At 28.1% G+C, this 62516-nt stretch overlaps 2 protein-coding genes across 5 annotated transcripts; one reads left to right on the forward strand and one right to left on the reverse strand.

The window, feature by feature from the left end:
- The first annotated feature begins 13730 nt into the window (after positions 1–13730).
- Positions 13731–29882, forward strand: LOC132940875 (TATA-binding protein-associated factor 172). Of its 3 annotated transcripts, none has more exons than XM_061008672.1 (33): positions 13733–14161; positions 15433–15492; positions 15669–15913; positions 16001–16147; positions 17712–17842; positions 18535–18726; positions 18970–19131; positions 19673–19808; positions 19869–20005; positions 21001–21266; positions 21327–21555; positions 21627–21782; positions 21870–22005; positions 22071–22414; positions 22488–22654; positions 22727–22844; positions 22908–23036; positions 24881–24937; positions 25005–25109; positions 25399–25558; positions 25662–25768; positions 26598–26865; positions 26957–27330; positions 27393–27544; positions 27679–28028; positions 28103–28203; positions 28262–28402; positions 28459–28607; positions 28667–28792; positions 28858–29020; positions 29097–29233; positions 29306–29387; positions 29453–29882. In XM_061008672.1, the coding sequence occupies exons 2-33, from the start codon at positions 15482–15484 to the stop codon at positions 29621–29623; spliced, it is 5349 nt and encodes a 1782-aa protein (XP_060864655.1). In that variant the 5' UTR covers positions 13733–14161; positions 15433–15481; the 3' UTR covers positions 29624–29882. The 3 variants fall into 3 exon arrangements, 2 of the variants coding, with proteins under 2 accessions (XP_060864655.1, XP_060864657.1); XM_061008674.1 differs by lacking the exon at positions 13733–14161 and adding an exon at positions 14590–14953; XR_009664107.1 differs by lacking the exon at positions 29453–29882 and having other exon boundaries at positions 13731–14161; positions 29110–29233.
- Positions 29883–33423: 3541 nt separating this feature from the next.
- Positions 33424–42524, reverse strand: LOC132940786 (maltase 2-like). Of its 2 annotated transcripts, none has more exons than XM_061008530.1 (11): positions 42405–42524; positions 41479–41678; positions 40839–41018; positions 40567–40742; positions 39906–40031; positions 38977–39218; positions 38652–38850; positions 37000–37252; positions 36476–36671; positions 36235–36378; positions 33424–36138 (listed from the first exon to the last, which is right to left on the reverse strand). In XM_061008530.1, the coding sequence occupies exons 2-11, from the start codon at positions 41660–41662 to the stop codon at positions 35955–35957; spliced, it is 1884 nt and encodes a 627-aa protein (XP_060864513.1). In that variant the 5' UTR covers positions 41663–41678; positions 42405–42524; the 3' UTR covers positions 33424–35954. The 2 variants fall into 2 exon arrangements, with proteins under 2 accessions (XP_060864513.1, XP_060864512.1); XM_061008529.1 differs by having other exon boundaries at positions 42401–42510.
- Between the last annotated feature and the right edge of the window lie 19992 nt (positions 42525–62516).

The following is a 62516-nucleotide window of genomic DNA, read 5'->3' on the forward strand; positions in this document are numbered from 1 at the left end:
CAAGTATCTACGGTTATTCATTTTTGAGTTAAACCAAAACAACCGAATCAATTACTTCAAAAACTCGATTTTCGTGAAAACTTTTTTTCCTTAATTTTTTTTTTTTGGTTTTTCTCGACGCTTTTGAAAGGTGAGCACTGTAAATTTTCAGTTTTAGCCTTTTAAAAGTACCAACTAGATAACATTTTCCATCAGAAACCTACCTCGTTGTTGAAAATCAAATCAATATTTCACCTACTATTATCGTAAATACATAAAAAAAAAACAAAAAACATCAGTGCAAAATGAATACATACATCGCTCCGCTCAGAATCTAAAAATAATAGAAGTCTCATGATTCATTTATTTTAAAAATACTTTCTTAGATTTATACTTAGTACTAATGACTTCACCCATTAACAGAACACGCAATAACGGATTGAAATATAATTAACCTATAGAACAGTTATATTTAGATATATCTTTATAAGCTATACATGAACACATAATGAATCGATTTAATTTAAAACAAAAAACTGATATAAATTTCCATGTAGGTCATTACATTTATTTCATATTATTACAATAATATATATTATATTTCTCATTAACGTATAACATATAAATTCATTCTATTTTAATTTTTTTTCTTCAAGGTTGGTTAAGTAATTTACATTCTACAATTTTGGATTCCTCGAGTTTGTTGTTAAGATACTCATACATACAATTATTTTATAGTGTGCATCTATATATATATATATATATTATATATTTTTAATGCTGGCAACGTTAAAATTGATATCGGTGACATCATAAGCAATAGTACAATACTATATAAAGTATATTATGTTCACTATAAAAGCATGTGATAAATTATGGTTATTGGTGATTTAGAAAGTAACAAAATAATGGAAAAGTCAGATAAATTACTTGCACAAGAGCTTCGAACGTAGATTATATTTGTTGGGTGATTTCGTTAAAGATGTGTTGTTATTTAAAATGTAATAGCTGTGACCTTCCTAACTATTGTATTGTGGAAGTAAGTGTTATTTACGATTCTCTTAAAAAATAACTGTAACAAATTATTCATAGACTTTGATTGATTAGATAGTACATATACATGATATAAGAAAAATGTTTTACTTTTCATTAATTCTATAAAAGTAAAAAAATGTGTGTGATTTATTAACAGTGTTCTGCGTATTACCATTGATTATAAATAGTATTTATAATCAATGGTATTACCTAGGTGGCTAGGTACCATATACGCATATTTATTTATTTAGGTAAAAATAATGGTTTCATTTGCTCAATTCAAAATAGTAATTCACAAAATATAGGAACATGATATACAACATGATATAAACGTCTTAATGATCAGTGAAGACTTATGAGATTCGAAAGTTTATCGTATAACTGGATAAGAGACCAAAGATTACTAATTCATTCGCATGTAAAATTTAAATTATTTTGTTTATGATATACATTTTAATGAAATATATTTTTCCTCGCTATTATTAACAAAACATGTTTGCATATAATAAGTAGATAGGTATACCTAATATAATTTAAAATAATTTATAAGTTACACAACATAAATATTTTTATATCTGAGCATATTAACTCTGGTTCCGTAATATGTTTAACGGTATTGTGTTAAGATTTATCTTTCATTTTGTAATTAGCAAGCGTAAACAATTATTCTTGTTGGTGTGCCTTTGAAATATAATACTTAATTCAATTATACTACATTTTACATGACACCGATCCCATTAAATACAAAAGTCTTGCAATTTAGATTCCTAGCATTATTACCATTATAGGGGCCAATAAAGGTCCAAATTTGTTACCAAACCTTACTCTTAACTACTCTCAAGTGTGTAAATATTTATATCCGATTTCAATAAATGTAGTTATACTAATCTTCAATTTATCTATTCATAATTGTATATACTGTCACAGGAGATTTTAATACCGGTATATTTTAACTTTACCATCATCTGGAACCGTTTTACCGGGGGTTAAACGTATTTGAGGGTATGTATTGGAAACATTTGACACTAGTATAGTGTGTCCGAGCACTATAACCGGTCAATAGTTTAAAATACGGTTGTAAACAATGCAGTTAACTAATGCAGATAGAAGCAAGAAAATATGGTTTCTCTTCCCTCGTAACACAATTTCTAGAGAAATTAAGTGCTGTGAATTCAACCTGATGATTATATAATATTTATATAAATGGAAATGGTTTATAACTGATTGAGTTATAATATGTAACTTCATAAACGTGTCTAATCGCAAAAAAATGATAATAACGTAAAAACAGTTTTCTAAGACATTCATAGATAATAATAATAATATAATATCAGATATCTTTTGGTTAGATTTTTTTGTTTTATTATGCTGGCCTTGAATCTTTCGTAAACGTTTATTTCAAAAATAACTGTTATGCAGATAAAACTATTTATTTTTTTTATTATTTTCACAATCTGCAACATAAATTATAATTTGAACAACAGATGTAGGTATCTCTGATATTATAATTTCGTTGTGAATACACGGATTAAAGAATCATACGGTAATATGTTTATATATATTTACTAATTGGACAAAGCTTAACTCCTATAACTCACAAGTTATATTATATCAAAAAATTGTAATTTTGTAAATATTGTTATTGGTTATACTACTTATACTGTTATAGTGTTATCATCAAATTTTTTCACTCAAAATTATTTATATTTTTATACCAATAAATTTATTATTTACAAAATATTTTAAAACAGTAAGTATAGCAAATGTGTACTTTTATTTAAACCCCGAGTACCTACAATTATAGGTATAACACTATAACTGTGCGAGTATATCATAATAGCCATTTTGTTTCCTTTGCCTTTGCATTAATCAGAACACAAGGCAAATGTCTAATAAAAGTTCTATCGACAAACACAATATTCCCCGGAAAATGCCTTGTTAATAGTTTCTTGTCATGTGCCAGTTAGTTTTCGCACGGTATCTAAAACATGTTATGTAACTTTACTTTGATGTCTATAAAGTATAGTACAGTAGAACAATATTATGCTTTAAACGAAGAACCCATTGAAAATGCAATGTGTAAAAGAGAAAGGGATAAGTATTACATTTACACGTGAGTATAATAACTCATATTATGTTGTTTATGTTTAAGTTTAAACTTTACATTTGTACGATTTATTGCCACATACAGATAGTTCTCAAAATATAGATACAGTCAAGATATTATAACTACCTCTTTTTGTATAGGTTCAATAGTATAATTTTGTGAAATTACTAATTACATTTGTTTTTATATAGAATTTATTTATAATATATACTTTTCAAAACTGACAATTAGGTACAAACAACGTACCTACCTAACAACAATATTCAAACAATATTTTGTTTATGCAAAATATTGGGAATATCGTATTATATAGTACTATACATTACGTGCTATGTGAATGATAATTTATTATCGATGGGCTTTATGAAAACCATACTATTACATATCGTTACTTAAAAAAAGTCAAGATCTCTATCACAGGCCACCCTTTCCATAGCACTGCAAATGACGGGAAATACACGCACGTGCGCATGCAATATAAATGGAATAAGCTTTAAATTGAGGATATAGAATTTATCGAAGCTTTACCCATTAGCATCATGTTGAAGTAGCCATCTATGTGGCTCCCTATTGAAATTTAAAAAAATATTTAAGTTATAGGTGGGTCGGTGGGTGGATATTGTTTGAGTGAAAATGTGAAAACTCCGACGCTGAGCCCAGTTCCATGTACAGTATGAGGTATAGTCCTTCATAATACTAGTGACGTGTAGCATGTATGTTAGTTGTACAATTTTATAAAAATGTGAAATCAACGTTTTCTAATCAATTTGATAATGTTGATATAATTATTATAGTTAACTGATGATAAATTATAAAAAAAAATTAATAGCAGTGTGATTTATGCATGCTTTATTATAATATACTTAATACCATAATATAAATTAAATGTACTAAATTATTAAAATATTAAAATATATTATGCAATAATATGTATAGGATCTATAATTAAAGGAAACTAAGCTTAAATACATTGGCAACAAAAACAATTAAACGTATGTTCAAGACAAGTTATATAGAAAATATAAATAAGTAATAACCAGTTATTACTTATAGGCTATAACAAATTTATTTTATATAACTTTAGCTTTATAAAGTTATAAAATGTTAAAGTTAATACTTACTGTAATCATTAATGATAAAATAAAATTAAGACCAATTTTAACTTCTTTGTAATTTTATACACGTTATAAATAAATTTCAATATAATTAATGAATATTATAAAGGTAAACAATGTACGAAATCCGCCATGAATTGTGATTTCAAAACATATCAACATCAATTGTCTAATTATGGTTTACATAATATGACTAATATTCGTATGTAAATTATTATTTACTTTTAGATTCTGAGCGAAGCGATGAATGTATTGATTTTACAATGATGTGTGTTTTATATTCTGAGTGGAACGATGAATGTATTAATTTTACAAGGATGTGTGTTTTTTTTTTCATTTTTATTTTTTTTTTTTTTTGTGTCTGTCATCACCTTTTATGACAGTAAAAGTGCTTGAATTTTCTTCAACAGTAACTTTTCTGATAGGAAAGTTAATCTAGCTGGTATTTTGGGGGATCAAAAGTAAAAATTTCCCAGTAGTTTTCAAAAGCGACGTGAACAACAAAAGAAAAATTAAGAAAAAACGGGATGTTTTACGCAAAATCTGTTTTCGAGAAAATTGATTTTGGTTTTTGGTGTAACTCTAAAACAAATTACCGTAGGGACATAAAATGTTGACTGAATGTTTATAATTGCATTTTCATTTTACACCATGACTCTTTTTGAGCTGTTTACGGACATTGTCAGTTTTCAATTTTTTTAGTTTTTTTATTCTATATATATATATAAAATTTTATTTGTTGGGTAAAAAAGCGTCAAAATTTAATATAAGGCTCCTGATATATCGTTCTAATAGCAGTTGAAAAATATTAAAAATACATAGGCACAATTTTTTTTTATAAGCATTTGAAGTTCACATTTTGACAACATTTATGAAATTTATAATTTATTAATTATTTTGTAGTTAAAAATGTATAAAATGTTCAACTTTTATGGCTGAGGATTGAAAATTTAAAACAAGGCTCCGCGTAAACAGGTTATATATAAATTACTTTATTCACAATAATATCATCAAATATACTTGGTAATATCATAGACTGACTGCCCGTTTTCGCTCAGAATCGTTTTTCTTATACAATGATATTATATCATTGAATTCAAATTTAACACCATCTTGTAACCTAAAGTACAGCAGAGCGACATCCACTTACCCACCTTTTTTAAATATAATAACAAATGTAATTTCGTAGGATTCATCCCCCAGATATCTTGTTAAACAAATATTCACAATTCAGAATTTTTATATTCTTCTAAGACTTTATTACTTTAATTACTGTAATGAAACTGTATACTATATACTATTGTTATACTTCAAAAATATGTTATATCTATATGTTATAAGTTTATAACCTATAACCTAATTTATGGGTACCAGATGGTGTTATGAAAACCATAGTCATATAATATACTTGAAGAAATAATTGTAAGTACTGAAAGTTTGTTTATACAGTAGTTGGACAATTTAAGTGTTTATTCAATTGATGAAGCACAGAAAAAAATTGTTGCTTAGAAATAATAAAATAATTTTAGAGAAACGGTATATATATTAATATATTATAGTAACATAATATTATATAACACTATACATATTGTACTATATATATACATATTGTAATACTATAATGCATGTACTTTATATATAATATTATAAATGGCAATATTTTATAGAATATAATAATGTTGTTTTACATTCATATAATTACGTATATTATACATTAATGTATGATATACGAGAAAAAACTCACGATTGGGCAATGAGTTGTTATATATGTATATCGACACGTAAAGGAATTTTGAGTGGTATGTCTAGATTAAACTTAACATAAATTATATATTTTAATGATTCATTAAATTCAAATAAAAATATCAAAATGTAATATTATACCATCAAAAAACTTGTGTAGTATGGTTGATTGTATTAAATAAAAATTTTAATTTTCTATTGACACGTTTGCTGCAAATGACAACGAATAAAAAGGTTTTTATTTAAATAATCGATTACAAAATATTATAGGTACTCTTATTAAGAGCATCCGTATTTTTTTCATCATTGTCAGAAAAACATAAAGACTGTACCTATAGGTTCCAATACTAAAGGAGTTATTGGGATTTATTTTTATTTTAACATCTACCATTATTGGGTGTTTAAGATCAGATCAGGTGTAATTCCATTTGGAAAGAAATGCAACTATATTGTCTGTGAAACCTATAAGCTACAATGGTTATTGGTTACCTATATATTATGTTCAAACAAAACAGATCGGCGAGATCGCACTAAAGAAACCAATTTTCATAATAACATAGTATAATTATGTAGAAGATTAGGTACAAATGGGGGTTTTAATGTAAGACACACAGAGAAATGTCTTATAACTAGCACAAATAAAATATATGAATTAGGATTTATACTCTATAGTCCATAAGATAGTTAGATAGTTAATGTTATCCATAATAGTTAACATGATAAAGAAAACAAATAATGAAGTACCAAGAATAATTTACAGAGAAGAACTATATAATATACGTGTAATATTATTTATGGCTGGATAAAAAAAATATCGTAAAACCTTTCCCCTCCTTGACGGTAAAATACTAAAATTAAATCCTTCATCACTCTCCTAGGACCTCTTAAATAAAGGGAAGATGCATAGTTATTACTGCACAAATAGTTGACACATAATAATATGTTGTATTTAGTATTGCCATCGTATTATGCACAGTAATATTAAATTATTTTTAGTGACAACAAAATTATTTGTGAAAAACTACTGATATTAGTAGTATATAATATAATATCTATAACGCATTAAATGCTGTGAAAAATAGTGGTGAAGAAAGAGTTTTCATTTAAAGACTACAATTTTGTAGCACCATTGTAAGCGTAACATATGTGACAATATCAAACAAATTACCTCACTATAGTATTACACAGCAGGGAATCCACTTCGAAAATGTCGTGTAACCGTTGGCCAATCCTTTCAACCCTACACGCTACCGACTCACCATTAAGTTTATATATTAAATATAGTGAAAATTATATAGTGTAAATTTTGTGAAAAAATATTTCTGTATTTAAAACTATTTGACAAGTATTAGTATCCTTATGACTTGCCCAGGTCCTATGTAAAACTTATTTCGAAATTAAAAGTACAAAATTAAATTTTACATAGAATTTTACTTTCTTGATTTTTAATCAAGTAAATATGGTAATTGAAATGAAAAAAGTTTGAATTTTGAAAACTTCTAGAATTTGTGTTAAATAGGAAAATAATAAAAATGTAACTCAGTAATGATGAGTAGGTGGGTAATTTAGCTAGCTTTAATATAAAATATTAATGAGAGAGATTCGATATCACAGCCAAGCGGTATAACCACTTGAATCCATAAAAACGTCGACGTGAACAGTCTCAACATTTCTATTTTTTAACTTTTCTCCTAAACTATGATAGCTAGAAAGTTGGTTGGTAACTCATTAAAAAAGGATTATCAAGTAGATACTAAATGTGGAATCGAAATTTTTTTTAAAAATTATTTATTTTTTCACAGATAAAAAAAGAGTTATTTTTTGCTAGATTTTCATTTAGCGAGGTAGTTTTCCGAAACTGGAGAACGGATTTTGTTGTTTTGGGTCTTGTTAGATTCACATTGGCTAGGAAAAGTGCAGTGAAGATTTTCAGAACTTTATCTCCAATCGTTAATTCACTACAAAGCTGTAAAGCTGAAAAACATCAAAAAACGCCCAATAAAATTAGTTTTAATTTTTTTTAATTTTCTGTAGTGAATTAACTATTAAAGATAAAGTTCTGAAAATCTTCACTGCACTTCTCCTAACCAATGTGAATCTAACAAGATCCCAAACAACGAAATCCGCTTTCCAGTTTCGGAGATCTATCTCACTAAATGAAAATGAAAATGATTTTTTGTGGGGCTGTTCACACCGACATTTTTCTTGATTCAAATTGTTATACCGCTTGGGTGCAGTGATATCAGTTAATACATTTCTAAAAATTAAAAATCAAGAAAGTTTACATGACGATCCCTGACTTGGCAAGCGTTTTTAACAGTTTTTATTTTTATATATTTTTTTAAATCATTTAAATCTCTGTAGTACCTAAATACGAATTTCCTTAATGATTTATTGAAAACGATAATATAATAAAATATGTATAAGACAATTTAGAGTAGGTAGTAATATATTCTTATATCGGTTGTGGACTGTGGTCATTAAAGAATAAATATGTTATGATCATAACTAATATACACACGCGTCAGTGGTGTTTTAGGTAAAAGGATCAGACTAATTTGGAAGGGGTATTCCACCTATCCTTGATCCAAATTCATAATTATATTTGCTTATATAGGTAGTTATATATCGCTTAGTTATAATTAAAATTGTTTTAAATATATAATATAAAATGCTTTTATTAAATAAGTGTTTTTTTTTAATTTTAATATTTTTAATATTTGTACTTAAAATAATATTATTATAAGAACAATAATTGTTTTACGAAAATAAAAAAATGTATAATACTTATAGGACTAATTATTTAAACATCTTATCATGGTTAAAAAAAAGTATTAAGCATAATACACTTTTATCGTACATTTATTAATTTATAAATATTTGTCCATTATATACGAATGTATATTATAGGTACCTACGTACAACTGTAGTATATTACAACTGTGAACTTATGTTAAGAAAAATTTATCAAATATTATTATTAAAATACCAAGTATTTTAAACACTTGTTAATTGTTATCCTGCATATTTACTATTTATTACTGCATATCGGTGTAATAATACCATAGGTAATAATGATGTCCTCTTTCATTATGCAGAGATTCAAAATATTGACTTATTTTAATTTTATTTGAACTCGCTTACCATATTCATAAAATAATAACTTTTAAGCTTTTAATTTCACTGGGATATTCTGTTTTCAATTTGAACGACTAGTATAACGCATAAAACCCCTAATCCCGTCCCAACTTTAATTTAATTCATTATATTCATGAATTCCAAATATGAATCGAATGTGCTCCAATATGAATTAAATATTACAATTTGAGTTTTCATTCCAATAGAGACAAGAATAAATATATATATAATGTAACGGTATCTTGGTTAGTTTTTCTTAAAATAATAATAATTTAATACAACTGTACAAGTAATATTAATGCAATGTACAAATGTACAATCGGCATCAGGTGTCTATTGGCATCCGGGCGGTACGATAACTTCAAACAGTATATCTCAACACGTTACGCAAATTCTACGGTTAATATAATAATTCCTTATATTATGAAATAACATTTATTTTCTAATGTATTTTTGGATTTATCATTGAAATTATTAAGAGTGGTTGAATGCAGCACGAGATGGCGACATGTTAGCATGGCGTTGGTAGGTAATACGAGTTTGTGTAAATTTGGTGAAAACGCCGAGATAAGATAAACGGTGCCAAGATATCTACTGATAAGTGATAAGTGTATTAATTACATATAAAAATACTGAAACAACAATTGACGATTTTTAATAGATATAGAAATGTTGAGTTATTCATAATGTATGCCCAAGGTTTTTAGATTATAGATTACTATAATCTAAAAACCTTTATGTATTACCCACCCATCTATTATCACTCGAAAAACCATCAAGTTTAAATAAAAAACAGTGATCCAAAACTCCCAAAACTAAATTATATTTAAGTGTTGAACATAATATTGTTTTAAGAGCCCAGTTTTTAAAATCGTAACGGTTGCCGAATGTTAAGACGAACTGAACGGGTTACTCCTTTATTATATATTACCTATGTTACTTATATATTTGTACCTATAAAAATTAAAAGGGGAATCTATAATGTCATAAATATAATATTGGTAGGTATGGGTAACCTTACATTTAGTTATAAATCACGTGAAGAGAAATATTATCATATACCTACTTATTTATAATTCATACGTATATAATGATGTACCATGCACAATAATCTAAGCACATTTGGATTTCTATAGATGGAAATGTTAAAAACCGTCGTAATTTAAGACTCTAAGACTTAATTTTTCAATTAAACCCAATTGAGCACAGCTATTATATCAGCCGACCTTTTTTACAACCCGATTGCAGAGCATTTCAAAACGTTACAACGTTGTCAGTTTGTCACTTCTGATGTTTATATTTGGTTTGAAAATGTAATAAACCATACAATTACTACCTAGGTACATGATAGTATACTGTGTCGTAAATTTATAATTAGTAGGTATATAAATTAATATCAAATATGCAATTTTGATATGCGACTGTTTTCGTTTCATTTATAATATAAATAATAATACTATTATGTGTATGTTTTGAAACAATAAACTATGTAATTTGTATAATAATTATTATATTAAGTACATAAAACTGAAAGTTTAAAACGATTATTTTAAATTCTAATGTCATAAAATTGTTTGTTTAAAATCTTAGAATTGTTTTGTACAGTGTTAAGTAAACACGTAACAACAACATTGTAGCTCTGGTTTGCAAACAAGCTATCTTAATGGAAAGCCACACGAAGTAAGTTGTTATAAAATATTATTTATTTAAATACAAATTTCACAATTAATTGTCTTTTTTTTAATTTAGTTATAAGTCATTAGGTCAATGAATAAGGATGTTGCTACATTATGAGCTAAATGTACTTGTAAAGCTGGATATGGGAAATGCAAGCATATAGTTGGGTTGACGCATAAACTTTAAAATATATTTAATTAATGATACTTAAATAAAATAATTATCCAGATAATTAAAATATAGCAGGCATTATGTGTGTTTTATTAAACGTGTATATTATAAAATATGCGACACATACATTAATATACATTATTTTAAATTAGAACACCTGAGGAAGAATTAACTTTAAGTTGCTGTACTGATAGGTATACCAGTAATGTATCTAGGATTGTTTCAAGGATGGGGGTATACAATTTTTAATTGACATACACATGTATGTATTGTGTACAAAATGTGGACTCCGGTGGGGGCTTGACACCCCCCCCCCCCCTCCTTGGATACGTCACTAGATATACCACTTGGTATACCCTTAGATATACCACAGAAATGGGGAAAATTATGTAGTAAATAAATGCATAAACCAGTGCCAGTTAATACGTATATGGCCAAACTTGCCTGATAATTTGGTTGGATATACAATACACTCGATTATTTAGGTACATATAAATGATAGATCTGTTGTACTCGACTCATGACCACGCCTTCTAAAGGCTATTCCTTTAAATTATATAATAATTACAGATACAGGGCGAGGCACTAAAATAGCCAATTTTAAAGTTAAAATTATAAAATTTAAATACTTATCAAAATTAATTAGATACCTATCGTATATTAGAATGAAATACATACCTCCTGCATAAGTAGTAATCAGTAAGTATAATAATATAAGATGTCATTTGTTTAAAAAAAAATTATTTTCTACGATGAGTGGCCATCGCCACAATCACTTGTGACATATCAGTCATTTATAAAGACACGTCTTATTATATTAGTCATATTACGTTGACGATAAATATAGCGCTATCTAGCGGTAACTGTTAAATTAATTTTTGCATCATGTACAAAACAACAGTATAGTTGTAATCACGGTAGATTAATGATTATCTACCGTGGTTATAATACAACTTACTATACCTAAGTAAAAAAACCTAATTAGTGATAACCTTATACAAGTTCTTATTTTATAATGATTACGTTTGCAAAATAATGCTAGTATAGATGATTTTTATATGTTTTATATTTATTATTAATTCATTATTCCTTTGTAGATTTTAATGAAAAAAATCAAGATGCAATCAGAATTAATTGTCGTTCGGACTTCGGACCCATTGTTGCAAAAAGGGTGGGGGGAGGACATTTAGAAGCTAATAAGCCCCGTAAACATTTTTCTTAAACTTCCTCAATATTATTATAGTAGGGCTTCAGACCCCACTCAAAAATTGGCCATATTCTCAAACGCTATTTGCAATTTGCGCCTGCCTATAATACTCGGACTTGGATTTGATTTGAAGTATGTCGTTTTTGTGTTACTGATTAATAGAGCTATTGTAGCTAACTTCGAAGTTCTCCCATTGAAATATTTACTATGTATATAAATATATATCGTTATATATCCCGAATATTTTGTTACCTACTATTCGTTTTTATTACACATTTGCACACTAGTCGTAATGGTTTAGACAATATATTATTAAAACAAGCAAAACTTATTTGATTATTTGTATTTAAAATCAACAAAACAAAAAAATAATGGGAAACTAATTTTAACTTTAATTTACGTTCTAAGTCTCATTAGTGACAATACATAACAGATATAAATAATACAAATACATATACCTATCAGTTAATAAAAATGTAATACATATCATGAACCCCGGTCTCCTATACTCAGTGGTGCAAATAAGTGGGGAGGGGGCTCAAAAAATAATAATATATATTATAATTTAAAAAAAAAAAAATGTTTTGGGTCTTGAGCCCCCCTTAAACATTTTTCCTATTTGTGCCACTGCCTATGCTCAATACTCATAAATGTAAGTCTGTGATAATGACATACCTATAGTTTCATGACAAAATAAATTTATAATTGTATTAATATTAATTTGTTTTGTCATGCCCATGTTATTTAGACGTGGTCATCTCTCGTGGATTATAAATGTTAAAGTGTGTATACAAACACTATATAATATCATATTAATTGGTGTATACTAAAAAAAAACGTGTCATGATATTTTCATGTCCTAAGATAAACACTAAACAGAATTCCGTTTGTAGTCAAACCGCAAAAATAACAGAGTAAGGCAAAGAATTTGTGTTATCGCCGACGCCTGTATATTTTTTGCTCAAATCACGATTTAGATAAAAAAAAAAAAAAAATGTTTAAAAGAAAAATGTTATCTACAATCGTGGCTTCTCAGATTACAAACGCCACCTTGAAAAAAAAAACAATAAAATACAAACGAACGTGTCGTCAACAGGAAACTAAAACCAAAACGAAACGTCCAATTATAATATAATTTTAATATTATGCATGGATCGTGTCCAATTTCCATGATAGTCCGTCGAATAATGTTTAGACGTGCAAAGGGACTGGGGAGTACCTAACGGGCTAGGGCACGCGACTGAAGATTGAAATTTGAAAAATAAACTAAAAAGATAGTTGAACACGTCAATAAACCATAGTAATGTCGTTCGCGATATTATCAGCACAGATCAAATGAATTAGAAATGAATAGATTCTCATATTATAATCCGTGACACAAGTTTATTATACCTATAATGATATTGCTATTATAATAAATATTATAATTTATAAAATATGTCGTGCAGCCGCGTTTCAGCAGCGTAACGCACGCAGTACACGACACTCGCCGATCGCGGTCAGCTGATCGGCTGTTCGCCAAACGCATCCGTTTACCGCCGCCCACCGGTGCAGTCGTTAAAGCGGCGTTCCCCGTGGAAATGGCCGCCAGTATAAATGTGACTTTCGTTCGGTCGACATGGCCGCCGTTCGTGTTTGTCGCAACCGCTGTCCGCGCGCTGTCGTAGTCCGCCACGGAGGTAGAATTTTGCGAACGCAGTTATCCCGTCCACCGCCCCCCGCAGACGGGTATCCTTGTCAACGATTCACCCTGACGCGCAGGACTATCTTGGCGAATAGATTGTGCGTACAGAACAACAACTACGACACTGCCGTCACCAGTGGAAACCAGCGACAAAAATGACGTAAACGTATGTGATCATCGACAGGCAGCAGCTAAAACGTCATTATCCATTAGTCGCCTACAATTTTACGGCGATGGTCGTACCTATGATCTGACAAATCTCCCACTCCTGACCACCGCCGGGTGACGGATGCATCGTCGATCAGGTAAATACCCAAAACACTGGAAAACCTTTAATTAGTATATTATTGTTTTACTACTCGATACCTATGATACGCACATATTTTTTTTTTGAACCCGAGCGTTTTTAATCAATTGTTATATAATATTTACGCTATAAATACTATTATGTTACAACAATTTATTGTTTTCTGTATAGTTTTGTTGCTTGCGACATTGCATTGCCGTTTTTGTTTATTTACATTTATTTTTACCATTTACGGCTGTGTCCGCCGCACTACGACCCCACCGACCGTGTCACTGGTAGGCAGATAACTGCTTTAGCAGTGATTACCGAATACCGGAATACCGAGTGTGTCACGAGGAAAAGGGTACACCTCGGCTGACCTACTTATCGTTATTTATTGTGTAATAACAATACGCAGTTACTGCTTATTGCCGATACATTGTACAACATCCAGCAACATTTACCTAGCTGTGTTTACCTTTAGATCGTATAAATCTCCCGAGTTTTAAAAAAATGGTCGGTCTCCTCTTCACCCCTCGCGGACTCGTCACCGATCGGCCGTTGCGCGCGCCTGCGCGTTTGGTGGCGACTTCGGCGACTGACGGAACGCCACCCACCGACTTTTGAGCATTGCCAATTAAATTCCGTTAAACACGCGTGACGCGCACTCGATGGTCGAAGGACGCGGCCTCCAAACACACGCACGTTAACATCGCGATACGTTTTTCACGAGGAAATTTATTTTTAAAACTCATTTGAATATTTGATACATATTGTGTACAAACTATTTGGAAACATTTCTAGGCATTAGGTATGATATTATATATGTATGGCGTATATTATATATAAAATAATATATTAACTATTTAATATTATATTATTCATCGTTTGAATAATCAATAAATGTCGAAACGTCTAATACCTATTGAAAATTTCACTGTTCTTGAAATATTTCAATGAAATTATGAAAAATATTTTTTACTCTTTTAAACGTGTTCGGTTATAGATGATTGAAAACAATAAATTGATTACACATTTAGAATTTTAAAAAAAACATATTATTTTTGTTTTTAGAAATCATATATTATGTTAAAACTTAAAAGCATTGTTTCAGTACAGTCAATATTTTCAATTTGATATCTAAATCTACAACTAAAATGTGACTATATTTGAGCAATTCTGAACTTGTTAAACATAAAAAACATGATTATCTGTAGGCACCTGTTCAATATAATCTTTACTTATAATTGCAGTGTATATATTTTTATTCCAGCCTTAATTTTTTTTCAGTGTTTATGGGCAGGTGCCATCATTGGTAAAAGATCATCGATAAAAGAAAATGGCTTCAAGGTAATTTATTAATTTATATTAATTCCATATATTTTATGACCAACATTATTACAATATTACAACTTATAAATAAATGTGTATATATATATATATAGGTACCATCTCGGGTATCATCATATGATATTTGATGTTTGTATTTTCAAAATATTTATCACTTTAAAATTATTCTTTTACAGATTAGATAGACTGTTTATATTATTAGAAACAGGAAGTAGTTCAGTTACAAGAAAAGCAGCAGCAAATCAACTGGGACAAGTGGTGAGGTTACATCCTCATGAACTTGAACCTTTATTAGAACGTATATCTACATATTTACGACATTCATCATGGGAAACTCGTATAGCAGCTTCACAAGCCATTGAAGCTGTAATAAAACAAATTCCCCCATGGTGTCCAAGTGGTTTACCTCCTATTAAATTAGGTATGCAGGATAGCATTTGTTGTTGAAATATTTTTCTGTATTTTTCTTGAATATTGATATTTATATAATATTATTTATATTTTATAGAACTTTATAGCGATTTACAAGTAGATGAAAAAGAAAATGATGGGAAATTGTGTTTTGATACATTTGATTTGACTTCTATTATGAATTGTTCTGCTTTGATGGCTTCTACAGATATTGAACAAGATAATCCAGTAACATCAGAAAATGGTAATTTCTAACTTATTACTGAACATACCTACTTTTTTTTTTGCATTTTAGTCAAATTTTAAAGGGGTTGGAAGTACTCCGTTTCTTAGAAGTAAACGATAGACAATTAGTTGAACAGTTGAAGTTCCATACTTCTGTTGTGTGAGTAGTAAATGAACATTTGTGTGAGTGTCCAGCACGCCACCACTATTACCTGCATATTCTACAACGGTACGCTGGCATCAAATGTTTCCGGGAACCATTTGGTTCAGAAGAAACTAATTTTAATCAATCTAGACTTAAAAGTATGACAAAAATACATCAACTCAGAATGATCGGGGATTTCAATTCTGTAAAAATATTTTACTTATTGTTGTGTTTTTTACGTTATTGTAAAAGTCAATTTTAAAATAACTGTTTAACTTTGTTAAAAAAGACACAAAAGTAAATTTAAAAATTTAAAAAAATAAGAAACCAAAATAAGATTTAAGAACAATTTTTAAAGAAATATTAAAAATCTATTACCATAATAACCTAGAAAAATGGTTGATCAATTCAAATCTTTTTACAGAATGGAAATCTGATTATTTTAAGTAAGCGTAATTTTGTCAGTCTTTTAGGTCTAAAACATGAAATAAATACGCGGCTTCCAACTACTTTAATTAAATAAGTCATAAAAGCAGTTTTGTAAATATCACTATCCGATAATTTTTTAATAACCATTTATCTTATTTATAAATATTTCCAATCATCAATTAATTAAATCTATTTGAATTACTTATTATTTATACGTATTTATATTATTCTTAAGCTAGTGATAGAATATATTATTTATAATCTCAAAATTATATAATTAAAAACTGCTATCTGAGGTGAGTCACGTGTTGATAGAGTAAAAAATTGTTTATCAGGTATTTTTACATTATAATTATTATCTATTATATTAAACATTATGCTTACAAAGTTATTATTATATTTACAATTTATTATATTTCAATTTGGGAACCCAAGTTGAACAAAATAGTTAGGTTTAATTTATTTTAAGTATTCTATTATATATAAATAAATCGTAAATATAAACAATCTGAAAATGTGGATTAAAATAATAGTAAGCCTTATAATAAACGAAGATTTAAAAAAAAAAATTGAGTTTAAAGGAACATTAAATAATTATATAAAAATATTATTATATTATATTACAATTAGTATGCTGTACATTAATCACCATTCACCACCTTATGGGTTATGATGCACCCATAACTTGTACATTTGTTAATACTGAGTACTGCAAGGCCTCTTGAATTTTCTATTTGATCTAGAATTATATTGATTCGCGCTGAAATATCAAGGACATGAAATCATCTTTTTTTATTTATATGCTAAGAATACAAATTTCTCTATTTAAGTTTTTCTTTTGTTTAAACAAACTACATATAGTTTAAAGTTCAAAATAATATTGTGCACCTGGATCTTATACAAATTAAATTAAATATATTTAATGTACCTAATCAATTTAATATTCAAATGTCATTATATAAAATATAAATATAATGAATGATAATTGTATTTATATTCTATTTTACAGATACAGAAAAAGTTATTAAGGATCAACAGAAAATTATTAACAAAACTTTGGGACTTGAAATTATTGGTTCAAATATTATTACATCAGATGACATAATGAGTTCATCAATTCCTAGTCAACCCAACTTAAAAGTTAGTATTTATTAGTTACTAGTTAATATATTATATCATGAAGATTAGAACTAAGGAGTCTGTACTCACATTTATAAAACAGACAAATTATGATTTATGGCTGCTTTAAATAAATCCAACCAAATGTGAACATTGCATATTATATTTTAGTTAAAATAATTCAACTATATAGTTTAGGGAAATTTTAAATTTCCAAATAATTTATAATATTTTATTGTTAGATTGTACTTGCTACTTAATACAACAAATTAATATATAACTGAAGTATTGTTTTTCATAAAGTAAAAACGAATATTTTACTTTCAATATGCTTCAAATTATAACTTAAATTATACCCTATAAAGTGTAAGCGCTGGGTTACTTTTTTTTTGTGTAACTCGTGTTATGTTTATCTTAGCACATATTCTTATTGTATAATATATTAAAATTAAAAAATGATATTCAATTAAAAATGATGAACTTTTATAAACATAACAAAAGCACTTATAACTTAAAAAGTGTAACAAACTGAATATTTAAATTAAAAAATAGTATTTGTTGTATTTAAATAATGAAGTTACATTAATAAAAATCTAAACAAAACACATAGTCGTTTAATGCATAAGAGGTACAGTAAAAAATAGTTGATTTTATTAATAAATAACATGATCAAGAATAAAATAGGTTTTTAACACATGGTTTTTATTTTTTAGAGACAATTGAGTGAAGTAGTAAAAATGGATACTGATTTAGATAAAAGTTCCAGAGAAACAAATTGTGATAGACGAAAAGCCCGCCAGATTGAACTGAATAACAAACTAGTCAGATCAGTGTCTTTAGATGCTGGCTATACTGGAGCTTCAAATTCACACAAAAAACTTAAATTAATTGATAATAACGAAGAGGTAATCCTAAAATATTATTATATTAACAATTAAAATAATTTTTTTGACATAAAATTAACTTTGCATTATACATTTTAGATTGTATTTATATTACCTACATAAAAAAAAAATAGATTCAATTTTTCTCCATGTCCCCTATTAATTTTTAATTCCCTTTATGATTAGCTATATTATGCCATATTCTTGGCTATATTCTTTATTTACAAGTGCATTTTAAAAATATTTATTTTGTTTCTAATTAAGGTTGAAAATGACTGGCCTTTTAAAGATTTTATAAATACTTTACTTAAAGACTTATTCAATACTAAATGGGAAATACGGCATGGTGCTGCAACAGCTATTCGTGAAATTATTAAACATCATGGTCGAGGTGCTGGAAAAGCTTGTAATTTACCTTCAAATCAAGTATGTTTAATTAATGTCATATTTTATTATATATATACAATAATAAAGTATGTATAATCATTAATAATCAATCTTATAGCGTTTTCGATTTGACAAAATAGTGTGCACTGAAATTCCAATAACTCTACATGAGTGTTGCTCTAGTTTTCTATAAATCGAATGAGAAAATAACATTATTGTCAGTTATAAATAATAAATATAATTATAATCATAATAATACGATAAATAAGAAATTACAAAATAATGTATCACGTTATCACAATATAAGATAATACTATCTTAAATCATACCTGTTATAGAGAAAAACTGTTCATATATTTTATTAATGCATCCATCGTACTCACTTAAACACATAATCAGCGGTATTGAAAGTGCACACAAGTGCCTCAGTGCAATACATTGAATACAAAAGAATTGCACCAGTTCACTGAATATTGGTCAAATCGAATATGTTTTTGCATTGAGTGCAAAAAGTGCTTAAAGTCGAAAATGCTATCAGTATTTACATTATTATAATTTTGAATGTATTATTTATTATCAGATGGAAAACCATCATCAAGCATGGTTAGAAGATGTGGGACTAAGGCTATTATGTGTTCTTGCATTAGACCATTTTGGAGATTTTCTTGGTGATCAAGTTGTAGCACCTGTTAGAGAAACATGTGCTCAAGCCTTAGGTATATCTTAAGTACTTGAAAAAAAGTTATACTAAAATATTATATTTGTTTTAATTATAGGTTTTGTTGTTAAACTAATGTCTGAAGAAAATGTTTTAAACATAATTCATGTACTTATACAACTTATTCAACATACTGATTGGACAACCAGACACGGTGGATTATTAGGACTGAAGTATTTACTAGTTGTTAGAAAAGTAAGTTATTGAATATTAATTATAATTTATATATAATACTAGCTAATCCTGCATGGCATTATCCCTTCTTAAACTCTGTTAAATGTAAGATGCACAGATTTTTAATACACTTATTTAATATTTGAGTTATTTTGATCAAATATAAAATACAGGAGTAAAATTATATCCAATTATAATAATTTTACTTACCATAATTTAACATAATTTCTGTGAAAACTCTGTCAAAATCAATTCATTCGTTTCAAAACCTCCCAGATAAACAAACAATCAAATGTATCTACTATCTGTGTGTGTTTCATGCAATATTATATTTAATTTTGTATGTTAAAAATCGCACATTTATAAAATTTGATTTCTTTTAATTTGTGATACACATGTTAAATAAAAATGCAATCATTTTTTAATTGCATAAAAGTCAATTTTCCAAAGTTATGTGGTATCTTTTGAACGGGCAATGTATTATTACATATATTACTCCGATAATAATTTTGAAAACATATTTGAATTTACTATGAAATCTATTTTGAATCTTTGAGTCAAAATTATAAGAAAGACTATTTATTTTTTCATTGAAATTTTTTTAAATAAGGAATTTTTTCTTAATAAAAATAATAAATAAAAAATATGGCTTGAAGGGTCCAAAGTTGAGTTAACATCAAAATAAAATGTGTTTTCAAAAATAATCATACATTTATAATATTATAAAATATTCATATTGGTAATAATATATTTCCAGTATATTACTTAGTTATAAAGAAACCACTCAGAAACAATAGTTCAAAATTAAATATTTATTTCATTTTTGAGCTTTTTTTTGAAAAAATTAGATAACTATTCTCAGCATTTTTATTTTTTTTTCATTTTTTATGAGTTGTACATTTTTAATATTTGGTTTCAAATCTTTGTTTGTTTGTCTTTAAAGAGTAACTAATATAGGTACACACATAATTAATAAATATTTTTATCATAATTTATTTAACAATTTCTTTTTTCAGGATATCATTGAAAAGATATTACAGTTATCATTTCCATTTATATCTAAAGCTCTTATGGATACTGTAGATGATGTTAGTGCTGTAGCTGCATCTGCTTTATTGCCAATAGTTGATTTTATGATTAAATGTGATGAAAAATGGGCGTCCGATGTAATATCCATTTTGTGGCAAATGTTGGCTGTGCAAGATGATTTAACAGCATCTTGTTATAACTTTATGACTTTATTAGCTGCGTTGTTTAGCCTTCCATCTGGAAAACTATTAACGTAAGTTAAACAAACATTTTTATTATCTGTAAAATAAAAAACTAAGAGTTAACCATTTAGAAATGAACCAATTCTTCATGTTTTACCTCGACTTTGGTCATTTTTGCCACATAATGCAACTCAAGTACGTTTAGCTACTATGAAGTCATTAATGACATTAACTTCCACTCCACAATTATCGTATGCTGATAATATTGAGGATATAAAATTACTTCAAGATGCTATGAGGCATATTTTTCAGAGAGCAATGGCTGAACCAGACGAAGAAATTCAACAAATCATAAAAAAAGTAGGGTTTTCATACATTATTGTACTATTTGGATATTCTTTAAATTATTGTTTAAATAATTTCTAATCTAGGTTTGGTCTAATTTAATTGTCAACAGTAGCTTAACAGCTCTTTTAAATGCTGCTTGCCCATACATAGGATTATGGTTGGCAATGACCATGCAATCAGATAAAATACCTTATGATACGTCTAGTATTATTCAACATATTCCAACTGGACCTAATAAAGTAATAATTGTATCCCTAATATGTTCCTAAATGCTGTTTTCTGAATATAATAAATATTCTAACTTAACATTGGGTTTTATATTCAAGGTAGATAATGTATCTAGCATGCCAAATGAGACAAGTATAGATATCAAATACTATATCGGTGGAAGTGAGGCAATCCCAGCTGACCAAAGAGAAAAAAATGCAATTAGGGCAAGACATTTAGGTGCAGAAATGTTGGGTATGTTTTCTGAATACAAATAAATTTGTAAATACTCCTAATGCATATGTAAACTTGATTTTTAGGTTTATTATCTTGTTATATTATAAAACCTGCACCTAATATTTGTTACACAAATGAAGACGAATCACCTGTAACATGCTATACAAAATTATTAATCAGTAATTTGGAATCTAATGTAGCTATGCAACAAAAGATGACTTCTTTAGTAATATCAGAATGGTGTAAATTACAAAAATTAGATAGTATAGCTTCAAAAATATTAGCTGAAAAAGTAACAGACTGTATGAATCGTATGATTTATTATGATGAAATGTCATTCTCAATAACAAAACTTATACAAGATGCTCATGATTTTCTTTCGTCATTGAAACATTATAAATTAACAACTCCACAACAATTAAACCAAGTAAAATTAAAAACATTTTAATATGTTAAATAATTCAATTATAAATAGATATACAATTTTAATTTAATTTAAGCTTGTAACTTTGGAACACATTGAGCTTCTCACTGGACCAGAAACTGGAATATTGATTTCATCTCAAAAACTCAAACCAAAAATATTTGAACAACTTGAAGATAGGCGTCTTTCATTGAATCAGGCGCATAAACATATTAGTTCTGATTTAATTTCCTTAACTACATCGTAAATAATACATGTTTTATACATAATATATAAATTATAATATTTATAGATTTATATTATTACTCAATTTAGGACTAAAGCATCATTAGCGGGTGCATTGACAATGCTTCAATGTTTACCAGAAAAAATAAGACCTATTGTTAAACCATTAATGGAATCTATCAAGAAAGAATCAAACGAAATGTTACAGGTAATATATTAAATATTTAAATTTGTGATGAAATGTTAATTAATTATTCAAAATTTATTTTAGCGCTGGTCAGCTGATCACTTGGCTATTTTGATGGATTTATGTATAAATCGTTCTTCATGCCCTAACACAACCATAATTAATAACCTATGTTCTTTTCTATGTGTTGATCCAGAATTTACACCTAAAATTGTAAGTCAAATAGCGATACAATTACATTTTTAGATTCTAACTTTGAGCTTAAAATCTAATTTAGTATTCTTTTTTTTTAATTACAACCTCTTAGGTTTGTGACTTTTTTTGTAACATAGCACTATACTCGTGCCGGCGAGAGAACGCTTCTAGGCGGCGACCAAAATTTGTCTGATCTCGCACATTCCCACCACTAAACCTTCCCAAACGCTGGTCGCGCGTAACGGAATTTATGGTGGTGATAGAGTGGGAGGAATTTGGGTACGAAACCGCGGAACTCCGTCATTCGGATGCGCGAACGAGAAGCGTTCTCTCGCCGGCACGAGTATAGTGTTATGTATTATGGAAGTTTTATGCTACAATATTTTGATAATTTAAAATAATTCCTATAGAAATTGTTTACATTTTCTATGTGAATGCCTTAATGTTAACATTTAATAGTAATATAAACTTAAGATAATGTTGAGTTTACAAAATCAGTTTTTATAATGTCAAAGATAAAATATTTCTGCATTACCCTGGCAATGTAAGGTTAACTACGGGTATATTCGTAATTTATAGCTATTATTATACAACAAAACAAAAACTAATAAAATTTCATATAACTACAAATCACATATTTAATACTATATACTTACATATATTTCAACTCAAGATCACACTGAAATGTGAAAGTAATTTTTTATTATTATTTTATGGACTATTATTCGGCTAACTTCCACCTGCAAATGTTGTAATTTTCGGGAAAATGGTCCCTTAGCCATGACCTTTCTTGGTAATATTATGCTTATACATTATAGGTACTATATAGTATATAATAAATATATCAATGTACCGTTTTTTTTTTTTTTATCTTACTGCTAACAGCGTACCGGTTTTGGTTAACCACATTTAACAAACTTTTACATTTTTAACCCTTTTAACCTTTTTTATGCCTCAATCGATTCCACTTTCATGTTGTGAAAACTTGAATATTTTGTCAGAATGCAAATGGTGGTGATCATTGTGACTTATTGTTAGAATTAGAGTTGTCTGTTTGAAAGAAAACTAAACATATATTTAGATTTTGCTATAATATATTTCTTGGTTATCTAGGTATTGTTTTTCTAAATAACTATCGCTCTACTATTGAATGTTAGCATTATTCAACAGTCATCAACCATCTAGTCAAGTTCGATTTTATTATTTTGATTCCAATTAAGGTTAAAAATTAATTTAAGACCTGGTGTCCATCAAAGCAATGCGGGTGGCCAGTTGATTGCAGTAGGCAAGCAATGGGTCATTGTAGTTTTTTTCACTGCATTGGTGTGCATCCTAAGTATTCACTTTTGTTGTGTGTACTGACATATACTACAGTCACAAATATTTTTTTTATAAATTTAATATATAACATTAACTTATAGGGTATCAATATTTGTTGTCCTTGTTGTCTTTACACATGCTGATAATAAGTAAAAACTACCCATTTTTGTCCATACTTTCAATTGATGTAGTAAGGCAATATTATTATAAAAACAGATTTCAATTCAACATGAAGTGTAATGCATACATAAAATCAATCAGGTCATGTATTTTTCTATTTTGGATCATGGACATAAAATGAGTAGTTTTGATTGATTCATAATTAATGTGTTATACTAAAGTATGTGGTTTTATATTAACTAGGATTACCTTAAATGTCACATAATATGTTACTTTTGTTTGTTTAGTGAATAAAATTATTTTATGCCAGAACTTTAATTTTCTGAAATTAACTAATATGTTTATTTGATTACACAATATATTTTTATGTATATAATCATAAAATGTATTTACAATTAATGTATCTATACTGTTTATTTTAGGGTACTGAAGATAGAATAAAGTATGAATTAATTCTCATGCATCAGAAATTATTACAAGTAATAAACATTATATAATTCTTGTTTTGAATTGTTAAATATTCATAAAGAAATTATTTTATTACAGAATGCAGAAAAGTTATTAATGAAACGTACTGGACAGCGAGGATCAGGAAGACCACCAATACACTGTGATATAAATGTAGAAATAATACTAAGTGACAAAGATCAGGTAATATTACTTATTACTTATTTATTACTGTATTTCTTACATTTATATTTTAAACTTAAAGTAACCCAACACTAACTATTATAGTTATCATTTCTTTTCTACTGCACAATAAGTCTGAATTGCAATTTGTAATTAAAATGAAAAGAACATTGAATAAAACTCTTATAAGTAACCTTTTAAAGTTCCTAAAAAATAATACAAAATAATATTTTAATCCTATATAAACTTATTATTTTACCTAAACTTATTTTAAAACGATATATTAATTAAATGTGTTTAAATGTTATAGGAACAAAAACTTATCAATAATATACAAAAAAGAGGTGCATTATATGCTTTACAAACTATTTGTTCATATTTTGGTGAACATTTACAAAGTAAATTACCAAGGCTTATTGAAATAGTATATAACAGCATAAAAAATATAGAATTCCCATTAAATGATCCAAGTAAGTTTCATGAAATAAAACTAAAAATAAATTTTTATAGAGTTTAATAGAGTTTTATATATTATTATTTTTATTCTTTAATTTTATCGTTTTGCTGTTTTAGATATGAATACCTTAAGAGAAAAAGATGAAGAAGCGCAAGAATTAATTAAACATTTACAAGTGTTTGAAGTAGTTTGTTCAAAAATGCACAAATCTTTTGTTCCTAAAGTAATAATAATTTAACTTAACTTATTATTAGTATATTCTATGAGTTGAGTTTTTTTAAATGATTTATATATGAGTATGTTCTATTAATTTTGACATTGAAAAATCATAATTAATTAATTCTAAGAGGCCAGTATTTCTTACAGCCGTACAGCAGAAAAATAACTGTCAGTCAATCTAATATTGTGGTGTTGTTAGCTTTAATATTAAAATAAATTAATCTATTATCAAACGGTTACGATTAATATTTTTTAAACTACAACATAATTAAAATCATTATTTTTCGTTAAAATAATTGTCAAAATTAGGATTGTCTAAAAAAAAAATTGGACTTGTTTACTTAAGATATTCTGCTATTTCTATAAGTAAGACTTATGAGGGACATGGTATTAAGTGTTCAAGCCGATTTACTAGTAAATTAAAATTGTAAACACAAAGTCAACAAAGTTTTTTAAAAAAAATATATATATATTTTGATATTTATATCATGCTAGAAAATGCTGATATAAATATTTGGTGAAAATAACAAGTTCCTATGGTTGTTCATTTTTGAATTACAACAAAAAACCAAAATCAATTTTGTTAAGGACTGATTTTCCGTAAATATTCCCATTTTTGTTTTTATGATTATTTTGAAAAGTACCTACTTGTTTTGACCCTCCAAAGTACCGTCAAGTCAGAAATTGAAGCATTTTATTGAGCGATAAGAGACACAAAACACACATTGTTCTAAAACTAATAAATTCATTTATCTGCTCAGAATCTAAGTGCCTAATGCTTTTGAAATAATGTTTAATATTAAATGTAGAAATTAATTATTTATTTTTTCTAGCTTCTGGAGTTGTTGCCAATTTTCTCCAAACTTCTTATTCATCCATATTCTGCTGTTAGACATATAAGTGCTCGCTGTTTAGCTGCATCTGTCGAGTTAAATCCTGGAATTACAATGGCAACTATTATAAATGATGTCTTACCTCTTCTTGATGCTGCTGACAGTGATGTTAAACGAAAGGGAGCTATTGAAGCAGTGGTGTGTATTGTCGATAAGTTACAATTTGACATTGTACCTTACATTGTCTTATTAATCATCCCGCTTTTAGGTAAATTAAATTAATTATATTATACTTATATTGTTATATATTAATGACAGACAATTTAAGTATCTTTTAATATTGGTGTTATTATGTTTAGGTCGATTATGTGATCAAGAAGAGAGCGTTCGTAAAATGTCTTCACAATGCTTTGCAACTCTTATTCAATTAATGCCACTTGATGGCAGTGTACCTGTTCCTCCAAATTTAAGTGATAAAACCAATCTATTAATTAAATCGCAACGACAATTTTTAGATCAACTTTTTAATCCTAATCAAATAAGTGATTTCAAAGTGCCAATTATGATAAATGCTAAATTAAGATCTTATCAACAGACGGGAGTAAATTGGTTAGCTTTTTTGAATAAATATAAGTTACATGGAATTTTATGTGATGATATGGGCTTAGGCAAAACTATACAATCATTATGTATACTCGCTAGTGATCATTACAATAAAAATGAAAAGTATAAGGTAATAAATAATTAATTTACTATTTATTTTATCAAATTACTATATTTAAAAAAAAATTTTAGGAAACCGGTAGTCCAGATTCAGTTCCTTTACCATCTATAGTTGTATGTCCTCCTACATTGATTGGGCATTGGACTCACGAAGTACAAAAGTTTATTCCGAAAAATATATTGAGACCATTACAATATTCTGGACTACCCGTAGAAAGACAAAAGTAAATAATTATTTTTATTGCATAATGTACATATTGAATGTATAGTTTTAATAAAAATATATTATTTAACTAAATACAGCATTCAAGTAGTACAAATAAATTTTTTTTTAATAAATTGAAAAATGTTATTTCAGATTAAGAGTTTATGCTGATGACTATAATTTATTTATAGTATCTTATGATATTGTACGTAAGGATATTGAATTTTTTTCAAAAATAAAATTCAATTATTGCATATTAGATGAATGTCATATTATAAAAAATGGAAAGACTAAAGCAAGTCAAGCCATTAAACAATTGAAGGCAAACCATCGTTTAGTTTTATCTGGCACACCGATTCAAAATAGTGTCTTAGAATTATGGTCATTATTTGATTTTTTAATGCCTGGATTTTTGGGCACAGAAAAACAATTTGCCGCAAAATATAGCAAACCAATTTTAGCAAGTCGTGATGCAAAATGTTCTTCAAAGGAACAAGAAACTGGTTAGTAAAATCTTCAAATTTAAATTCATAAAATATCTTGTGTATTATTTATAATAAATTAATTCATTTCGTAGGAGTTTTAGCAATGGAAGCTTTGCATCGTCAAGTTTTACCATTTGTTTTGCGTAGAATGAAACAAGATGTTTTAAGTGATTTACCTGCTAAAATTACTCAGGTAAATAAAACTAAAAATAAAATAAAAATAGTATTAAAAAATAAAATTGTATGTGTAGGATTACTATTGTGATTTGAGTCCTATTCAACAACAGCTTTATGAAGATTTTTCAAAAACACACATACATAAACATTTATCGGAAACTGAAACTGATGAAAAATCCGTTAATAATCCTCCTAATAAAAATAATATTCTTCAGGTAATTATTGATATTTATTTATGCAAACATTTAATATTAAATTATCTTTTTTATAGGCGCTACGTTATTTACAAAATGTATGCAATCATCCAAAATTAGTACTTACTCCACAACATCCTCAGTATTCTAATATAATTAAGCAAATTTCAGAATCTAATTCTAGTCTAACTGATATTCAACATGCTGCAAAATTACCAGCCTTAAAGTGAATAATTAATAAATTTTGTGTTAATGTACTTTCTATTCTATGAATTATTTTTCTAGACAACTTTTAATGGACTGTGGTATTGGATTAGTAAGTAATAATGAAACTGTGATAAGTCAACACAGAGCTTTAATATTCTGTCAACTAAAATCTATGTTAAATATTATTGAAAATGATCTCTTTAAGTAAGTTATTTATTTTTAACTTTATATTTAATTATTTAATTATTAAAATTGATTTTATATATTAGGGCCCATATGCCAAATGTAAGTTACCTTCGTCTTGATGGTAGTGTACCTGTGTCACAACGATATGCACTTGTTAATCGTTTTAATGTTGATCCATCCATTGATACTCTTATAATGACCACTCAAGTTGGAGGATTGGGTCTAAATTTAACTGGAGCTGATACTGTATGTTATATGATATATTCACTACCTATTTTTAAATTAAAACTTATGTACCTAATAAGATATTTATTTACTGTAGGTAATTTTTGTAGAACATGATTGGAGTCCTATGAGAGATCTACAAGCAATGGATCGAGCACATCGTATTGGTCAAAAAAAGGTAGTCAATGTATACCGTTTAATAACAAGATCAACACTAGAAGAAAAAATAATGAAGTATGTATCTAAAACAATAAAATTAAAACCATTGTCTGACACATTCTTTAATATTTATGTTTATTATTTTAGTTTTCAGAAGTTTAAGCTAAAGACCGCCAATACAGTAATATCTTCTGAAAATTCAAGTCTTCAAACAATGGGAACTGATAAAGTAATGTTGAACATTTTATTTGAAAATACCAAAATATATTAATTAACATATTTTGTGCTCCTCAGTTATTAGATTTATTCTCATTGGATGATCCATCGAAAGAAAAAAATAGAACCAATTCTTCGGGTGGTTCCATGAAATCTGTTCTTGAAACTTTACCAGAGCTCTGGGATACCAAAATTTATGATGATGAATATGATTTAAATAGTTTTATTCAGACTCTAAGTAATGATTGATCCTATAATTAATTTGATTATGTATTGTTTTTTAACATTTTTTTTTTTTAATTATGATATTTATAATAATTTATACCTAGTGAAAACAAACCAAAAATTAGGATTTTAGATTTATAATCTTTAATAATTTAATATCTTAATTGCTTATAGTATTTTGTACTCATTGTGTAATAAATGTTTTTGTATCAAAGCAATTTTGATTACAAAAATTATTTGTGTACTGAGTTAATAAAATCTATATTTTACTCTTAAAAGATAAGCCGAGTATGCTTTATGTTACTTCATTAAAAAATGGACGGAGAATCTGGAAATAAAGTTTTAATGTAATTTAGTTTTAAATAAGTTACCTGTCAATCTCGGCTGTCCAAAAACGGAACACAATAACTGTACAATAACTTTTTTTTATACAAATTATAATATTTTGCAGGATAGCCAAGTTTACTAAACTGATAATTTTTGATAACGAGGTATAGGAATTTTGCATGTAATAATGTAGATACTGTGTTTTGGATTTTGAAAAAACCTTGTCATACAAATACTATGGTAGTTACTTGTTACTAAATCATAAACTAATGGGAATATGAATATGTAAAAAAGTCCATTTTGATAAGAGGTGTAGTTACAGTGTTCCGTTTTTAGACAGCCGATCTGTCTAGTCATATATAAACTTCTAGTTACAATCTTATAGTCATAAATATTAGTTTTTTTTGTAATTATCCAATGTTTTATACAACATACCATTCTTAATCATTAGATTTTTCAATGCAATTTATTTGATTATATTTTATTTTAAATATTGTTCTTCGTTCTAAATAATCCAAATATGTCATGTGTAAAATTAAAATAAAATAAATATAAAAATCAAACTGAATTTCCATGCCAAAACATTACATTTTATTCACAAACGCGTGTGCTTATCAGGCACGGTGCTAAGGGGAGGGGTTCAGTCGATCCAGGGAGGACTTAAGCCCCTTCCATAGACATAACTAGGCCAATTTATTTAGGGGTGCACTAATTGCAAAGAATTCCCAAACCATTGTTTATGTATCTTCAAAACTTTTCAACAAAATATTAATTTTTTTATTTGTAAAAAAATAATAAATGTTTTATTTATTTATTATTGCATTTACTAAACACTAAGTATTAATCATATAATAGAAATAAAGATAGGTAACCTAAATTATTACCTACAATTTCTCAAAGCTCAATACCAAATAAATTCTAAATTTATGAAATAAAAGTTAAAAGTAGCACAACCATTCATAACCTGATACGAAGTCAAAATTTCAAGCGCCTATCACTAATACAGTTCACACTCTCACAGCATTGTTATATTTGTGTTTAGCGCAATAATAAGAAGTAGCAGTAGTAATAATATTACTTGTATTATTCTTTATATGAGGGTAAGACTAGTTGAACAGTATACTGAAGTAAAAATAGTAAATTAATTATGATTCCACCCTGGCACCATATAAAAATACCTATTGCGGTATAGCGTATGTATTTTTGATATTTACAAAAAGAAAACTTAAGAGAAACATTGAGTTAAATTTTCAAGCTTATTGATTTTAATTGATTTTCAATTTTTAATTTTTTTATTCTATAAAAGTCAATAAAATTTTATTTGTTGGGCAAAAAGCGGTAAAATTTAATACAAGGTTCCTGATACATTGTTACAATAATAGCAATTGAAAAATATTAAAAATACATGGGCATATTTTTTTTTTATAAACATTAATTAAAGTTCGATTTTTGACAACGTTTATCAAATTTAAAATTTAAAAATCAGTAATGACATTATGCGAATTAAATATAATGTTATTAATCACAATATTATTCATTACGAAATAAGTCTATATTGTTTATTATTTTATTGAATAAAAATGTACCTTAACGTTTGATTGAAGTTTTAAATTGTAGATTAATGTTAACTGTAAGAACTTTATAAGGACTTAATTTTATAAAATAAACTTTAAAATATCCATGTATTTACGACCTAAACACTTTTGGGAGCAGTTAGCACCTGTGCAATTGCACTAATTGATTAATTGGTGAGTGTGCTACTGGACTTATATGTGTAGATATAACTTATAAATAGCACGCAAGAAGTGCCAAAATATGTTTTTCCAAATTATTCCATGTCGCGTATGAGCGTTTATGAATATTCGGTGAAAATCTCAAGTCTACAGCTATTAATGAGATACCAATACAAAAAAAAAATTATATCGATTTTGTCAAAAACTGGTTTTGCGTAAAAATTTTCGTTTTTTAGATATATTGCGAATTTTCAATTTTCATCTCTACAGTACCAAGTAAAACAAATTTGCTATCAGAAGTCATCCTCAAAGTTAAATATCGAAAACTCCTTTTTACTTTATATCGTGTACCTCTATACCTATACAGAAACAAAAAAAAACAATCATCGCTTTAAATTCAATACATTCATCGCTCCGCTCAAAATCTAAAATATCTGCATGAGAATAAATGTTTTTATTTATTTATTTGTTTTTTTTTTTAACAATAATAATATTGCGGCCGAATGAAATGTACACAATACCATGCCAACATAATTATTTTAATACGGACATCAAGTCATGAACTTATTATTCTCGTATCGTATTTCTGCAGTTGAATATTGTATAATTATTTATCGCGTTTTCACATTTTTTGTCATCACACTTATAGTAATCGGTTCGTATTATTTAAAAACAACCATACTAATAATTAATTCATTACATTACGCGGATTAATCAATATTGTATTAACAGTCCATTATAATTTCACAGTGCGTTTACAGCAATATATCGTTAGGTACCCAATATTATGATTGCTGCAGTTGAAACAGTTGATTTGAAGATTCGCGACGAGAGGGGCAAAAATGTTTCTGCACCAATCAAAATGTTCGAATCCAATCACGACGACTTGGCACCAAAACGTAGACAAAATACCGTAATCGTGAGCGACGGTGGACGGTACGCACCGAGTGACGTCACCGGGACGTGGATGCCGATCCAATCTTGCGGAGATAGATCGCCGGCGAAGAAAAAGGTGGAAAACACGAGGAGGAAAATAATACCCAGGTCCAGGATTAGTGAAGAAGTTGATCAGTAGGTTTGGGAGGCTCAACGATGCCTGAGGCGACCAGCACTGACCGGTAAAAACTAAGCACAACCTCCCCTGTGCTCTCCAAACCTAGTGACCAGTTTTTTTTACCGATCCTGTACGGGGTTTTTGTTTTCTCCCTCGTGTTTTCCACCTTTTTCTTCACCCGCGATCCATCTCCGCAAGATTGGATCGGCATCCCCGTCCCGGTGAGTCTTGTTCATCATGATAAATTTATTGTTATTGTTATATTTGGCGGAGTGCAATCATTGCAGCTAATCATGAGTATTGTTTCTTTATAAATAAATGTATTGTTCCTAAATCTTGTGTCTCATTTTATTAAATTATTCGCGCATTAGATTTAGGATCTTAGACTTATTTCGAATAATATAACATATGAGATCAATCGCTTCCAACAACAATATTTTATTGTAATATAGTTTTTAATTATATAGAAAATTAGGTAAGTACTGGGAATTTATTTATTTTGTAATTTTCAATTATATACTATCTATCATAGAAATCAACTCTAATGTCAAACGTTTATCGAAGTTTTTTGCGATTAAATAATACTCTTTAAATTACATTAAGAAAAGAGGTGTGCAAGTGGGTGTTGCTCTGCTGTACAGTAGGATTACAAGTGGGTCACTGTTATAGTGTTATGGATGGTGTTAAATTTTAATTCAATGATATATACATAAATGTAAAACATTTTTATTTTGAAAGTCGAATACAATTCCAATAACAATAAAATATAAAATCGATGTCATTCCCTCAAAAATATTATTCTCTATCTTTTCTGTTTTTACTCTAAGATATAAACAAATAGTGCGTTGACACACTGCAGTAATGTACCTAATTTGCCTATACAATACGCCGGACAAGACATTATGTTTGCGCGAAGTATCTAAAACAATCTTTATATACATACGATACACCCAGGGGCGGACTGGTAATAAAAATTAACCATGGGGAAACACAAAATTCAGGCCCAATTTCAGACTAATAATAAAATATTTATAAGTTATCAGCCCAAATTTTCATCTGGCCCAGGCAGGGATCGCTCATCCGCCACTGGATACACCATGTCACCATATACACCTCTATAAGTATTTATGACGATAGAGTAGTCTATAACCTAGATGATAGATATATGTATACGTGTATTACATATTTTACAGTTATATATTTTCTTAAATTTTTCATTAAAACATAATAATAAACTTCGATATTAATAGAATCAAAATTAATGTAAGAACTAAGAAGGTCCAACAGTTAAATACATTTAAAAAATCAAAAAAAAACTAAATTAATTTTAATTTTATCCGGTTTAGGTTGTATTGGAAGTCGAAATGAAATATATAAATAAATGCATGTGATTTAGAATTACTCAATTCAGATGGCAGCAAACAAATACAATACAAATTGTATTGTTTTTACAATGATGTAATTTTTTTTTGCGTTTGTGTAAGTATACGCAATTATTTTTATTATTCTTTCATTTTATTAGGTATTTACAATCTGTCCTTGATAAGTAAATTTGATAATTTATGTACAATATTTTAACTTTGAATAATATGAAGAGGGAGGCCAACCAGTGATGGAACCCAAGTACCCAACGTGCAATTATTTTAATTTACTACTTTTAACTACTTCATGTGGAATCTTGTATTCAATTTTCAAGTGTATTGTTATTTAATGTAACTTAAAAATGTTTATCAACACTTATGAAAAGTCCAACATTTTTAAATGACTTAAAATTAGACAAAATATTTGAACATTTTATTGAAAATTGAAATGATGATTTATGTAACAATTGAATTTTTATTCTATGATTAATACTTAATAAAAATAAATTCGTTTGAGGAGAAATTGTTATTTTACGTGTGAAATCCACACTGCAGTGTGGATATATCCAACTTTGTTAAAATTTACTCTTAGACTCTTCATAAAAATGTTTAGGAAATTAGGTTAATTTTTTTTTATTCTTGTAATCATAACTTATATACCTAAAATCTTACATTACATTTTCGATCCTTGGATATGATAATTAAAATTTTATGCATTTTGAACTACAAATGTATTTGCAAATGTTTGAGATTTTTACACAAAATAATTATAGGAATAGTCTGCATTTGTAGCGGATGTTACGAGGGGGCAGTTGCCACCCCAGAAAAAATATTTCACAATATTTATCACATTTTCAAACCATGTTTATTCCTAATAATACGTATTTCACATTTATTAATTTTCAAAACTACATGGATTTCAAATAACATGATTTCCGTTCATTAAATTTCTCAACTTATTTTGTTTCTAACAATGTATTTTTAATTTATTAATTTTTCAAACAAAGACAGTTCCTAATTGTATTTTTTATATATACAATATAATTAAAAATCATAAATATCATTATTATGTCTTTTTAAATTGTCTGTCGAGAAAACGTTTCCAAAAAAAAAATTCATGGAATCTATGGTTTTTCCCAATTTATGGTTTAAAAGTTGTTCATTTTTCAATAATAACCAAAACACATAAAATAATTTTGTCAAAAACTACCAGGTATGAGGGGCTATAAAATCCAGGAAAGTTATACAGAGGAATTTAAAAAAACGAAAAAGTAAAATATAGGAGGGAACAATAATTCGTTAGGAAAATAAAAATCAGAAATATATATATATATATATACCGAAATACCGAAATACCGAAATATACCGATTTACCGAAATCATTAACTGCAACATTAATTCGTTAATTCGTGGCAAAATAATAACCAGGGAAATATTACAAGGGAAGTACTTTACCGATAAATTATAAATCAGGAAAATAAAATTTGTGAAATGAGTTCATAATTCATAGGAATCTACCTAACCTAAAATATACTTTTCCGAAATTGAATTTTACTAAGAAGTGATTCTCAGTTAATATTAGTTCCCATCACAAAAGCATTCCTGACAAATATTTTCTTGAATTTATAGATCCTGACGAAAATTTTCCAGAAAATTACGCGCCGTCCTAGAAAATACCATCAGAGATGGATATTAAAGAATTTTCAGTTTTCATTGCTTCAAAAATAGATGACAGTCGACAGACCCAAAACAAAAATTAGGAATATAAATAACCTTAATATTACAAAAAATACAATTCAAACAAATTTCTTTAAAAAATACATACTACGATTATTACTATTACTTATATTGCTTAACAGCTATGGGTATATAAGACCAACTTATAGAAACCATCTTGCAAGTACAAAAACATAGGTTAAACTAATTAATCTCGAACTCATCTCTGTACCACCACTAGAATTATTGCTTGTTAATTCAGGTTCGATATATTTATCTGTTAAAACGACTACTGACTGTGGTCGAAGTTGTAATGGATACCCAGTCGAAACGGTGGATACTTTACTTCTATAAAAACAAAAACAAAAACATAAAAATATATATGAATAAAATATAAAACTGTTAATCGTTATGCATATTATTTTAAATTAAAAATCTAATTACCCGGGCCTGTATGCAGAATTTTCACTTCCTAAATATACAAATAGGTAATCTTTGAGATTACGTACAACATTGGACAAGATGACTGTTTCAGTTTCACTGCCAAAGTTCGTTACGACTATGTATGATTCGTGCTCTAACAGTGACCTGAAAAAAATCAACTCTTTAGTACCTACCTAATAAAATTAAATAAAACATTTCTATATTTTTCTGAGCCTCCCTTACGTTAATTATTTATAATCACCTCTTTAAAATGTAAATCGATTTAGTAATATTATACGTCTGAAGATCACCGTTTCTTAATGTTTTGGTTTTTCGGAGTTGAGACATTTTTTTGTAAAAATTATAGTTACTAGTAGGTATTTTTTTCTGTGATTCGACATTCAGTTTGTAATAATTTGGATTTACTGGTAACCATGACTTTTTCTCCTCAGTGAAACCTTTAAAAGAAATCGGTGTAGGTAATAACTTGATTTAACATTAGTTGTTCAACTATATATTAAGTTGTAGTATCTGTTATATACATATCATTTTACATTATTTACATTAATTAGAGTCTAATTATTAGACAGTAACTCACTCATTGTCATTTCTTGATACATTTTTACTATAGTAATTAGTAACTAAATATTTAAATTTCAGAATATGTGCTACAAAATTTCAACAATTATGTTTTGTATTAAATTTGTTATGTAATAGTGATGGCCGATAGGTAGACGATTGAAATTATTATTTATAATATAATATTCCTCTTATATACAGTTATACCTGCGTTAATGGAATCATCCCATTGCATTGGACACCTTACGTAATCTCTAGAACTCGATGATCCTGTTGAACCACCCACAACATAACGATTTGTTATTTGCTCCGATCTCAAATACATATTGTTTTCCATTCCAATTTCACTACCATAATATGTTACATCCATACCAGGAAGAGCTAATTTCAACGCAGTGAACATTGGTACCGTTTCAGCACCAAATTTAGATGAAATTCTTAAATTATCGTGATTTTCAATCTAAATGTTGAAAATAATTAATAACATAATAGGTACGTCATTAATTAAGCATTGATCTGGTATACAGGGTTGTTCACAAAGCATACTCACCCCCTTTTCTTCAATAATGCAGTTATTCAAAATGTGTAATAATGTCTAATAATTTTTAGAATTTTTAAATATACTTGAAGACCACAATTTTAAATTCTTGAGACTTTTTGTACTGCTTAAGGTACATGTGGAGATGCAAACTTCTATTTTTCAAATGGAACTCAGTGGCGGCTCGTGCCTAGGTGTGCAGGTGTGCGCACACCACATAGATTAATATAGATATAGTAGTAAAAATATATTTAAATTTTAATTCGATATCTGTCATACTGTAATTATTCTATAATACAAAATTCTATTAAAAAAAATTTGATATTCGCTTAAACATGACAGTTATTCTACTCCTAAAATGAAGTCGAGATATGCAATAAATACACATCAACTAGTGTGCAGGTTTGTCAGAAAACAGTCGGCCGTTGAGCGGTGGGGGGTTAACAAATAAAAAGGACCTCGGTGTGCGGCAACTACTAACCTAACCTAACCTATCTGTAGCAATATTGCCTAATTGGCATTATTTTCTGAACTCCACCCGAATTATCTATTTTTATTTTTTTCATTCTAACATTTTGAATTTGTAGTTTACTAATATCTTTTTTTTAAGAACTTTTGCAATAATTGCATACTATCTACTTTAATCATCACGAGTCACAACTGTGTGCACCACCCAAATATTTTACCCACGAGCCGCCTTATTCAACTGTAAATATTATTCAGTGGATAATTTTTTTTGAAAAGTTCGACGTATCAGATTTAAAATTCATATGTGAAGTTTTTGAGTTATTTAACTTAGTGTTCTAAGGATAAAAGGTCCAAGGTAATGGGTTTATAAGAAATGAGGGCTATAGTGTCTTTGTGAAAATGCCCCAAGTATAATAAATACGCTAGTTTCAATGTTATGTCTGTTTCAGACTTTTGTAAAACCATTTTTTAGGATAATAGTGCTTAGTTCAAACATTTAAATAACTAAGAAACTACTCATTTGAATTTTGAACTAAGTACATCAACATTTTCAAAAAATTATCCACTAAATAATTTATAATAAAAAAAGTGGTTATTATTTAAAGCCAGAAGTTTGTATCGCCATATGACTCCTTAAGTAGTACAAAAAAATTCAATAGTTCGAAAATATTATAATTTTAGTAGATTTATATAAACTTCAAAAATCAGAATTTGAATGAAACCTTTTGGTATTAAAGGAAAAAATAGGACTGAGCATGATTGGCGAATCACCCAGTATAATAATATAATAATGAGATTTTCGTGAAGATCATAAACAGTGCATTCTATTATTATACAATTTAAAAACGTGTACCACCCAGTTGGCCACTGCGTTTTCCGGTAAATCGGCCAACCAATTTTTGATTATGGTATCTATAGATTCAACTATTTGATCATCTTTTGGAAGTTTAACTAATGCTAAGTTCAATGGTACTTGAGCCCCAGGGTTCGTGGAGTTGCCGTAATATTGCATTAATATATCTACTGTTGTATATGCTTCTGTTGCCATTAAACTATCCAACATAATAAAAAATTATGATTTGTATTAATTAAATGTCTTTATTTAATTGTTGGTTTTGGAATTATTTAACTTATAGAAATAATATGTTTATGTAAGTACGCGTATGCATACAATTTACCTAGAAATTGATATATTCTTGCTTTTGGTATAATTATCCATATACGCCTTCCATTCTAATATAGTACTAATAACTTCAGGTTGATCTAGAGTATATATATGATTTAATTCCATATAGTTGGATGCATTGCTAATCCCCGGCATAAATGGTTCATCGGGTAATGAAATATTTTCATATAAAAACCTGAGAGCATCAAATCGAAATCCAGAAACACCTTTATCCATCCAAAATTCCATCACGTCCTTTAAAATAATATACCAAAACCATGCATATTAGAAATTAATATAAAATGTAATATACATTTCTTATAATTATTTTAGATTCTACATATATTAAAATCAATTATTTAGTTGTAATTAAAAATTAAATTCTGGAAACTTGGAATTTTGCCCAAAGATTTAAATAAGTATTTTTTAAACATACCTAACCAATATCACACTTTTCAATATATTTTGACTCTTTTAAATCTTGAAAACTTTGAATATTCCTAATGATTCATATAATACCTATGATAAAACAACCGATTTAAATTAAATTGTCGTAGTTCAAAAAAACATTAATCATAGGGACCTTTTTTGGTATAATCTATTTTTAAATTGAATCTTGTGACATTTTCAAATTATTTAGACTAATTCAAACCTATTTATACCACCCAATCTTATTTACGTTGTACCATGGTCCACTGTGTTTTAATATGAAGTTATATCAATTATGTACCTACCTACCTAATAGTTAATAATGACAAATATGTATATGTAATTATGTAAAGTTTTTGACAGTCATTTGTCAACTTCCCGCATTGTATAACTATAAAAGAATAGAAATTGCTATAAGTTATATTAATAAATTATAAAAACCCTTAATAATATAGACTGACAGATCGTCAACGCTCTGAGTCGTTTTTTATATGTTTTTATATTGCAACTTACTAAAATTTGTAGCTTAACATCAGGATTTCTCAAGTCAAAGTCTGGTTGTTCCTTACTAAATTGATGTAAATAAAATTGTTTTCGTTGTTGATTCCATGTCCAGGCAGGACCCCCAAATACACTCAACTGTGTAAAAATAAACGAATCATAATTCATAATTAACAAATCATTTGATTTATACTAGTTATTCTTAATTATTACTGAAAAACCTAATTCTTACAATTTTCTACATTTAAGTTTTTTTCATTTTTTATAAACGAAAGTACCTACCTAAGACCTAGCTGGTACATATTTTAAAATTCTTGCATTATGCTTTCTGAAAATGTAAACAACTAACGCTTAACTTAAATATTAAACAGGATCTATTTGTTCACTAAGTATTCATGTTATAAGTTTATAACATTTTAAAGTATATCAGATACCTGTATGAGAAATATGAAGCAATTACCTAGATCAAGTCTTTAGTCTTTACTCGTAGGAACTTATAAGATTAATACTCATAAATAAATATTAATATAAATAAATATTAAATATACCTACTTAAAAGCTTAATATTCTAACAATATTTTAAACAAAAAAATAGTAGCCCCTCCACTTTAGAAATTAAAACTAAAGATTTTTATAAAGATTATAATATGTAATTTGACCTTATGTTATTTACCCAATTATTTGGTAGTATTGGTGTAATTGATGAGTTACTGGTGAGTTCATCTTGATTTGAAGCGTTATGCCACATGTAATAATTTGTATACTTTCCTTCTTGTTTGATTGATTTCTCAAACCATTCGCACTTGTAACTTGAATGGTTTGGTATAACGTCAATTATCAGTTTAAGATCTAAAATAAAAATGTATGATTATTAATTATTAAAAACATGAAAATCTATTATATAATTAGGAATTATTATTTCTACCAAAGTATGAAATATATTACTTCGCTTATTCATTTCAAAAACTAGTTCTTCTAAATCGCTCATTGTACCAAATATAGGATCTATCATATAAAAGTCTTCAACATCATATCCCATATCATCCATAGGTGATTTAAAAAACGGACCGACCCATAATATTTCTATGCCAAGATCAACAAAGTGGTCAAGTTTCTGAGTAATACCTGAAAATGTTACACAATAAACAGAACATTATTTCATTGTTTTAGATTCTTCCCGAAGTGGAGAATGTATTGTATATTTTACAAATGTATTTTTATTTTGTGCGTCGTTCATCACGTTTAAATGAAGAACATTTCCTCTAATCTTTAACTACTTCAACTACTCAATGACAATAGTGACGACCTCCAATCAAAATCCAACAGAAGTAAGTACCCCAGTTTGTTTTCTAAATTAAATTATATTTTCTAAATCTATTGGAATATATTCTAATAGTTGGTCTTTTGAACTACGAATCGCATTTTCGTATGTATTTTATTATTTATCATCGGATTCAAATTTTAACACATTTAATATTACGGAGACCTACTCAATGACAATATACCTTCACTAAAAAATAAGTACTGTTGAAGTGTATAACTCATTTGTTTTTTTTTAAATTAATTTAGTTTTGATAGTAAATACCTTTTAAATCACCAATTCCGTCTTTATTACTGTCTTTGAACGATCGTGGGTACACCTGATAAAGTATTGTGTTTGACCACCACTCATTATTTGGTTTGGCAGCTTTGAAATATACATTACCATTTACTGTTGCACATGTATAACATGCAATCATCAAAAGACAGCGTACAGGCAATTTCTTCATATTATTCTAAAATAACCTTAAACGATAATAATTACTTTAATATGGATAATCCAATAATTTCTAGCATAATATTACTATAATAGTAGAATAAATTACTTTAATAACAATATAAATTATTCTATCTGAACTTGTATTAAATATTAAAGCTTTAGCTGTAAAAATTGAACAATTTATACAATTTTGATTACAAAATAATTTCAAATGCATATAAAAAAATAGTTAATAATATGTATATTTAACAATTTTGAACTGGTACTACAACAACTTATGAGAAGACTTGTATTAAACTTTCAAGATTTTTGACTTAACAAATATATTTTATTGATATACTTAAATAAAAAAATTTAAAATTTAAAATGTCTATAAATAGTTGAAAAAGAGTCAAAATATAATAAGAAAAATATTATGGTGTGTAGAATATGCTAATATAAACATTCAGAGAAAATCTCTTGTATCTATAAGGTTTTTTTTAGCTATTCCGAAAAACCCAAATCGATTTTGAACCTAAAATAGAACAATAGTAAATAATAAAAATATAATAAATCACTATAGTTCTAAAGTCACGGTAATAATTATTGGGAAAAATTATTTTTGTCAAAAAGTAGGTAAATACTAATAAATACCTACTAAATCTATTGTATATTATATAGCTCAAAATTTTAACTTACAAACTTGTCTAGACTGTTTAAAGAGATAATCGAATTACAATTTAATTATAATAAAATTAAAAATACTTACCTACCTATTTAGTTAAATTTGTATTTAGTGAGTATTTAAACGTTTAAAAGCCTTGGGCAATTAACAATTGAACTACTGTGATGAATATCCCACGTTTATATAAATAAAATAATATTGATGTATTGACTGTACAAAAGATAGTAATACTTGAGATATTTTAGTGTTACTTTACAACTATCTAACACTTATTATTTTTTTATCGAAAGAATTCCATCAACGCAGTATTACAATTATGTGTTTTTTTTTAAGTATACCTATTGCATATTGCATAAAATATAGGGTGTCCCGTGAAGATATACCCATTATAGCCGTAGAGAGGGACTCGCCATCCTGACAAAAACCGGGTTTTTTGCTGTTTTACCTATAAACTAAAAATTTATTAAAATCATGAGATTAATAAAAATAAAATGTTGAAAAGTCAAAATGTTCACAAAAATAAACCCTATACATTGGCTATCTTCAATTGTTTAAAAAATAAAAATATAATTTTTTAATTTTCTTACCAAAAAATTTAATTTATTTAAAAAAAAAAAAATATGTGTATTCCTTGTCTTTGTTAGTCTAATAATAAAAAAAGATTTATGATATATTATCTCAGGAGATATCACAATGGGCAAATCCTTACGGAACACCCTGTATGGCCTAGATATTACAGGCAGTCTGTATTATATCTTCGCTTAGAATGGTTTTTCATATGCAATGAATTCAGTGTTGGGTAAATTACTTTTAAAAAGTATTAAGTTTCTTTACTTAACAACTTAGAGATAAATTTGATAAAGTTACTTTACTCGTTACTCAAATAATATTGTAACAAAATTACATCTGACAAGTACCTAATAGAAGTCGTGGTGGAGGCGTTATTATAAGCGTAAATAATAAATATGACAGCGAGCTTATATAAATTCCCTATGACTTATAGACGAACCGGTTTTTGTATTTTAGTTATAATAAATATTAAATAATACACAAAAACTTATTTTAGGTACCTACATGCTACATTCCAGAGATTAGTCCACTATTGGTGTATTAAACGCATGCAGCCACAATTAATTAGTTATTTTCACAGTTATTATATATCTATGTGGACATGTGGTTATTTTCATATTTTAGTGATAATACAAATATCATTGTTACAGCTGGTGACTATAACTTTCATGGCATGACCTTTTCATTTAAAGGCGGGTTTCCACTATACACGTTTGCCGTGTACACGAAAAATGTTCAGCTATTTTTTTTTTTTTTTTTTTATTTTATTAATAATAACAATAAATTATTAATTTATCTACCTCATTAAGCAATGCTTGTGGCGATGTAGATGAGTTGATAGTGTACAATATAATATAATATTTAAATTAAAAACAAAGAAAATAAATATGATAAGATTAACAAAGAAGAACAAAATTTGTGATTAGCAACAATATTAAATACTTAAATTCTACATAATATATAATTAAAGTTCAATTAATAAGTAATTAACAATAGCTTTTTTATTAGTTATAAAATTATACTTATTTACATTACTAGAAATAATTTTTTTTAGGTACAGCGGCAATGAATTGAAATTTGTTAGACCTAGATAGTCCACAAATTTTTTCCCAAAACTCTTATTAGTGTAGTTTACTTGCATGTCATATGACCTATTTTCCCTTTTATTATTTTTTTGGAAACCAAAGTTATCAATTTGGAACATAATAGAGAACTGCTTGTATAAATATCTGACCGGCAGAGCTTTAAAAACTTTATAATTAGTAGTAGACGAACCATATAATTCCTTTTTATTCAAACAAATTCTTATGGCGAGATTCTGTTGAATCTCAAGAGACCTGATTGCATTGTCAGTACAACCACCCCAAACTATTAAACCATACTGGAAAATTGATTTGTATAGTGAATTATTATATACAATACGCAAAATTTCTGTTGGTAAAAGTTTGTTCAGTTTAAATAGTTTGGAAATAATAGATCTTAACCTCATAACTAAATAGTTATGTCCAACAACATTACAACACGGTATCGTGGTTAATCGTGTGGTAACTTAACCTAACCAACCAATCACAGCAAAAGATTTGTATGCACGTACACGCATACTATACCTACTGACTTAACCTTTCAGATGGGTTTCCACCACATACGTGTACGTTTGCGTGCATATATTGACCGGATACGTTCGCTATGAACGGTCTCAAAAACGTTTCCCATCGGTTATATGGGTTAGATCGGTTAAGATTGGTAACATATTAGTTACCTCCACGAACTAAGATATAATATGGTTTAACGATTTTAATACGGACCCTTAGCTGATAAGAATACTGTTCTTGAAGTTTTCAGCACTACCGGTGGTTTTCTTTGACTTCACAATTTGTATCTTAGTACGTGTTTTTTACAGAGGGCGCTGTAAACTCTAAGAACCCATTGCGACCCCCTGTACTTTGCCTCTTACACATACATTTGTGGCCGTGATAAGCTGCTCGTTTCCAGTCCATTATATCTTAGTCCGTGACACGATTAAAGATAGTATGGTTGTCCAACGAATCTAGAAAAATGTCTACCGAAATGAATCTCCATTATCAGTATGAAACAGCTCTAGCGCTTATTTGTTGTAGTGACTAAAAATGCAATTACCTTTCAAATGTAAATTGTAGTTCCGTGATAGCCACTATGACATATAAACGCTAGTGCTTAAGTCTCCAGCTGTTTAATTTAACTTTAATACTGATTATAGAGATTCATTTCTGTAGACACTTTTCAAGTATACGGGAATCGTGGGTCGATGGGCAACCATACTATCTATAGCCGTGGTCCATGATTGGATCCAACTTCACGGTATCATGGTCAAGCCTGTGGTAAGAACGTATAACACTCTGGTATACCAAAAGCTTACCATGTATATCAACCAATCACAGAAAAGTATTTTTATGCACGTACACGTATCAAGTGGAAACTCACCTTGCGAACTCACCTACAAAAAAAAAATAATTGTTGATGGTTACCTGTTACCGCTCGGCATCTGTTGATATAATTTATGGTTGTTTTTCTGTCTACAATATATCATAATATAATTTTATACGTAATCCTTACGGAAATATTATACTTGACTTAATTTTCTCAAAAATAAATTTAATATCGGTTGAATCGTGTTCAAATCCTTTAGTTACAGTTGATAAACCACACTTCCCATTAAGTGTTGTGTGTGCTCGTTATCAAATAAAAAATAACTCTATTCCAACCACGGATTAATATATTAATCCGTGATTCCAACACAGGTGTATAGCAATTTTATCAAAATAAATTTTGTCAATGTATCTATTGTATCAATTGCTTTAAATAGAATTAATTGGTGTACTTAACCTAATTTCGTGTAATAATATCGATAAGGCGGTCTTAAGCTTTTATATTGTACTATTGCAGTAAATTAAATCTTAAATTAATTTGTAAATATTGTTAAACATCGCAAATACACTTATCACTCTTGGACCTTGGTTTGATAACAATCTGCATACGTTAATAAAGAATAAGCTTTTTTTTTTTAGCTCACACTGAATATAAAAATAATCCCATCCTAATATCTTATATGAAATTTACCAAACCACGAGCTAAAATATGTAAACACTTTTCTAAGCGATGCCGTTATCATTATTTATTTAAAACTAGCTGATCCCGTGCACTTCGTTGCCCGTTAAATGTACGAATGTACCAACTCTATACGACTCAAACTTTGTTTAATTCGTTATTTAATATTCAGTGTATAGGTATTCAAAACTTCTTAACCTTTCCGTTGCCCGGGAAAAATTTCTGATTGTTCAACTCCTTTTGGGTGTAACTGTAACACACTGTGGAAGCAATGTATTTTTAAGTGTAAATTATATTATATTTTAATGTATAGTCATCTTGACCGGCGTTGTCCGTGAGATTCGCAGCAGTGTAATAGTGTATTATCACTTATCAGGTAGGCGATCTATCTGCGGTAGATCGCGGACCCCGTGCTGTTTGTACGTAAGTGTATAATTTAACTCTAAAGTCTAAAGTATCAAATTTATACCAATTTGGTCGTTTTTATTTAATTCCATCTACGGTGAATTAATATAATCGCAATTAATACAAAATCCTAACCTGACCTAACCGTACAAAATTCCTATGAATAAAAAAAACCCAAATTTAACCCTTTTAAAATTAGCCTATTCTTTATATTTTTCGCACATTGCCTACCAGGGTGGCTGAGTTGAACTTACTGCAATGAGTTACACCAAAAGAGGAGTTGACCAATCACAATTTTTTTGTCATTTTTTTTGGGCCACGAAGTGCTCAGGAATCAGGATCAGCTATATTATATATAAATGAATGTTTGTGTGCAGATCTCTGGGAAAAAGATAGGCTAATTTAAAAAGGGTTAAATTAGGTTTTTTTATTCATCGGATTTTAGTACGGTTAGATTAGATTAGGATTATGTATTAATTGATTTTATTAATCCACCGTATTATATCAAAATAAACTTGGTATAACTTTGATACTTTAGAGTTAAATCATACACTTACGTACAAACAGCACCGGGATCCGCGATCTACCACAGGTAGATTGCCTATCTGATAATCCACAGCTGCAAGGCAAAATTTTTATTCCGGGCAACGGAAAAGTTAAGATTAATTTTGAACACCACCATACACCGAATATTAAATAACGAATCGAACAAAGTTTGAGTCATTAAGAGTTGGTATATTTAACACACCTGACTAACCAATATAATATAATACATAATTATTATTTTAATCTGCAACAATAAACTAAATTTTTTATTATTTAGTTAATTTTTTTCTGCACAGGTGGTGCACTGTTGTATTTTTAACATCCAGATTTCCTACTTTTCCGGTGAACTTTCCTAAAATTTTCTTTCATAAAAACCTTGTCTTCACAATTACGAACACAACAAAAAAGAATTAGCCATATCGGTCAAGCCATTCCCAATTGATGAATTACTATACATTTTTCACACCATTTTTATATATTATAAAGATACAAAATAGACAGTCTCCGTTTTTTTCCGCCAGGCTCGCGTGATCGAATAAGGAAGAGCCAATGAAAAAATTCCGTCGCCGCGGCCGCGTTATCACCTCTTTTCTTATCATTTCACTGATTTTTGAAATTTTCTATAATTTTCAAGCCATTTTTGCGCACTTTTATATTTGATTCGCGTAGCGCGCGATCTTTTGAAACCGCCGGTGTGCGGTTTAGGTACATTCGTGTGCCATCCGTAGCGGTCGCAATGTCGATCGCAAAATACGCTCCCGGCCCGGCCGGACTTTTTTGCCAATTTTTTACGTTTTTACCGACCGTATCGTCTTTTCGCACGCCGTTTGTGCCCGAATCGTGTAATTAACGTCTTTTTAAAGCTTTTCCTTCGAAATCGGTCCGTTTGCCTCGCAATCACGTTTAGAAATGACGCCAGCAACCGACCGCTTATAAGCGTATAAATACATGTATATACATGTATATGACTTTCTTACAGCTTCAATTGTAATTAGACCCTTTTTTGCAGTTACAAAAAATAGTATTTAGAAGTATTTCTATAGAGCAGGAGGAAGAATAATTTAAATTGGCTCCAGACCATAATTTTTTGATACCCATCCCCAATCTTTAGGGTTAAGTTCATTACCTAGCTATACTTGGACTTTATAGTAGGTCCGATATAAATATTGACAAACAGCAGAAGTTGTTTGAGGAAGACGGATACATTTACTCTTTAACTACTCCGTGTATTTTTTACAAAACTTAAATATCCATACTTTTTTGGAGCCCCATACATAGCAATAATAAAACGAATGTCTTTTGTAAGAATTATGTATGAAGAAGAGGCAGTGTCTTTAAGTTTTTAAAAACTTTAACGAAATCAACTATATCATGCCGCATTTTAAAAATAATTTTAACACTTTTGTGTTAAGTAAAAGTATTGATTCCTGGGGGTCAATTCTCGAACAGCGCTATCTAATAGTCGTATGACAACATTTAGGAATCGTCAAACGATTTTTATTATTTCCTATTCTTCAGTTTCATACGACACGCTAGAAAATGAAAAGTCCTACTACTTCAGAACGTTTGACTACAACCACTCGTCAAAAAGTACTACATTGTATACCAGATGCCTCCACGTGTTAATTACAATAACTACATATTTACTTACAATTTATTTTCCAGATTAGATATATAAGCTGTATCACAATAATTAATACATAGGTAGGTAGGTCTTAGAACGTACTCGTATTTCCAACGTTTTAAAAAGTACTTAAAGGAGCATACAACACGAAAAAATGTTCTTCAAATTATTATGAAGTGTTAAATCAATGTAATCAGAACTACTAAAAACGATTCTGTCAAAATTCAATCTAAAAAAAAATATTATTTACAGAGATATTGGGAAATAGAATAACCGTGTGACGTCACTAGGCCGGGTTCGGCATAATCGCATATCTTACGTGGTTTTTTTATTTTCTGAGTGGAACGATAAATGTATTGACTTTACAATGATGTGTGTTTTATAATTTTTATTATTTTTTTTTGTGTCTGTCATCACCTTTTAGTACAGTAAAAGTTCTTGGATTTTCTTCAACAGTATCTTTTCTGAAAGGAAAGTGAATCTAGTTGGTACTTTTGAGTCTCAACCTTTTTCAAGTAATTTTCAAAAGCACCGTGAAAAACAAAAGAAAAATTAAGGAAAAACGGAAATTTATACGCAAAATCTGTAAGATTAAATCACAAATCTGTTTTCGAAAAAATTGATTTTGGTTTTTGGTGCAACTTTTAAACAAATGACCGTAGGTACATGATATTTTGACTGAATGTTTATATTAGCATTTTCTATACACCATAACATTTTCCAAATATTTTGACTTATTTTGAGCTCTTTACGGACATTTTCAGTTTCCATTTTTTTTAGTTTTTTTTTCTATAAATATCAATAAAATTTTATTTTGAAAACTACTGAGAAATTTTTACTTTTGACCCCCCAAAGTACCAACTAGATTCACTTTCCTATCAGAAAAGTTACTGTTGAAGAAAATCTATGCACTTTTACTGTCCTAAAAGGTGATGACGGACACAAAAAAAAATTAAAAAATAAAAAATAACAAAATAACAAAAACACATCATTGTAAAATCAATACATTCATCGCTTCGCTCAGAATCTAAAATTTCAAATTTAATTTAAATTTTTTGGAAAAATCCAAAATAGCCAATTTGTAAATCTGATTATAAGAATAATTTTAATGGTTAAAAAATTTATCTAAGTCAAGTAGTTAATTTTTTAGAATATTTTAAGATATCAATATTTTTTTGAGTAAATTAATTTAGAATGTAATAACTTTTTTTCAAAATATTTTTTCACAATTTTTGTCATACGTTGAAGTAGCGTCATTTTTTTTTTTTTTTGTCAGATATCGCTATTATACACTGTATATAGAGTGTGGGTCTGGGGGGTCGGGGAATTCTTTATAATTTTTCATGTTAGTTAAATATTGTGTTATTTTGATATTTTTTATAAACTATGAATACAATAAAGATTAGGTAGAAACCTAAATTGGGGAACGAAAGTAATCATTGCTACATTATAGATAAATCATAAATGACATAACAGAGAAGTAAGTTAAAATTATATTGTGTTATCGATAAATATAAAGTATACTATTTGTATATGAATGCTAGTTTAAAATACTACGTTATTTATTTTTTCTTAAATAAAGATGATTGTCCTGCACGGGTTTACACAAACATAGATTCTCGGGAAATAATTTTTCGTTAATAAAAAATACACGGTCATGCTACAATTTAGCAAAAGTTATTGCACTAGAGGCTAAAACAGAAATGGTGAAAAATTCAACACTCGGAGTCAATTCCACTCAACAAATTATTGGTGAAGCTACTCAAAAACTAAATGATGCTGTCTCAGCTCAACTTCCGAAATTAAACACAATAAAACAAAAGTTAAGGTTATTAAATGTTTTTATTAAAGTCACTAGCTGATCCTTTGCACTTCGCTGTCCATTAAAAATGCCAACTCTATAAGAATAATAGGTATTATTTTATAATTTCAACGTGTGTTTAAAACAATATTTTTACTTTTTAGTAAATTTTAAATTGAAATTATCTATGGATTTTTTCTACTCTGTGGGAGACTTTTTTTCAATGAATTTTTAGCCTAACCTAATCTAAGTATGAATAAAAAACAAGTTTAAAAAAAAGGTGTCCCGTAAGGAAGACCTAATCAGTAATCTATATATTTTTTATAAAATTAATAATAATGACATAATGATTACTAATGAGGGATGCTACCTATATAATCTTTCTATTGACAAACGAATATATACCTACCAGCTACCACCTACGTCAGTATGAGTGATGAATACTGAATGTCTGAATAATATCACTGTATGAGTGACAAATTGACAACTGACAATTTAATACAGAAGGTCCGAACTTGGAAGTCGGAGTGCACTTTAAATTATAATGTTCAATAGGTATCTAAGTATCTTTAATTTAATACTAAATACTAAAAACTAAAAAGACCCAACAAGTTCTTACCTAGTTAAAACGAAATACTGTGTTCAACTTTGATGACCAAAATCTCCTACCAAAATCATTACCTGATTGACTATTATAACTTATAAGGGCTTCGTTGAAAGGATTTTTTTACGTTTTAAACATGTAAAAAACCATCTTTAAAAACGTTTAAAACTGTTTTAAACGTGTTTTCTTTAAAGATGATAGAATACTGTAGACTTTTCTATGCTATCACTCTGTGTCTATGAAACTTTTTGATTTGTTTTATCGTTAAAATAGATCATAAATTATTTTTGTTCATTACATTCCAATGATTTTATAAGACAGTCGAGTAGTCAACAGCCGTGTTACTGGGTGTTAGTTGGTGTTCGGTGACAGAAACAACGGAACAATGTCTTATAGTTACTTCGGTAAGTAGTATTACAATTATTTTGTATTGAAACACAGCATGGTCGTTGGTGTTAATACTAGTCACTAGAATATACTAGAAATACTAGAATTAAACAATTTAATATTAAAACTAATGGCTTTGAACATTTTTTATTACGTCCAGTGGTTGAATTGTAAAAAAAAATAAAGGTGGACTCTAAATGTAGTTGAACAATTAGCGTTCCAGAGCAATTTAGTCTATAAGTAACTTCGTCCCCCACACCCCCTAAATGCATTTAAAATGTAAATAATGAAATATATTTATATATCCAATGACTAACACAGATATATATTACAAATAATAAACAATACTCATAGGTATTTATTTGTCATGCGAGAGCAGTTCCCGCGGCGTCGTCGGTAAAAACTGGAAAAAAAAAAAGGTATTTATTTGTATATTGTATTAATTCTATCAATACAACAAAACGTACGACAAATTTTAAAAACTAAAAACTGTAGGTATATAGCCACATGATAAAATGAATTACTCAATTAACTTTGATCATCAAGGGCAATTTCAAAGGAGAGGAAGTCCTTATCCCATGAATTCCGATCATTCCAACAGATCTTCCATTTCAGTTTAAGCGGATTCAGTTTCCCGTTCGATTGGCTTTTGCGATGACAATCAATAAATCGCAAGGCCAATCGTTGGAAGTCTGTGGGATCAATTTGGAATTTCCATGTTTTTCGCACGGGCAGTACGTTGCCAGTTCGCGTGTTGGCAAACCGTCTTCGTTGTTTATTTTTGCACCAGAAAACAAAACGAAAAACATTGTTTATCAAAATGCACTCAACTGATTTCTGTAATAATTCATTTACATGGAATTCTTGAATTTTATTATCACTCTAGAGTTTAATTGAAGGCGTTAAGTTCACCGAGTCCACTTAATTTGAAAAAAAACTTTTAGGCAAAACAACGTTTGCCGGGTCGGCTAGTATAATATAAAATATTCACACTAATAAACTGTCTCCGCTCAGAATCGTATAAGTATATAATTATAGTATATTAAAGTATATCATTGAATTCAAATTTAATACCATCCATTATACAGTGACCTACTTGTTACCTACTGTACAGCAGAGCGTGGATTTACCCGCTTTTTTAATTTTGAGTTGCAAACATTTGTTCTATTGAAATTGATTTTAAGTGAATTATTGTCAAAGAAGATTTCACTTTTTAAGATTATTTACATAGTAACTGCTCAATAAAATAGCAGGATCATCTGCAAAACAAAATATTTCTCCACCAACAATATTTGATTTAGAAATAAGAAGTATATTTAATACATTTACTATGACCTAAAATGAAATTACGAAAATATTAAACATTGCAGTAATGTACCTAATTTACCTATACAATACGCCGGACAACACATCAGCGTATTTACGACGATTGTTAGCGTAGTCTATATTCTATAACATATAATAAATTAATTTTAATTTTATCTGGTTTAGGTTATATTGGAAGTCGAAATGAAATAGGTATCATATATAAATAAATGCATGTGATATAGAATTACTCATACACGCAATTCAGATGGCAGCAAATAATAATAAATGTAAATTGTATTGTTTTTACAATGATGTGATTTTTTTTTTTAGTTTGTAAGTATACGCAATTTATAGTAGAAAAATGATTCGATCTACAACTACGAAGTTCAAGGGTGGTTTCTGGTAGAAAATTGCGTATACTAAATACTTACACAGACGCAAAAAAAAATGGGGCAAGTCAGTATAGCAATATAATATATCATTGTATAAGAAAAACGATTCTAAGCGAATAAGACGGTAAGTCAGCTTACGATATAACTAAGTATATTTGATGATATTATTGTGAATAAAGTAATTTATATATAACCTATTTACGTGGAACCTTGATTTAAATTTTCAATTCTTAGCTATTAAAGTTGAACATTTTATAAATTTTTAACTATAACATAATTATTAAATTTTAAATTTGATAAATTTTGTCAAAATTCAAACTTAAAATGCTTACAAAAAAATATTGTGCCTATGTATTTTTAATATTTTTCAACTGCTATTTTAACAATATATTAAGATTTTATTAAATTTTCACGCATTTTTACCCGACAAATAAAATTTTATTGACAATTATAGAAAAAAACTAAAAATATTGAAAACTGACAATGTCCGTAGTCCGTAAACAGCTCAAAAAGAGTCAAATTATTTTTAAAATTATATGGTGTATAGCAAATGAAAATAGAAACATTCAGTAAAATTTTTATGTATTTAGAGTTATTTGTTTTTGCATTACAACAAAATAACAAAATCGCTACATAAGACATCGAGTGAATCTCCAATCTTGTAAATATATGAATTTCAAACGCTCATAAAAATTTAATTTGATTTGCTTGTAGATATTTTCTTTTTAATAAAGGTAGACAAACTTATGAGGAATCTTGTATTACGTTTTAAAATCTTGGATTTAAAAAGAAAAATTTTTATGAATTCATAACTCAAAATAATTTGCTAAATTTCGTGATTTTTCGGTATTTTGCCAAGATATGAACTTTAAGTGCTCATAAAAAAAACTGCATGTAAGAATTTTTAGTATTTTTTAAATATCATTGTAAAAATATAGTAGGAGCCTTGTCACGCTTTTTTACCCAACAAATACTTACCCATCGAACAAGATACTGCTGATAAAAATTGAAGCAGATACTGTCGAAGAAAATTGAAGCAGTTTAATTGCACCAAACCATGATGACAGACACAAAAATAAAATAGAATAAAATAAAAAAAAAACACATATCATTGTATAAAATCAATACATTCATACTCCGCTCAGAATCTAAAAATCTCGTTGATACTTTTAGTGATTTCAATGATCTGCCCAATGAAGAGGTAACTACAATCGACGCCTATACTGTACAGCAAAGTGTGGATTACCTAGGTACCTACTTGCCCCCTTTTTTAATTTTACAATTTACAGTTATATGACGTGATTCCCTGCAGTGGCGTTTGGTATATTTTTACTGTATGTATTATGTATAAATGTAAAAAATATTCTTATTTAATATAATTATATATTATTCATATAACCCCTCCCATCGAAAATGTCCATGTACGCCACTGGTGATGTCTATAAATGTATAATATGGTTTCTGAATACCATAGTAGGTATACTAACTTTTTAATAACTATTTAAACAGATTTGGACAACCATGATGGTGTAGAAGGGATTATCCATCGCTTATTAACTACGAATTATATTAATTATTAATATAAGTATGTTCTTTTTAATTTTGGCCACAATATCGGCACCGCGTAGCAATGAAACAATAAACACTACACAGTACACTGTAAAAAATGTTGTTAAATTTTTATTGGTTCCAATAAATAAGTGGAATATTTATTTTAGTATTTTGTGGACGGTAAAACACAACATTTTCAAAATCGATTGTATTATAAGACATGTGAAAACTGGAGCGAAATAAAATGCATATCGTGCCCAATCACAGTTTTGTCAGAATTCCCACTTTTTTACACAATATGTACAAGACACTCAAAAAACATATGACCAAACATTAAACAAATAATACAACCATCATTTAATAATAACTTGATTGTTTAGCAACCGTAGATTCGTTAATAACAAAATATTTATAAGTTATCAGCCCAAATTTTTTCAAGAAAGCCAAATGTTTGCCAGGCCCAGGCAGGGATCGCTTATCTACCACCCTATAGCCAGTCCGCCCCTGATGCCTTTCACGTAATGTTGTTACAGGGGAGGACTTGGAGCCACTATTATGAAAAAAAATCATCGGCACTATTAGTCAGTAGTCTAATACATTACTACAACCTTAACTTTTAAAACTTAATTTTTGACTTTTGTCTACTCACGGCTCATCATAATCAACAGATATAGATAATAATTAATGCTTTTAAAATTTTAATTTTTTTGAGGTTATATTAATTGTTCGTTATTTGTATTGAACTTTAAATCAAAAATCATAGGTAAAAATCTAGAGGATAAAATATGTGATTATGTGATAGATAGATGGATTTTTTCCCTTTTAGGTACACAATAGTTTAAAGAATAATTAATTTCTCAATAAGTAGGTACCTAACTCAGTAAGATCTATTTTCAATTATTTATTCTTTGGTTGTACCTTCTATTAAAGCAGCCCATCGTAATGATGATTGTTTTAGGTCATTGGCAACAGCTATATTTTGTTTACAAATTTTAAATTCGTAATATTTTTAACTTTTTATTTAAGATTCTGAACGTTTAGCGATGAATGTATTGGTTTTACAATGATCTATGTTTTTTTCTGACTGTCATCAACTTTTGGAGTAGTAAAATATAAATATTCTCAGATTTTTTACTTCACCGTCTTTTTTGATAGGAAAGTCAATCTAGTTGGTGTATTACAGATGTCAAAATTAATTTTATTTTTTTTTCGTGTAAATGTTCACCAATATAACCATATTCCATACGCATAATACAATTTTCTTTCTTTAATTCTCTAATAAGCGTTTAATAGTGTTATATAGCCTGAAGTATCACAGTATATTTCTTCGTTCTCATCACAATGTAACTTTGGAAAATATTACGGTTAAATATTTAAATGTATGCTCAAAACATAGAAATTCAATCAACGACGCGTGGCTCAGCCCTTGGCTCGACTCGAGTCGCTCAAGTTGACTCTGTATATAACCTGTATATTATAGCGAGTATCATAGACATAGCGTAATAATGGTGAAATTTGGTAAATTCACCGTGGCTTGTCACATGCGTTCCCACGGCGACAGCGTTGTTCCTCCTTCCTCGCCGGTAGTACAGAGAGACGAGAGTCACGGCGCGCGTTTAGGAAACTACTGAACTAAATACATATCAGATTCTGGAGTATAATTAATATTTATGACCCCCTGAGTACCATCTATTCGATTGAAGTATGGTCAATACTTTGGAAAAATCACATAAATTTATCTTCACATGTAAATAATACCAGATTTTTAAGAAAAAATGCACGTTTTAGAGTAGTGGTTCCCAAAGTTTGCGAGGCGGTATCTTTACGAGGGCGTTGCGCTGCTGTAGAATTTTTTATGGTACAAAAATAAATTTGAAAACCCAACGATGGCGGTGAAGGAAACAATTACAATTTATTATATAAATAAAAATGTATAAATTATGACGTATAATTTAAATTAAATTAATATTTTCATCACTAATTTTACTGATATTTATTAAATTTTTTTTCTTATTTTTCTATTTGTATGATTAGGCAAGATATGACTTTAGGAAGGGCGCCCTGAAAAAACCTTGGTTCAAATAAGCGGCGAGCCAAAAAAGTGAAAGAAAAAAGAACACAATTTAAGCATGAAAATGTACAATAATTGAGTCAGATTGAATAAACGACTGAGCGTCGTTGTGTGTGTCGTAAGGGTTTTTATAGATGATGGTGTGAGATGCCGCCTTTGACCGTTTTCGAATTGTAGATAGCGGCTTCATGTGTGTATGTCGTGTATCATTATAATTTTAACATAATGTATTGATAATTTGTATTTATTTAGCTGATGATAATATTTTACTATTTAATTTATTTTCTTAAATCTAAATATGATCTAATAAAATAATGATCGTATAATCATTGTATCAATAGGTATCATAACGTGTATATCATTACGGAGTTAGGAAGTAGGAGTAGTGTATTTCGTAATGCGTAAAAGACACATTAAAAAAATTTCCAAAGGGCCAAAGCTTTACTACTTACTTTATCAAGGTTGAGCAAATGAATGGAAATAATTAACTGTGACAAGTTGAATTAATTCAATTGAATTGCCTTCAGCACGATTTAAGATTGTCTAAAATGTGGTTAAAAGTTAAAATTAAACTCAATTATTTTAAAATTAAGATGGAAAATTAAATTAACTTAACAAATTAATTTTTTTCTTTCTACAATATTTTTAAATCACGGTGCCCTCCCTAGTAATTTGTTTAACACTGTACACCAATTAATGGTCAATAAGTTAGTAAGTAAAAAAGAATAAGAATTAACTTGTTAAGTTAATACCCACCTTTGCTTATTTAAATTATAATGGATATGCTATACTATAACCAATGTTTGGTAAGTTCCTTATAAAAAGGAATTCGCTTCAGGAATCCATTCCTTCCAAACACTGAGTATAACGTCTATACCATGATAATACCTAAGTAAAAAAAATTTATAAAATATTCATAATAATATCCACTGCCGCAATATAAGACAAATTTAGTGCTTGCTACTGAAAGTTGTTGTAAAAATGATAAATGATTTTAATAAAAATAAAAAATAAATAACTATTGATCAATTTTATTGACAAACATAATATCTTATAGTCAGTGATCAGTCAGTCGGTTATAAAAAAAGTTACCCAGTACCTAGCCAATATAATTATAATTAGTAGTATAAGTAATATAAATTCCTACATTTTTTTTTTTATTATTATTATTACTATAATTTTTTTTTCAACCAATGAACAGAGTAACTAAGTAACTATATTTAATTATAAATTCATTACTGACTTCTTTAGGTAGATTATAATATAGGTATTAGGTACAAGAAGGTAACAGATGTTTACTGTAGTCTTATAATTAAAAAAATTATACTAAGAGGTAGAAGTAGAGGTATTAATTATTTTATTACCAATTTACCCAAAGACCAATGTTATATTATTTTATTATTATTATTATTATCTAATAATGATGATTGTGCATATTATTACCAGGGCTATAAATTTCAAGATTAAATATCAATCGATTTAAAATAAATAAATACATTCTTAGTATTTCTTCTAACTTAGTTTATAGTTTTATAATATTATATAATTACTAATCAATTTTTCTGATTTCTAGTTTAAAAAAGAAGAGCAAAATTAAATTCATAATTTTTTAATTACTGGTACAAGTAGTCAGTAGATACCATTACATTTTAACTGTTTTACCATCTGAGAAAATCCTTAATGTAGTGAATACAATATCACAGGGAACAGCGATCCATTTAATGCTTTTTTATTATATACTTAAATATTTAAATAACTAAGTTATATAATGAACATGTGGAACAATCCCTCGTGCATGTTGTGAAAAATTTAAATATTTGGTCAGAATATACATTATGATGTATTGTTGAAATAAGAGTTATTTATTTGAGTGAAAATAAACATTTTAAATTTGTTATAGTAAATATGTAAATTTAGATTTTGTTTTATCCTTACATCTTATGTTTCTTGATTACCTAGCTACCTAAGTTATGTTTTTTTTCAAATTATTATCTTCTAACTATAGAATGTAACTATTATTCAACAATCAATTTTTAATTCAAATCAAAATTAAATATTCAATGTCCTGGCGCATATCATATTGTATTCTTTCATAGATTCGTTACAGTAAGATCTGGTTGAATTATATTATGCATCTATGACAATTTATACCATGTAAATACATTATACCTGATTAATATTATTTAGTTATCATTATTATTATAATTGCATACTAACTATATATTATGTGTCCTAAGCCTTACTCATAACTCCCTATATAAATAATGCAATAGGAATAGATGCCTAACTAATTTAACAATAAATTATGATATATTAATAATTAAATTCTAAATTAATTCAGTAAGTGATCTCAACATAATTATTTTTATTTTGTATACCTCTGCAGTACCTCTGCAGAGTAGACATTTCTTACTGGACTAAGACGTGTATAATTATTGTGCTCGTACAGATGTACACAACTTTTGTGTTAGCGAAAAAGATTGTCTGGGTAGGTACGTACTTTTAAGTTCTGACATGACGCATGACATGGAAACAAAATACCAAACCTACCGGCTGCCTGTTTTCTTTACGGACCAGAGGCCGCCAAAACATAACGCATTAACTTGTGATACACTCACATACGACGTGCGACTCACGCACACGATGATAACCGCGACCAGTTTTAGAAATACGGGTCAACGGCCGCGCATCAAGCAGTGTACTTATATAAATGTATAATATATAATAAGTATACGTTCGGAAAATCAGAAATCATACAAATTTTATTGCATACGCGCATACAAGGTTATATAGGTACGTCATAATATATACGTCACCGCTTCTTATGATTAACTATAATATTTTTATTTTATGCATCAGTGTTTTCGAGGGTATACGACCTATTTACTATTTGGTAAATTATAGCGTCATAGAGTAATAACTCTAAGAATTTATCGTAGGTACACCCTGTGAAAATAGCACAATGGAGGATTTACGGGGGAGGGGGGAATGTCCATTTACCCTGGACCCCCCCCCCCCCCGTCCCTGATATACATATATAACTAATTAATTTTATAAAAATAAAAATAATACATTTGAAATACATATTATTCTTTAGGAGCCCACCCCCAGAAACATTTTGAAAATCCGCCACTGAATGCGGACGTATATACAATTATCGTAAGTATACCTATTACAGTTTAAAAAAATTAAGCAATCCGTATTCTGAATAATTATTATTTATAGTCATAATATGAGATTCATTAATTATCTATAACTTATAAGTAAAGTCCGGATTTATATGTTTTTACATATCGTTACTGGGTCTATGCAGTCTTATGAGAATAAAAAATGTGGACAATTCGTTCGATTCCGAATGCGAAGAAAAAAGTTTTTTTTGCATATTTGAGAACATTTCATGGGTTAGAGAATATTTAACCCATTTAGCATATTTTGGAATATTTCGTAAATTGTGAGAAAAAATTTGTATTTATTATTTTGAATTTTAATATTAAGGTACCCGGAAAAAAATTTTTGAACATTTACAATTTTTTTTTATCATTCTCAATTCTTACTAAAGTGCAATAGCAACCTGTTGTATATAGGTTGTATAGGTATTAACAAATGTTAATACCTCACTATTAAAATAATATTGAAAAAAAAAAAATTTAAAATGCACAATTAGGCAAATAATGATGTTTATTGATTATTTTGGCATATTTTTGCATATTTTAGCATATTTTTTAAATTTTTAAGAGAATATAACGAGAATATTTGAAGGTTTTTTAAAAAATATTAGCATCTTATTTTAGGTTTTATAAGAGAATATAAATCCGATCTTTACTTATATTATTAGAACCATATAGGAAATATTTAGGATTGTTTATCACCTACCACTAAAAAGTGTATAACGTATTGGTATACATATACATCATCGTTCGTGACAGTGATTATTGCAATTTTTTTAATAAACCGTTTGAGTTGCCACCACTGATCAATAAGAAGTAAGAACTGCCAGAAGAATTATCAAGTTCAATGTTATAAAACGTTAAAGCTTACGAAAATGTAGGAACAAAACTATAGGTAAGCACCTAATGAGAAATTTGTTTTTGTAAAGATTAGGAGTTTATAAATATAGATATTGCGTGAGAGCCTACTATAAGTAGGCTACTTTTTGAAAGGTTGAATCTGTATAGTTTTGCGCTTATAAATTCATTGCATATACCTATATGTGATCAGCCATATTTGTATATCATTGAATTTGAATTAAGTTCATAAATGAGAGTATAGCCTATAGAGTTTTTACGAAAACACTACTGATTTATGACTGCAGAATATTGTATTTATTTATATAGATAACATTGAAATATTGAATGAATGAACAATGCTTAATCTAAACTAGCTAAATTAGTAAACTGGCGGCAGTGGCGTACTCAGATATTTTTAATGAGAGGAGTTATATACAAATAATATATGTAGCTATATGTATAATGTATATATATATCAAAATGTTTTTTTTTAATTTTATACATATAGTAAAAAAATTCCAGCTGACCGAAAATTGTGCTAACCTAAATCTAACCACTTATGTGGAGTCTTGTATTCAATTTCCAAATGTATTAACATTCGATATATAGCTTAAAAAGGTTTATCAACACTTATGAAAAATTCAAAAATGTTGAATAATGACTAAATAAATAACTTAAAATTGGTCAAAATATTTTGAAAATTTAAATGATGATTTATGTAACAATGTAATTTTTATTCTACGATTAATACTTTTTAAAGTACAACTAAAGAAGTAAATTCGTTTGAGGAGAAATCGTTATTTTTACGTGTGAAATTCACACTGTGGATATCCAATTTTGTTAAAATTTACACTTAGACTCTTCATAAAAAATGTAGGTATAATTCTTAATTCTAATTTCTAATATAAACATTTAGTGAAAATGTCAAGTATTTCGTTTGTAATCAACAACAAAATAATAAAATAAATATTTAAAAAAACTGATCTAGCGTAAAAATTTTGGTTTTTTTTTTTTATTTAGGTAAAAGTGCTGGGAATTTTGACTTTTAACCCAACAAAGTACGAGTAAGATCTCACTTTGTCACTTAATACCCCCAAAACCTATGGTATATAGGGGACGTAATGCTAACGCAGTCCCCCCTCCGGTTCTCGATACCACGAAAAAAAAAAAAAGGTCTGGTATATTTATGGAGTTAATAGCCAATAGGTAATAGTAATCTATGGGTATATATTTTATATTGATAAAGATATCTTAATATTATGTTTTATGCATGAACTAAGATATTTCCACAATTCGATTCGGGATATAAATATAATAATTCCATGCAGGGGCGGATTGGCGATTTTTTTCGGCCCAGGAAATATGGATCAAACCGACCCTGCACCGCAAATGTAACCTCCCGCCCCCCAAAAAAAATGGTCATAATTTTACTCAAATTTCAAAATTTGTTTAGTTTCACCCCTAAATTAGTAAAATATATAATAGGTACCTATATAATGAAAGCTATAACAGTTTTGGGTTAGTTAGATAAGGTGGTTGTTCAGACTGTCCTAACTTAAACTTGAAGTTTAATCTTATTATATTTTAGATTCTGAGCGGAGCGATGAATGTATTGTTTTAACAATGATGTGTGTTCTTTTTTTTTAATTTTTAATTCTTTTTTTTAATTTTTATTTAAATTTTTTTTTTGTGTGTCTGTCATCACCTTTTAGGTTAGTAAAAATACTTAGATTTTCTTCAACAGTATCTTTTCTGATAGGAAAGTGAATCTAGTTGGTACTCTTTTTTTTTTTTGGGGGGGGGGGGGGGGGTTAGGTTATTGGTTTTTAGTGCAACTTAAGAAAAAATAA

The sequence above is a fragment of the Metopolophium dirhodum genome, chromosome 3 (assembly GCF_019925205.1).
Source record: "Metopolophium dirhodum isolate CAU chromosome 3, ASM1992520v1, whole genome shotgun sequence".
Lineage (NCBI taxonomy): Eukaryota > Metazoa > Arthropoda > Insecta > Hemiptera > Aphididae > Metopolophium > Metopolophium dirhodum.

What these genes read in the sequence shown, in the direction of transcription:
- LOC132940875 (XM_061008672.1), top strand. An exon ending in TTCCAACTGGACCTAATAAA is followed by an intron (nt 21,783 to 21,869) that starts GTAATAATTGTA and finishes TTTATATTCAAG; the next exon opens with GTAGATAATGTATCTAGCAT. An exon ending in TTAATTTCCTTAACTACATC is followed by an intron (nt 22,655 to 22,726) that starts GTAAATAATACA and finishes TACTCAATTTAG; the next exon opens with GACTAAAGCATCATTAGCGG.
- LOC132940786 (XM_061008530.1), bottom strand. Translation starts at nt 41,662, where the DNA reads ATGAAGAAATTGCCTGTACGCTGTCTTTTGATGATTGCATGTTATACA. An exon ending in AAGAATATATCAATTTCTAG is followed by an intron (nt 38,851 to 38,976) that starts GTAAATTGTATG and finishes TATGTTGGATAG; the next exon opens with TTTAATGGCAACAGAAGCAT. An exon ending in GGATGATTCCATTAACGCAG is followed by an intron (nt 36,672 to 36,999) that starts GTATAACTGTAT and finishes TTTCTTTTAAAG; the next exon opens with GTTTCACTGAGGAGAAAAAG.